The following is a 72,089-nucleotide window of genomic DNA, read 5'->3' on the forward strand; positions in this document are numbered from 1 at the left end:
TATCACTTAATCATATATCCAATCATCATAAACAACATAACATAATCAATAAACACTTATCACGTAATCATGTATTCATTCATTATCAACAAGGCATCTTAATCATGACAATGTGACAATGCTCTTAGACTCCTTATATGCATGTGGTACCAATCGTCATCATAAGTATTAATATACTTTAATCGTGCGGAGGACAAAGCTTCTATAAAACGTGCGGAGGACAAAGCTCCTAATATTCGTGGTGAGGACTAAGCTCAATGAGATGCTATGCATGGACACATATGAACAAAACATCGTAATCAACTTATCAACATGCATCCAATAATTTGGAGCTAACTTCATCATATACTTATGCACTTAGTTAAATAACGAAAGCAGCATAAACAGGTCACATAACAAGATGATATCATTATATCAATAGCACATAAATTGTATCATTATCAAATCTTCTTATTTTGCATGAATATACAATACAATATTTCATATTCAATTAATATTAATATGACTTAAACAACTCTACAGACTGCACTTAACGACATCACTAGGTCTCGTTACCAGGTAGGGGTTCACTCTTGATCAACAAGTGCGACACAGATCGCACAAACTCATAAACAATTCATTCTGGTTGTGCTCGCGAGGCGAGTTGCACCAAACAACTCGCGAGGCGAAGGGAAGGGGCTCGCGTGGCGAGCGATGAAGTTCATCACTCGCGAGGCGAGGATCATCACTCGTCGTGGCGAGCGATGAACAGAAGCACGGGCAGACTAGGGTTTTTCTCAAAAATCCATCACACAACATGGTTCAAAGCCTAATTTTGATTCCATAATCCATCCTAAACATGTTCTAAGGTTAAAGGACGGTTTCTACATCAATCTAAACAAGTTTTACCGTTTGATCATCAATTTTTAGGGTTTTGACCTAATTCCAAAACTTTTCTAAATCAATCCTAACTTTGTCAATTAATCATCAGAATTACAACGATCAATGCTATTGAATCATTAGTCTCACCCTTACCTTGTTTGGAGAAAATCGCAGCACTCTTGGTCTCTTGCTCCTCTTTAAGCTTTTCTCCCTTTTTCCAAAAGTTTTCACGTACAATGTTTTTTTCTAAAACTAGGTCTAACCTTTATATACCTCTTCTTAATTACTTATCTTATCTCACTTTCTCCCCCAAAACTATCTAAAATATCAAAACAACCCTTAACTAATTATTTTATATTATTTTCAAATCTTTATTTTATTTAACAATAAAATAATTCTCATATTCTTATCAAATCTTCCAAAGCTCATAACTTAACACGTCATCAATCAAATCATCATAAATCATCAAGACATACCAAAATCATGCATATATTATATAAATATAATATAATCACCTAAACTCGATTAAATAAACGATTAAACGAAAGTGGGCGTTACAGTTGTCACCTCAGAGTGTACAGTTGGGGATGTTGAAGATCAATAGTGATTTCTCGAATAGTATCATAGAAGCACAACAAGTTGATGTCAAGTTTGTTGATTTAATGGTTGCTAGTAATCAAACTGAAGATAGTGATTTCAAGGTTGATGATCAAGGTGTGTTGAGGTTCAGAGGAAGAATTTGTATTCCTAATAATGATGAGTTGAGAAAGTTGATTTTAGAAGAAAGCCACAGAAGTAGGTTAAGTATTCATCCGGGAGCTACAAAAATGTATCATGATTTGAAGAAATTGTTTTGGTGGTCTGGGTTGAAACGTGATGTTGCTCAGTTTGTTTATGCATGTTTGACTTGTCAGAAGTCTAAGGTTGAGCATCAGAAGCCTGCAGGGTTGTTGACACCGTTAGATGTGCCAGAGTGGAAGTGGGACAACATTTCCATGGATTTTGTGACGAGTTTACCGAATACTCCGAGAGGGCACGATGCCATTTGGGTTGTTGTCGACAGGTTGATGAAGTCGGTACACTTTATTACGATCAATATTAGTTATCCGGTAGCTCAGTTGGCGGAGATTTATATTCATAATATTGTGAAGTTACATGGAGTTCCATCGAGTATTGTGTCGGATAGAGATCCGAGGTTCACTTCTAGATTTTGGAAGAGTTTGCAAGATGCCTTGGGTTCAAAGTTAAGGTTGAGTTCGGCTTATCATCCGCAAACAGATGGTCAGTCGGAGAGAACGATTCAATCATTAGAGTATTTGCTGAGAGTGTGTGTACTTGAGCAAGGTGGAGCTTGGGATAGTCACCTACCGTTGATAGAGTTCACGTACAACAACAGTTACTATTCGAGTATTGGTATGGCACCGTTCGATGCTTTGTATGGTCGGAGGTGCAGGACTCCTTTATGTTGGTTTGAGTCGGGAGAAAGTGTGGTGTTGGGATCAGATTTTTTTCATCAGACTACGGAGAAGGTCAAGATGATAAGAGAAAAAATGAAAGCGTCGTAGAGTCGACAGAAGAGTTACCATGACAAGCGTAGAAAGGCCCTTGAGTTTCAAGAGGGAGATCATCTGTTTTTGAGAGTTACTCCTATGACGGGTGTAGGACGTGCATTGAAGTCTAAGAAGTTAACTCCAAAGTTTATTGGTCTGTATCAGATATCTGAGAGGGTTGGAACAGTGGCATACAGAGTGGGTTTGCCACCATATCTTTCAAATTTTCATGATGTGCTTCATGTGTCGCAACTTCGGAAGTATGTAGCAAATCCTTCGCACGTTATTCCGAGAGATGATGTGCAGGTTAGAGACAACATTACAGTTGAGACCTTACCGTTAAGAATCGAAGACCGTGAGGTGAAGAAGTTGAGAGGCAAGGATATACCTCTAGTGAAGGTTGTTTGGGGTGGAGTAACCGGTGAAAGTTTGACTTGGGAGCTGGAAAGTAAGATGCGGGAGTCTTATCCAGAGTTGTATGCTTGAGGTAATATTTCGAGGACGAAATTCTCTAAGTTGGGGAGAGTTGTAACGCCCTAGTCGTTATTTTATTTATTTATGATTTATTTAGAGTCTTTTATATGATTTTAAATAATTATTGTTGATATGTTGTGTGTTATATTTTATTATATGATTTATTTTAATATTAATTAGAATAAGTGGGAATTATTATTATTTTGGAGGTTGGGGATCTAATTAGAAATTAATAGAATTAAGGGGGAGTTAAATGAAATAAAGGGGAGTTATGTATTGGGAGTTAGGAAAAGAAATAGTCAGAACTGCTTTTACGTGCAAACAGAGTTTTTGGGAGAAAAAGGGAGAAGAGCCAAGTAGAGCCAAGTGAACCAGATTGTTGTAGAATTGTTCATCTGAATTAAGGTAAGGTGAGGTTTACTTCAGTAGTGTAGATTTTTAATTATGATTTTGGTTTAACAAGTTTATGGTAGAAATTGAGGATTTTGGGTTTATGTTGAATTCTTTGCTTTTTGGGTGAATTGAGTGTAGGAATCACTGGTTTGATGTTAGAAATAGGTTCTGATTGCATACAACATTTCATTTCATATCTGTAAACTGATTTGGGGAGTGAAATTGAGGAAATTGAGATTTTTGGGAAAAACCTGCATTCTGGCCGTACTGATGTTCATCGCTCGCCCCGGCGAGTAGCTTGTCTCACCTCGCGAGTGAGCAACTTCATGGCTCGCCTCGCGAGCAGAACCACTCGCCATGGCGAGTTAGTGAGTGAGAGATCATGATTTTCAGATTGTTGTTATAAGGTATAATTTGGTTAGTTTTGAGTGTCTAAATGATTTTAGAGAGGACTGGGACAATTTTTAGATTAAAAAGATGAATAGGGAGCTTAAAAATGAAGATTTAGTGAGAAAAATGTCAAAACTCCCGAGAGCACCCTTTTTCTCGTTCACCTCGTACTCGCCACGGTGAGTAACCTTTTTCCTGAGCTCGCCATAGCGAGCAGATGCACTCGCGAGGCGAGTTGCCTAGTATCTGAGCTATTTATTCTTTAATTGAAATATGATGAATGAACTTGATGTATGAGCATGATTATGATTGATTGTGTATTTTCTGGAATTGCTGGATTAATTATGATGACTTGTTGATGACTGTGATGTATGTTTATATTAATTAAATCATACATGATGTTAATTGTGGGGTTGTAAGTCATATTATATATATATGCCTTGTTAAGTTGTATGTAGATATACACAAGTGGAGTCCCTTGCATAAACATAAAAGCGGTGAGTGTAATGCCCTAACCGTAGTGTTAATTTATTTTTGATTTATGTGGAGTCTAATATATGATTTTTGGTGATTTATGTGGTGTGTTTATTTTATTATATAGTTTATTTTAATAATAATTAGAATAAGTGAGAAATAATAATTATTTTGGAGTTTGGGGAGTTATTTAATATTTAATAGAATTAAAGGGAGTTAAATGAAATAAAGAGAGTTAAGTAAGTGGGAAGTTAGGAAAAATAGAAGTTAGAAAGCATTGTACGTGAAAACCAACTTTTGGGAGAAAAGGGAGAGAAGAGCAAGTTAGAGCCAAGAACCAGTTTTGCCGTGCATTTTCTGCAATTTCTAAGGTAATGGTGAGGTTTGCTTCAGTAGAGTAGATGTTAATTTCTAATTTTGAGTTTAACAGAGTTTTGGTGAAAATTGGGGATTATTGGTTTTGTGAAGAAATGATGAATTTGGAGTAGGAATTGTTGTTTTGATGTTAGAAATAGGTTCTGAGTGTATACAGCAAGTTAACTCATATCTGTAAACTGATTTGGGGAGTGAATGGAAGGAAAATGGGATTTTTGGGAAAAACCTGAATTCTGGCCGTACTGATGTTCATCGCTCGCCTCGCGAGTGTTCATGTCTCGCCTCGCGAGTGAGCAACATCATGTCTCGCCTCGCGAGCAGAACCATTCGCCATGGTGAGTTAGTGAGTGAAAAACTGGATTTTCTAATTGTTGTTATAAGATGTTTTGGGGATAGTTTAATGTACCTAAATGATTTTAATGATGAGTGGAACAAGTTTTAGGATAAAAAGATGAATAGGGAGCTTAGAATTGAAGTTTGAGTGAGAAAAATGTCAAAACTCCCGAGAGCACCTACCTTTCACTCGCCTCGAGTTCGCCTTGAACTGGCCATGGCGAGTAACCTGTTTTGTGAACTCGCCATAGCGTGCAGAAGTGCTCGCGAGGTGAGCTACCCAGTTTTGAGTGCTGAATTTATTTATATGAATGGTAGTGGTTGGTGTTGTTGTTTTGGGGGCATAATTATATTTAATTGTGCATTATTTTGGATTGCTGGATTGCTGGTTGTTGATGTTGTTGATGGTTGAATGTATGTTTTATTTATTGAATCGTACATGTTGTATAAGTTGGTGTAATATGAAGAATGTATGCATGGTTGTTATACCCTGATTTTGGACCTAAAAATACTCATTCAAATTTATTTTCTACTACTGATAATTGTCAATTTACTGTTGTTTTACCCTGAACCTTTACTTTGTTTCATCTATATCTTTTACTGTCTCTGTCTCAAAGTATTTTCAATTGTGGTTTTGCCTGTGTTTTTCTTGCATAAGATCATCCAAAGTGTCTTTCTTACATTATAAGTCATTTGAAAACTCTCTGAATCATTGCATTGCTTTTCTTGCATGTTATTTCAAAAAATCATACAAAAAGGGTATTTTGGTCATTTCCTGCAGTGGAACCCATTTTAGTCCTTGTGATTGTCTCTGAGTCTTTTCAACTTGTTTTATAAGTCATTGTTGAGTCTTTGTTTAAAAAACCATTTCAAAAATTGCATCTGAGTCAGTTTGAGTCAGTTTAGTCCCTAGGGGCATTTTGGTCTTTTCCCATCAAAATTTCGACAGAGAGGTATTTTAAAATACCTCATTTTTGTAATTGGTTCATTTTAGTCCTTTTGTTGGTTTTATTTTAGGTTTCACTTTACTTTTTTTTTTCCTTCCAATTTACCAATTTTAATTCAATTTTATTTTTAATTGCATTATGGTCCCTCAAATAGGTTTCCAGAATTGCACTTTAGTCCAAAACTTTTTAAAATTTGCATTTAGTCCATTATTATTAATTGCAGATTAGTCCTTCAAGTTTCTTATTTTGCAGAAAGGTCCCAAGTCACAAATTGTACAAGGCCGAGCTATTTCAAGTCCAAGTACAGGTGTCACCATTTCACTGGTCCAAAGGCACATTTGGCAGCTTATAAATAGTGCACAGTGTTAGAGAGACCCATACAATTCACGCCACATCACAAACAGAGAGAAATTTCTCTCTCTTTTCAGTTAGGATCAAAATCCAAAATCACCAAGAACGTGAAGAACAAACTCAAACCCTAAATTTCCAGAATCACAAATTCAATACCAAATTCAACGAATTCCTCACAATTCTCAGTGATTCATTGATGAATCTTCATCATCGAATTGGTTTCTCTGCAATTCAAGGTGCGAATTTGTCACTAGAAGTGACAAACTCCAGCATCGATCACAGAGAATCAGTGAGAAGAAGAAGAGAAAGAAGACGAAGAAGATTGAACCGGTGAAGAAGAAGAAGAAATCAAATCAGTGAAGAAACACCGATTTATTTTCGGTTTCAAAGCAAGAAATCAACAAACAGGATCAGACTCAAGTTTTTCCGAAGATTCCAGTTCGAATCTCCGATTAAAACCTCAGGTAACACATAAACTTCATCTTTCTTTCTCAAAAAGCATCAACAAGAACGAATCAATGTAGATCCATGGGAGTTTAAAGTGTTTCTTTCAAAAATTTAAAAACCTAAAAAATATTTTTGAAAACCGTAAATAAATCTTTCGATCTACAAAGATTCAAGCCTTGCATGCAAAATCCAGTGTTAGATTCATGTTTAGAACGTAAAAACGAGTAGGTTGATGTGATTTTGGTGGATTTCTGGTGAGTTTGGATGTCGGAATCTGGAGATCTCGCCGGAGAATATGAAGATTCCGGCGGACCTTTGAAGGTTCCGGCCGATCTTCATCCCCTCCGGCCGTTTCTTTCAGAAACCGGCGAGGGAAGATGAGAGCCTAGTGAGAGAAGGAGAAGTTTTAGAGAGAGAAAGGGAAGTGAAAAATGAAATAAAACCGGCGCGCCTCCTTTTATAGGCCAGTGAACCGGACCGGTCTAAGACCGGTCCAATCCCCTTCATTTCTGGCCGTTGGATCTAGGGTTTGATCTCCTGGATCAATCCTGTGGTTCCTGTGCATCCGGATCTTTTAGGTTTGGGCTTGGGCTTTTTCCTTTTGATTTTGCTGCGTTTTTGCTATTTTTCTTGCTATTCACACCTTGTTTCTTGCTATGTGGACCTCCTGCTTGCTTTATTTTTTTCATAAAATTCCTAAAAAATTTCTATGCGTTTCTTGATACATTTTTGATATTTTTGTGTTGTTTTTACATGTCAAAAATTGATAAAAATATATGTGTATTTTTTTGATTGTTTTTCTTCTTTTTAGTGGAATTTTGTGCAATTTTTGCCACATTTTTGTTCATAATATTTTGATATATGATATGAGAGATTAATATGCAATCTTGTGATGAATATGCCTCTGATCATGTGTTTGTTTTACTGTTTTAGATGTGATTTGTTAATTTCTTGTGTTTCAAGTAATGTGTTTCCTTTTGTATTTTGGTTATTGTCGTCATTTTGCCATTTTATCTCATATTCAATTGCTTACTTTTTTCTTACCATTTTATGCCTTATACTACTAACCATTCCATTTCATGTTTCATCCATTTCATAAGCATCTTATCACTTTATCTTCATTTTTGTAGTTTAGGCATTTTATCTTTCAATTTCTATGTCAAATGGACATGTAATCTTAGGTAGTTTAATTTCCTTTTAATTTCTTGCAAGACCATAGCATGTAAACTAGGGCAAAGTGTAAAGGACAATGGACTCTCTATAATGATGTACACCGACACAAGCACCGACACAAGCACCGACACGCACACACGTTGTATGTTTACCACTTAGATGTATGTTTAGGAAACGCGATACTTAGAAAATGTTCATTTTTCAAAGCAAATTAATTCCATCACTCAAATCTTTCCTAATAAACCTTGGAGTCAAAACTCCATTGTATTTTTTTTTCCTTTATTTTCTTAATCAAATTCAAATGAATCTTAATTTCCACTTAGACATTTTTTCGTTAATAATTGAACCAACAATTCACTATCTTTTTCTCCCATGCCTTTACGGCCTCTTTCTCTTCTTCAAAACCATTTTCAAAAACTAAAATCAATTGAAACACATCAAAATGCTTTTTTGGAAGAGAACTACATGGAATTTTGATCCCTTAAAAGGGTATGTAGGCAAGAGGTCAAAACCTCTCCAAGTCCAATAAAATAAAATCTCAAACATTTTCTCCCTCCATTCTTAACCTAAATAAACTCCCTTTTTTTTTCAATAAATAGGCATAAAAGTAAAGTGTAGACATAAAGCTAGGAAAGCGGTTCCTATAGAATACTATAGTCGTTACGGGTGCCTAACACCTTCCCGTAACGAAAACGACCCCCGAACTTAGAGTTTCTAAGGGTTTTTCTCAATTTTACCCTTCCCAAGAAAAAATAGAGAATATCAAAGATTGAAAGGTTCAAGCCTAATTAATGACTTGATATCCCAAAATCGTGATAACAATGGTCTAGTTGTATGTAGATATACACAAGTGGATCCATTGCATATGCATAAACAGCGGAGAGGACTCATGTCCTGGAACACTAGTTGTTCACAGCGGTGATGACTTCGGTCCTGATGAATGCTTTAACCATTCAAAAGCGGTGAGGGCTTCGGTCCTGTTTGGTACCACATGCATAATTGCATATTTTAGGAGTCTTAGTGGTGTAGTCATGTCATGCATGAGTCTTTGTTGTTGGATGTAGTTGCCATATTGTTGATCATGATGTTGTTGATGAATATATACTTATACATATATTGTGATGAATTGATTTTGAAGATGATGTTGATGTTTTGTGAATTATATATTTATATTTACAAGATGAAGTGTTGATGGTTATAGGGTGTTAGATTCAATTGAAGATTTTAATATCTATATTTTATTGTTGTGAATCTCACCCCTTCTGCTTGAAAATGTTGCCCTTCCTGTGGGTAACTTGCAGGTGATCCTGAGTAGTTGGTGGTGGCTCAAGAGTCGTGTATAATCTCTTTTTCTACTTCTACCAATAAGTGCCCATTTGTATAAAATGATTATTGCGGATTTAATTGGTAAAATTTGTGCTTATGTTTTGATGCGATGTTTGTGTATGTGAATTTGATGTTAATTAAGTTGTTGATGATGAATTTACATGCTCAAGTTATGTATATATGTATACTTTTGTTTTTGCTCAAAATTGGTGAAGTATAATATTGTTGTTGATGAATTCACTTCTGATTGTTGTTGTTTTGTTATGAGATATTGCTTTTGATGATTGAAACCTTGGGTAATCTTAACCATAGAGCTTGAAGTGAACTTTTGTTGTTCTTGAGAACTTTTATGAAAAATGTGATTTTTGTAAAATAATGTTTTGGGTCATGTTTTATATGGTTTTGAGTGCCTTAACATGTATAGTAATGATTAGGCAAGTTTTTGGATCAAATTTGGGCATAGGGAAGTTAAAATTGGGATTTTAGGATGAAAAATGGAGTTTTCCCGAGAGCTATCTGTCATATATCGCCATGGCGAGTGGATTTACTCGCCGGGGCGAGTAGCTCTCTGACAGCACGTCCTGTTTCATGTTCTTTCGTCTTTTTCACACGTTTCTGTTTTGAATTGGCCTTTAGTGTAAACATGAAAGTTGTAGATAATTGTGTTAGATTTCCAGTGGCTTTGGTTTGACTTGAAAAGGAGTTTTGGTTTTTGAGATATGATGAAAATACTCCAAGGAGGTCTTAGTGAAATTTTATGAAAATTCCGCATAACTATTTCTAGGTCAACCCAAAACTTATGAATTGTCTCCAAACTTCAAAGCTTGTGTACTATGAGTTCAATTAAGGTGTTTAAGAGTATTTAACCTATGTTATGATGTTATATGATGCTGCTCATGATTGATGAATATGATACTGTTCATGATTGATGAATTATTATTTGAATGTATATGTTGATGAATATGATGTTACATGATGTTATTCATGATTGATGAATTATTATATGAATGTATATATTGATGAATATGATGTTACATGATATTTTTCAAAATTGATGAATTATGGTATTAAATGTGAAGTCGTTGTTGTTGTCGTTGCCGCTGTCGTCGTCAATGTCGTTAAAGTTGTAAGTTGTTGTTGAAGTCGTATAAGTTGTTGAAGTTGTCTAAGTTGTTGAAGCTGTCTAAGTTGTTAAATTTGTTGGTTGCTGAGTCCATGCATACTCATTAAAGTTGAGGGCTTGATGCTCTGTGAGCCTATTTGCTCTATTAAGTTGAGGCCTTGATGCCCTCTGAGCTTATTTGCTCTATACGTTGAGGGCTTGATGCCCTGTGAGCCTATTTGCTCTATATGTTGGGGGCTTGATGCCTTGTGAGCCTATTTGCTCTATAAGTTGGGGGCTTGATGCCCTGTGAGTATATTTATGCTCTATATGTTGGGGCTTGATGCCCTGGTTGGTACCACATGCATGATTAAGTTGTTGTAGTTGCATTGTCGAGTGGATGTCGTTGTTGTCGCATTGTCGTTGTTAAGTTGTCATTTATCAATGAGTTGTTAATGAAGAACTATGTGAAATATTAATATTATTAATTGTTGTTGTTTATGTTGTTATATGATGTTGTTCATTATTGATGAATTATTGTATGAATGTATATGATGTGATGAATATGATGTTATATGAAGTTGAATTCTTATATGAATGTACCTGTTGATAACTATGATGTGATATGATGTTATTAATGATTAAATGTATTACTATATGAATATATATGTTGATGAAAATGATATTATTATGCAAAGTCGATGTTGTTGTTGTTGTCGGTGTTGTCGTCGTGTTGTCAAGTTGTCGAAATAATTAATGAGTTGTTATTGAGAGATTATGTGCATTGTTGTTAATAATGATTTGAAGTTAATTGATGATGCATAGTTGGAATTATGTGAAATCTCACCCCTTCTGTTTGAATGTTGCCTCTACGTGGGTAACATGCAGAAAACCAGAATTAGCTGTTGATGTGAGTTGACTCTCTAACGCGTCGTCTTAGGGTCGCTCTGATACGTAACGGGATGGAGATCTTGACATTGTTTTCCATTTGTTACGAATATTTATGAATTATGTTGATGAACCACCTAGAATGGAATTTTAATAAGTTGTTTATGTTGAGGCCGTAGTGCCATTTTGATGAATAATGAAATGTTTTTCCGCTGCGATGTAATTTGAATTATTGATGAAAGATGTTTAAATAAATAGTAATTCTATTCTATTTATCTTTTAAAGTAGTGTGACATCCTATTTAAGTTGATTACTCTGATGATTATGTAAAAAATTTCAAGTTGGGAAAACGGGGTGTTACATGAACGGTGAGCGGCAAGGATTTGGTGCGCAACAATATGTATAGAAAATGCTTTAGTCACTTTTTTTGTCGAAATGAGCATAGCTCAGTTGGGAGGGATATGCATTGTTATATGTAGGGGCTGGGGTTCGAACCCTGGACACCCCACTTAATCACCTTGAAAAAAGTGAATTCTAGCCACTAAGCCACTCGACAAAAAAAAAAAAGTACTTTCTCTCACCAAAACCAAGAAGATTGCAACACGTTAATATCTTAATTAGGGGGATGAATGATGAATCAGTAATTCAAGAATCAATGATTCATGTTGTTTCTTTTACAATTTGGTGAAACGGCGCTTCGGCTAAACCCTAGCCGAAACTATTAGATAAAAGTTTGGTGAATAATAGATAAAAGTAGAGAAATTATTATGATAAAATGCATTTAATTTTTTTTTAGATATCATGAACGTACATATGAGGAAATCCTACCTAGGTAGGGATCTTAAGTCTTTACAATTATCTGTAAGACATAAAAGAAACATTTTATTTAAAAAACAAATAAATTGGGGGACTACACCAAAACCAAAGGAAACAAATACTATAGAAAACTGTCTCGTTAAAAACCTTAACAAGAAAATCCAATAGGATAAAACTTGGTGAAGGAAAAAAGAGTGCAGCATATACACATAAAATTAAATTTAACAGCTAGATAAACATAATTTATATTTTTAAATAAAAGTTAAAAGTTGAAATATTGTGATGTTCCCTAGTTTCAATCGTGCAATTCACGAATATGTTCCAAACAAAAACCATTAAGACACTTAAAATACATAGGTTCACCCATCTTTGGACAATCAGTGTCAGTAGCGCAAGGAAGAGTCCAGATTATTTCTACATTGTCAGATAAAGAAAAAAAAAATGTTACTAAAATATGATAAAATAGGTTGTACAAAAAAATTAGAAAAATTAAAAAATGGAGTAAAAAAATGCATACCCCCGGTTTCAGTCCTCTTGAACACCGCTTCTCCAAGAAATGGAGAAAGAAAGATAATCAAAGAATAAATAAACAGAAGAAACTGAGCCATATTTTTCATCCTTTGAATGTAGTAAAGATATTTATTTTGATCCTTTTATAGTTAAAACTTGAATGTTGTTATTGGCACTTAGAAATAGCAAAAAGCAATTTAAAAAAGAGTAATTAATTTAAAATGTGTCCGATCAAATATGTTGCGTGTGACCCTTCAACTCACTCAATATATTATATTTCATGCATTTATGATTAAACTTTTAAATTTATAAATTTATGAAGATGACTATCCGCAATTAGAAAAGGTATAATTATCCACATTAATTTGAAATAATGTTGTTACCAAAAACTAATTCGACTTATGTATAAATAATAAAAAAAACATGATAAATGAAATGTATATAAATTACATATCTTTAAAAAAAAATATGAATATAAACTCATATTAAACATCTACTATAATTAAATATTTTATGTTCTAAAGCGGTTAGAAGACCAACCACATATTGACACGTGGCCTAACTTACACCGCCATAAGATTTCGCGCCTGAAGAAACACCCCAGCTTTAAGTGCACCACACCACACACGAGTACGCCCCCGCGAGAGGATCACTCTACGCGTGTCCTATAACCAATCCTAATCACATGCCGCGAAACCCAGAGGCAGTTATTCTCAACGCGTGCCTATATAAGGGTGACCTTGCTTCTCCCTCAAGGTATGATTCACTTTTCACAACACTTTCTATACTCTTTCTCAGTTCCATTACTAACTTGAGCGTTGGAGTGCTAACGTGTCTGCATTCGTTCCACCACAAAGACTCATCACCCCCATACCAGAAACTGTCATCGTCACACCGGAGCACTTTCCGCCATCATTTCCACTCATCCATCTTCAGTGGACATATCATTTGGCACAAGGAGGAGGTAATCTTTTGCTAACCTCCACGGTCTAACAATCCTCCACCGTAATTGTTTCCTGTTACCCGCTCCTCCGCCATAACCATTATCCGTTACACGTTCCTCCACTACAACGGTTGACAATTACTGCACCATTATCTGAAGTAATGGATGGAACTCGTAGGAGAGCCACCATTAGTAGCTCCTTCACCGAGCAAGAATCACGTCCTGAAGGGTTCCAATTCTCGAACCGGTGAATCCTGAAGGAAGTTGTAACACCCTATTTTCCGTCGATAATTTTAAATAAAAATAATATATAAAATAACAAGGATGTTACACATCTCAACTTTATTCATAATAGATCTTAAACAATGTCATTAAGTAATGTAACATAGAGAAATAAAATATTCAAAGGTCACAATAATTAAACCCATGTTGGTTTTTCAATGTTTCAAAAATAAGTAAACAACAATATTCCCATAATAAAATTCAGAATGAAATAAAGGTTCAATCGTCGTCCCCAACCCTAGTGTTACCGGAGTAATTAAATAAAGGACTACAAATTTATTAATACAATATTCTCGTAGCGACTACATTTTATTCTCAGCTAATAAATAAAGGACTAATGGGACACATCTTCCTTGTCCACCTTCTAAACGTCCCACGGCTACTCCTCGTTAACTTGAGTGTCTGTACTCAAAGTACAACCACCATACATAAAACAATAAAATAAGGGGTGTAAAATACTTCTATAACATAATAATAGGGAAAAGCAGACACATTAAATAATATCGAAGGAATAAAATCACCATCATCACTTCATTCTCAACAATTACTATATATATTCTCTTCAATTCACATATCGCACCATCTTATCATTTTCACACTTAGAACCTCAAGTATAAACATCAGACTCTCCTAAGGACCTACATGATCATGGTACCACTCCTACCGACCATTTTTCCAGAGTTATGTTACTGGACTTTCTTCATCACAGTTTTGCCAGACGTATGTTACTGGACTTCTCCATTAGTCTTAGACTCTAAATGAAAGCATAGAAATAAATTCGACAAGTGACACACTTATACACATATTCAGATAATTCACACGTTAATACAAATCTCCTCCTAATATGCAGGACTCTAATGCAAGCACACAAATCATCTTCACTCACATCATCATTATATTTTATATGTTATCGACTCTCTTTCACATAAAAACATCTAGCATCATTACGCTCCTCATCATCATATTCCGCATCTATACATCTTCGTTATTAACATCTTAGGAGTGTGTCTATATATATATATATATATATATATATATATATCCCATCTTCATCCTCAACATTATTAATAACCATGATTTACACATCTATACCTCCCTAGATTTCTCATCCTACTGTTTAACTACATCACCTTTTAGGCTCATTATTATTTTTGGGAGGATTAATTCTAATCAAGTTTAAACCCATACTCTCATTTAGTTTTATAGTTTAGGAACCTTACCCTTCTCGTTAACAATGTTCTTAAACTCACTATTATTGTCTAGGACTGTTTTAAGGCTCATTGAAAAGATTATGCTGAAGTTCCATGAAAAAGGCAGCATGACTCAGGTACAATAATTTGATCATAAATCAGGTGTAGAAGTCTAAAATGAGCCAAACTAAAACAAAAATAAAGCAAACATGCATATCTACATTTTTCATGAAGAGACATAAATCCAATTCGATACAGATAAGGGTGGAAAGAATTGTTTTCCTGAACCTAGGCAGATTGCATGACGGTGCTGACCCCTGTGTAGTATTTTGATCATAACGTACGTTGTGGATGTATGAAGGAGGTGAGACCAAAGCCAATGGAACGCTAACACGCATACCTACAACTTTCATGTTTACACCGAAACTCAATTCAAAACGGAAAATGGTTAAAAAAAAACAGTTTTTATTTGTTGTTAAGTTGGGCTAACAAAATGGGGGGCCGAATTTCCAAAATGAGTTTTCTTCCAATTAATAATTTTTAACACACTTATCTCAATCCAATTACACTCCAACTGTCCCTAATTTTCACTATAGGTTTGCCCTACGGTTTGGGCATTAATTTCCTCTTAACCTATCCTATTTTACACTCGTTCAGGTTCATGTTCTTAACCCTAACCTCTAAACTAGGTACCCTTAATATTACTCTTTCAACAACAATTTTACACTCATTCATCATAATTTTTAGTGGAACTCTTCCTCATAACAATAATCATAACTTAAGAATTAATTAAACCCACCAACGTCTTCATCACCATCATAACCACACGCATACATTAACCTCCTTTAAAGCCCCACAACAGAATAGTAAACCCAAGAGATGAAGAGATTCTCCCCCTTACCTCGAATTTGTTGGTTGAAACCTTCAGTTTGGCTTTCTTACAACTAGGGTTCCGTTTTCTTCTCTGCTTCTCTCTTTTCTCCTTTCACGTCAGCCAAAAAGAAAACTCACCAATCTATTTCCTAATGTTCTATATATATTCGGGACAACACTCGTCATAAACTCTTCTAGTGTTGATTACTATTCTTCTACTCTTCCCCTCCCCCACTTATTTTAATATTAATTTTTGCACACCTGTCAATCTTTATCTTTTTTTATTTTTTTTTAATTTCTCATCACGACTCACAACATAAATTACACGACAACAACAATAATATCAATCCATTCACTAACTCACTACACTTAACATAATAATATTAAACATAAATTAAAGTGGGGTGTTACATAAGCGACAACAACACAATCCTCGACGCTTCTCCCTCCACATCCTCCGTGCAGGATGGTGTTCCTCTACCTCCACCGCTTCTTCCAGTTCATCCTCCGCAGGAGACGAACAAAATCTTGACGAATCTAGAGAACTTCCCCAACAACAAATAATAGACTCGAAGGCATAGAAAAGAAATAGGAGAAGATTCCAATGAAAATTGATACGAAGAGCGAGAGCGCTACCTGTGTTCCAAAGATTCCCCAAAAAACTTGAATCGAGAAGGCTGCAGATGCTCCCGCAGCTATATTCACCGTGGTGAATTGCTGTGAGGATTTGGTAAGTGTACCAAATTGTTAACCAAGTAATAAAGTGATAAGTAGAGTATGGTATAAAAATTAAGGGTTTAGAAAGCTTGCAATTTTTATCTGTTTGCAACAGAGCAAGTTTACGTATTTTTAGTTGCAGAAAAGTAAGCAGTAGTAAGGATTCTTCGAATCCCCTCTGTTTATATTGTTGGATATTAAGTTGGGGAAAAGTAAACTTAAAAGTAATGTCACGTTTATTTATCTTCAGTAGACTGTACAAGTTATAAGGCCGTTGGGACGTTTCTAACCTAGTCGGTCGTCAAGTTGCACCTTCTGATTGCTTGGTGATCCTAACGTGCGGGGTCTTATTATCCCAGTTGATTATAAGTCTATCCCTTCGATGGGTAATTGGACCCGCTGATCGCACAGTGATTCTTACGTGCGGGGTCTTGTTATTTCAAAGGTAATTGAAACATAAAATTAAATTGGCATTCTTGTTTTTCCGAAGGCAATGAAGGACAAGGTTCCATTATTTCAGCCCATCTATAAATCTTAGGAAACTCATAGCACACCCTCTCTCCCTCTTAGTAGTTCTACAAACGAGAAGCCTTATCTCGTCTACCTTACCAAGGGTTTTATGAGAATGGTTCTATACGACTTATTTCCTTCAAGCAGGTACTTGTTTCCTTAATTATTAACCGGTTACATCCTAGGTTCAGGAGAGTTACTACTTAGTCTTAGTAATGTCAGCTCCTAAGTACTTACCACTAGGGTCAACTCTCTTTCAGCATCTTTCGCTAATTACAAATTAATTACTTCCTAAACAGATAGTAGTTAGTATAAGGATATAAATATCAAGATATCAACATCCAGATAGTAATAACAATATTAGGCTCTGTCACAACCTAAGTATCTAATCTAGGGTTGCACCGATTACAGAAATAAACTAAGGAATAGAGGTTCATCTTAGAACTCTAACCTAAAAAGAATTAGTTACACATGGTAACTAAAAAAAAATTACTAAAGTTAAAAACATACCCTAGAAAATCAAGGAGAAGATAAAACTCTCCTGAAGCTCCAATGTTTTCTTCCTCTTGAACTGCCATGGTTCTGAACGAGAAATTCGGAATGAGGAAGGCTGGTATTTATAGTGGAGATTTCTATCTGGTTTGAGCTTAAAATGCGGGCGAAACACACAAAAATGCATAAAATTACGTCTGTTCCCCTTGCATTTTCAAATGCTCGGGGCGCATAACCTATGCCCAATTGGGGGCATGAGACACAACATTCAAAGCATTTTCATCATTGCCCAACATTAACACCCAACATAAATAAACCACGTCGGAAAAACTATCAGAGTAACTGTTACATTAGTGGGCCAGGTGTATAAAAAGTAACTTTCACATTTTCCACTAACAGAGCTATCAAAGGCAAAGTGTCCAGAATCTGGAGTTCAAACTCTGATGACCTTCAAAGGCTGGATTTCTTCAGAGTCTGAATGAAGAGAATCTGATAGACCTTTGCTTCTGAAATTCTTCAGATTCTGAACTCCTATTTAGAATCAAGCAATAATCAGAGACATGATGCATGTTCAAAGTTTTCCTAATAAAATCAAATCTTTTAATAGTTAAAGGTTTTGTGAATATATCAGCCCATTGATGTTCAATATCAATGAATTGTATATCCAAAGCATCTTTTTCAACATAATCTCTTATAAAATGGAGTTTAATCTCAATATGCTCTGCTATAGAATGTAAAATTAGATTCTTTGACAAACAAATAGCAACAATATGATCATAATAAATGGGACTATTGTTTTGAGTAATATGATAATCTTCTAACTGATGTTTCATCCAGAGTAGTTGTGTACAACAACTTGCAGCTGAGATGTATTATGCTTCTGCTATTGACAATGCAATAGTTGACTGTCTTTTGCTAGCCCAGGATATCAGATTTTCACCAAGAAACTGACAGTTTCCACTGGTTGATTTTCTTCTAATGCTATCACCAGTATAATCATCATCACAGAATCCAACCAACTTATAATCTAAGAATTTGTTATAAAGAAGTCCAAGATTAGTTGTTCCTTCCAAATATCTAAAGATTCTCTTAACAAGTGTTACATTAGATTCTTTAGAATATGATTGAAACGTTGCACACAAGCATACAATAAATAAAATATTAGGTGTAGATGTAGTTAGGAATAACAATGAACCTATTATACCTCTACACAACTTCTGATCTACCTTAGCTCATGTATCTTATTTGCTTAAGGTGCAGGTTGGATGTATTGAAGTGTTCATCTCTTTACAATCATCAAGCTTGAACTTCTTCAGAAGCTCCTTTGTGTATTTAGATTGATGAACATACACTCCATCTTTCGATTGGTTGATTGTATACCAAGAAAGAACTTCAATTCACCAATCATACGAATTTGCAAAGAGATTCATTAGTAGAACCAAATATTATATCATCGACATAAATAGGCAAGATTAAGATATCTTAAAATTCCGGCACGTTACCTTACAGATGTTCTTAAGATGTTCCAACACCATACACAAATTACGAATGTTGAATGTAATGTTTAGAACATCATGCTAACAAATATAAATAAAATGATGCAAGCGTAAAAGATCTAACGCCCTCTTTAATTATTTGAGTATTTTATTGAGTTTAGAGTATATATATGCGATTTACATGATTTATGTGATTTATATGATTTATGTGATGTGTGTTATTTTATTAAGTGTTCTTATTTTATTATTTAATAGAATAAGATTTGAAAATAAAATAAATATTGAGATGATGGGTTGTTTTGAGAATTTAGAGAGTTTTGTGGGAAAAGAGGAAATAAGATAAAATAGACGGGAAGAGATAAATAGTAGAAAACTAGGTTTAGAAATGTTTTCACGTAGAATCAGTTTTTGGAGAAAAGGGAGAACAAGAGAAGAGAAGAACCAAGAGAGGCTGCCCGATCGATTTATTAAGGTAAGGGTGGGACTAACATTCAATCTTCTTAAGCATATTATTCTTATAATTAGATTTAACATGTTGTAGGTTTAGTTTTGAGAATTTGGAATTAGGGTTAAAAGTGGTGAATTGATGATTAGATGATGAAAAACTGTTGAATTGATGTAGAAAAAGTGTACAGACCTTAGATAATCCATAAGGTGATGTTTAGAATCAGTTTTAAGGTTAGAACCATGTGATTAGGTGCATTTTCGTGAAAATCTGCATTCTGCCCGAGCTGACATTCATCGCTCGCCTAGCGAGCGATTCCCCATCGCCTCGCGAGTTACACTTTGTAGCTCGCCATAGCGAGCAGATTACTCGCCATAACGAGTTGACCAGTGAGGAAAACCTGATATTGAGAAATAACTCCTTTAGTTGAGTTTTAGATGGTTTTGGATGTCCTAACATGTATAAGAATGATTAGGCAAGTTTTTAGATTGAAATTGACCAGAGAGAAGATAAAAATGGGATTTTTGGGTGAAAAATGTCAAGTTCCAGAGAGCACCCATTTCCTAGCTCGCCAAGGCGAGCAGCCTTTTTCTGAACTCGCCATAGCGAGTAGAGTGGCTCGCCTCGCGATCTGCATAGGGACAGACTACCTTATTTAGGGTTCTTGCGATTCTTGTCGCACGATATGTTATGAGTTGATCCTTGGGGTAGGAATGAAGGTTGGTTATAATACTGTTGTTATTTAGAGAGTCTAATACAAGATGATTTGATGTTGTTAGTAATGTGATAAAATTGTATTTGCATTATGTGGATTATATATGATGTTTAAGTTGTTGTTGATTATCATTTGATATTGTTATATCTTGAGATGTTTACGTGCTGCCTACGTTGCTGTTAAAATATTAATCAAGCTGCATGTGTTGGTCTAAGATGTAAGATGTTGTTCCAAAATGTTGGAGTCATATAAGATGTCGATGTTGTCTAAGTTATAAGATGTTGAGTCCATGCATACTGATTTAAGTTGAGGGCTTGATGCCCTGTGAGCTTTTGCTCTATACGTTGAGGGCTTAATGCCCTGTGAGCTTTTGCTCTTTATGTTGAGGGCTTGATGCCCTATGAGTGTATTTATGCTCTTATGTTGAGGGCTTGATGCCCTGGTTGGTACCACATGCATGATTAAGAAGATGAAGTTTTATAGTCAAGTCGAAGTTGCATTGTCGAGTCAAGTTGATAAGTTATTATCCATGAGTTGTTAAGTTGATATATTTTTAATGAAGTGCTTGATGAAGAATTATTATTCTCTAGACAACAACACTTATATGGGTGTTCCAACATTCTTTACCATATTGGAAAGCGAAAAATTAAATTCCCATCAGCAAGGGAAAAATAAATTTCCCATACATACATGCAACTGTCATCTAGATGTTTCAATATCCTATACCCCATCCTGTCGAACAACTTAAGCACTTCCAAGCACACTTCATAGTATTACTCCCCCTCAATATAACAACCTAAGAGTGAATACTAACATAGATAAATACTACTCCCCCTTAACACATGCATGCTTACTTAAAAAAGGAAGACTTCAAAAAACATATTATTGGAAAACTTCAAGGGCAGATTAAAAGAAGACAGATGCGATGTTTCAACATCATCAACATAAGTGTTAGCCTGTAAATTTAACAGGCTCATTTAATATGGTCAAAATTTGTATGACCTTTTTTACTTTGCAGGAATCGAAGTGCTTTCTCATTGCAATTGAAGAATCTCGACGAAACATCAAGACAAAGACGCATAGTCAAAGTTTCAACGAAGCAAGGGTGAAAGAGTATTCTCGCGTTGAAGTAAAAAAAAAGGGCAGTAAAGCACGATTTCAAGAAATGAAACGGTTTCCAAGTAATGGAGACGTGCGACAGGAAATTGTCCAATATGGAGAAAGTGATGATCATGGAGTTAGTGGTTCGCCATCTAGGTTTTAGTATAAATAAGAGTTTCCAAGCCTTTTTATTTTAATGCATTGCATTTTACCTTTTTCTTTGAGTTTACGTGCTTAAACTTACTTTTATTTGCTTTGTCTTTAGATTTTAATTGCAACCTCAAACCTGTCGAGAGTTAATGCCTTTTGCTATCAAACTCGTCCTACTCTCTAAGCAATCTGAGTGAATTTCGTGGCCTTTTTTAAAATCTTTTTTCCTATAAAAACCTTTGCACAACGGTCTTGAGATTTCTAGTTCAATCCCGCTTGTAATAATCCAAACTAGCCCCTGTTTGCCAAAATCACAGGTAAACAAATTGGCACGCCCAGTGGGACATAGTTTGTGCAAATGATTTTCAAAAACAAATTTCAAAATCAAAAATCTTTTTCAAAAATTCATATCTTTGAAGAGATCCATTTTTAGAATATTGGTACTATAAAAACCATTTGTTACTAAAAACACCAATATTGTTTGTGTATGCATTTGAGAAGTGGTAAATCTATGGCTTGTGCTAGTTCATCATCTTCACAAGCACAACCTTTACAAGCGACCTCTCCTTTGGGAGATTTAAATGTGTCAACCCACTATGGGGGCAACCATGGCTATGCCAGGCTCGACGGAAATGGGAGTAACCGCTCCTTCAACCGTTTCTACGTTCACTCAAATGACACGACTAGAAATGGGAACCGTTATACCCCCATTCACTACTGGTGTTCCTTCGACTACCATCATGCCAAATTCTAGTGCTCCTTCAAATAGGCCTAGACTAGATGATCGAAATGTAAATATACAAAACATTTCGATGGAACAACTGTATGGTATGCCAACTTCAATGATGGAAAATGTATATAATAGTGCTTCCGTTTTTGCAGACCAAGCAAATCCGTTCACTATGCACAATGTACATAGTCCCTCAAGTTCTAGTATTTTTTGTCGGAATACTCTACCACCATTGACAACAGTAACCATGAAATGGTTAACTTGTTAACACAACAAATTGGTACAGTGTTTAATCCTTTGATAAGGGAGACAAACCGGAGTTACCAAGCCTTAACCACACAAATGGTGAGAATAGCAGATTTCCTTGCAACCCCCCAATCGGTTTACCAACCGGTTACACAAATACAAAATCAACAACCGTTGCGATTACTTGAACCAATGGTTCAGAGGCAACAACATGTGCCTCAGCCCTAACCGGTAGAACCAGTAATACAAGGTCAACCTGAAGTGATCTTGGTAGATAGAAATGATAATGCTGATGAAGTTGTTAGGAATGTCCAACAACAAAACATAGGAGTGCATAACAATATAGGCAATTTGGTCGAAAATATAATGGCTCAAAATGGTTTAAATATTGGCCTGCATAGGCCAAACATTGTTTCTCCGTGTCAGAATTGGTGCTACAATCTGAACTTCCTAGGGGTTATAAAATTCCTAAGTTCACTAAATTTGAAGGGGATACTAGTGAGTCCACTGTCGAACATATCGCAAGATATTTGACGGAGGCAGGAGACCTAGCAAATGATGAGAATTTGAGGTTGAAATTCTACCCCAATTCTCTAACAAAGAATACCTTCACATGGTTTACTACTCTTGCACCGCATTAGATCCAACTTTGGAATGATTTGGAACGGTTGTTTCATGAGCAACTCTACATGGGCCAATCTAAAATAAGTCTAATAGAATTGGCGAGTGTCAAGAGGAATTCCACTGAATCCATTGATGATTATCTCAATAGATTTAGATTGTTAAAGGAAATATGTTTCAGGTAAATGCCTGAACATGAGTTAGTCGAAATGGCCGCCGGTAGCCTAGATTATTCCGTTCGGAAGAGATTAGACACTCAACACTTGAGAGATATGGCCCAATTGGTCGATAGAGTTCGACATGTCGAAAGACTAAAGGCTGAAAATGCCAGAACTCATAAACATTTCAGAGAAATGGTTGCTTATATTGCATCAGACGAAAGCAACCAAGAATTCGACATAGCTTTTGGCGATGTCGAAATAAAGGAGGTTGATATTGATGAGTTAAAACCAGGGCCCTCTTATACGTCTAAATAGTTAAGGCCCTCCGATGGGAATAATCCTATCGAAACAAAGCAATGAAAGATATGTCCCCAAGACATATACATTCGACGTAAGAAAATGGGACAAGATTTATGATCTTTTAGTTGTTGATGGTCAAGTGGTAGCACCTAAGGATGTAAAAATCCCACAACTAGAACAACGCCAGAAAATAAGTTTTTGTAAGTATCATAAATTCTTGGGACATAACACCTCTCGATGTTCCTTTTCCAGGGATTAGCTTCAGAAGGCTCTTAATGAAGGCAGATTGAAGTTTGGAAACAAGCCAAAGCCTCAAATGCAAGTAGACTCTGATTCTCTGAAGGAGGCGAGCATGATGTACACTGACATTGCAGGTAGCAATATGGTTGAAGCAATCATTGATGTTTTTGGAGACTTATCTGTCGAAGCAGAAGTAGAAGCGGAAGCTGATGTTGCATAGTGTCAAATGGTGGACATCACTAAAGATGCAAAACACGTTGAAGAGATTGCTCCAGAACCTTAGTTCGACGAGAAGATAAAAACGACATATCCTACAGCTGAAGAAGAGTTGATTGATTTCCTCAATCGATGCAAGCTAAAGAATTCTGAGGTAATGCTCTGTCCCAGAGGTAGTGCCGTGTTTGACAAAATGACATCGAAAGGCCTCGAAGGTTCTACCCCAAAACCTAAGAAAAGAGGGAAATGGTCTGGTGATCATAGACCTTAGTTTTCCTTTACAAAGAGTTATATTCCTTTCATCAATAACTCTTCGACCACAAATTATGTCAATAAAATTGTTCAAGGAAAAGCTTGTTCCTTATGCACCGAATAAAAAATGGGTTCAATTGACCCAAAATAATGTACAAAATGGGAAGAACAATGTGGTAAAAGGAAACACCAATGTTGTGGATAAAAACAAAAATGTGTACTTCATTTGAGTCAAAGAAGTTTGCTTATAGCAACAATTACAAGGGAAAGAATCACATGACAAGAACTCAATGGAGAAGGTACCGGAGATCTAAGAAAGGCGATCCCATAAACCTTGAAAACCAAACTCTCGACGCAAAGCCTAGTTTGGAAAATGCGGATTCCCTAGCCGTAGGGAATGACGAGGATGGTCATCACATCTAAGCAAGATGCTTAGAACATAATCACGATTGTTTAGCCTGAAATGTGAGATCAAGAAGGCCATAGTAAATGACGTGTATTAGGAGATGGTTAGGGGACCATTAATGAAGGTACTATCGAAACACTTAAGCTTAGGCTTAAGAAAATTTTGGCCAATTGGCCATATATTTGATTGTATCTTTGATAAGGAATTGATGTGATTCCTTAGTTGAAAATCAAATGGTGAAATTTGGCATTAGTTGCCTTAAAGATTCAAAAGTTTAAGGAAGAAAACCATAAGTAGTGGGTAAAAACCAAAATAGATATAATTCTTGTTCACAACCTATATGGCAAATTTGTCGATATCAGAATTTGGGGGCAAGCAATTATGTTTATTAAAGTTTACTTACAACTTTGGTTTGTAAATAATTCCTATCTTAAATAATTGAGGTTCTTTACCAATTTACGAATCGTCAAAGGAAATTGATTTCTTTGATAAGTATGTCGAAATAAAGGCATGTATTAAGGATACAAGCCTAATTGTGTGAAATAAGAGCATGAAACATAAACTTTCGACAAAAAAGGAAAACACTCAGCTTCGAGATTAAATATAAAAAAAATACTAAGGACATTTTTCAAACCATTACAAAGAAATTGGACATTGTTATGTCTCAACACAATGCATAACAACACCAATTGAAATCAAAGGTTGCAAACGGAAACCTAGAAAGGCTAAATGACCTAATTGTCGAAGGTTAGCTTTCAGCTTCTCATAAAGGGATTCGCAAATCTTCGGTTTCAAATCCAGAAACTCTTCTTCCATGACTAAGGATTCTATAAGCTTCCCAAGTGTGACAAGCCTCTCATGGTGTTCAATAGCTTCAGAAGCCTTCGACTGAATCATACCACCTTCTTCATGAGGTGGTAAGTTGAAAGACAGAGCTTCAAGTTTGGTGGTAATGTACGTCAAGGTGATGTTGGCAGAGCTCCCTTCGCTCTTTGAGTTCCTCAACAAGGTGTTGTTTATCAAAGAGTAGTTGAGAAATTTGTTCTAGAAGAGGAGCAAATTCAACTAGAAAATTAAGCAAGAAGTGAAGCATTGGCAGCAGACTCTAGAGAGTTGAGAAGATTTTTGACCAGGATAATTAAAGATGAGGAATGTTGTGTGTCTTCCTACAACACTTGGAATAGATCAACATCCAAAATCTTATCTTTAATTTTTTTGAGGAGATTATCCTGGGCGCTATGAAAATAGTTAGGGTTAAATATCGTTGGGTAGCCCAATGAAGGAAGAGAAGTGAGGGTTTGGCTCATTGTGATAATCTTTAATGCGGTAAGAGGATCCTCAGTTTTTGAAATTCTAGCACACTACTTTTATGTATTCCAATTGTTCCACCATTCGTACCACAGCCAATAGCACCTTCCAAACTAATCTCATGACTCTCTTCTCTTCTTTGTCATCAAAAGACGTCAGCAACACCGAATTCTACAACACCTCAGTCATTAGTATAAACCCTATCTGATTTTGTCTATGGATTGTTCATGTGCAGGGGTGACATTTACTCTCAACTTTGTCATGAATGCATAGTTAATGCAACTCAAAAACTGTCCTCAGACTCAGATTGCTCTTTCTCCAAACGAGCTATCATTTGGTATGAGGAGTGCATGGTTCAATACTCCAACTATTATTTCTTTTCCACTGTTGCAATACGTCCTGGGCTTTACATGTGGAACGCAGGCAACATATCTAACACAAAAAGCTTCATGGCTTTATTATTTTCGACAATGAATATAACTGCAGAGGAAGCAGTAGGTCCACTTACTGCTTGCAACAACAAGAAGTTTTCCACAAGTGATGCATCTGTTTCAAATTTTTAGACGCTTTACTATTTAGCTCAGTGCACGCCAGACTTGTCCCCTAATGATTGCAGAACCTGTCTCAATAGTGCTATTGAATCTCTTCCACTATGTTGTGATGGAAAGCAGGGTGGAGAGTTCCTTTTCCTAGCTGTAACATTAGGTATGAACTATTTCCTTTTTATAAATCTATTATTGCTCCTTCATCAAATGAGCTTGTTCCTCAAACAAATGATTCAAAACAAGATTCTAGATTTTCACAAGATCCAATTTATCTTTCCTATAATTGCTCAAGAAACCACAATATAATCACAAACGATAACTTCAAATTACTTCTCTCTTATCTGTCCTCCAACGCCACAAATGGCAAAAAATTCTATACTGTAAAAGTGGAAGAAATGGTGTACGGCCTCTTCATGTGTCGAGGTGACCTTCCCGTTCGTCTCTGTGGTCAATGTGTAAAAAATGCAACTGACCAAATATACTCAAAGTGTCGTTCATCTCCAAAGGGTATAGTTTGGTACAGCCACTGCTTGCTTCACTATTCTGATCGGAAGTTCTTCTCTAACGTCGAAACAAGTCCTATGTATAGCGATATAAATATCACCAAGATTCCATCACAAACCAAAACTTGTTCACTAATACATTATGGAATCAGTTAAATCAACTTGCCAATGATACAGGAGACAGTACGGTGAAAGATATAAGACTAATTCATTAAAACTAAATGATGTACAAGTACAAACCTTGTATACTCTTGGACAATGTACGCAAGATTTGTCTAGTCAGGATTGCGCTTCTTGTCTAAATGATGTGATCGTTACAGCAATTCCATGGTAAAATTTGGGTAGTGTTGGGGGAAGAATTATATATCCTAGCTGCAATCTGAGGTTTGAATTGTTCCAATTTTACATGGACGGCGACGAAGCTATACCGCCTGGAAGTCCTCCATTATCAACAACTTTTCTACCGACAATTACATTGGCAAAGGCGGGTTTGGAGAGGTTTACAAGGTGAGACCATAAGTGAAGGTTTAGTTATCTTATGCAAAAGTGTACTATCTGAAAATGAATTTCAAAAATAGGAAACATTTTTGAAAAATTTCAATACGTTGTTTTGGTATTTTCGAAAACAGCAAAGATAGGTTGACACTCTTAATGTGTACACCTTTTTATACCACTCTGCCAAATCCAAGTTAACTAAATATATGGTCTATGTGACCACTATTATTCTTGAATTTATTTGGTTAACTAAGTGAAAAAGTAGTGATCACGCAACAAAAAATATGTGGTCACACAGACCATATATTTGGTTAACTTAAATTTTTCAGCGTGGTATAAAGGGATGTACACATTAAGGGTGTCAACCTATCTTTACTCTTTTGAAAATGTGTTTTCTCTAGTTAGCTATCATTTTCACTCTATCTCAATTGAAGAGGAAAATTCATAATCAAATATATTTGACAGAAGACCGTTCCTTATGTTTTTTAGGGTATCCTTATTGATGGACGAGAAGTCGCTATAAAAAGGCTTTCAAAAAGTTCTAATTAATCTAGGTGTAGAAGAGTTCAAGAATGAAGTTTTGTTTGATAGCCAAGCTTCAACATAGAAATCTAGTTGCTTTTATTGGTTTTTGCCTTGAAGAACAAGAGAAAATACTTATTTTATAAATATGTGCCAAACAAAAGTCTTGATTTCTTTCTATTGGGTTAGACACTTTAAACTCTTCCATTTGTCAATATTTAGATTGATGCATTACATATATAACTTTTTTCTATATATGAACTATTTTGTAGATTCTCAACAACAAAAGTTGTTAACTTGGGTTGAACGCTTCAATATCATAGGAGGAATTGCTCGAGGACTTCTTTATTTGCATGAACATTCTCGACTTAAAGTTATACATCGGAATCTCAAACCTAGCAATATTCTATTAGACGAAAATATGATTCCTAAAATTTCAAATTTTGATTTGGCTCGAATTGTTGAAATAAATCAATATGAGGGAAGTACAGATAGAATTGTTGGAACATTGTAAGTTTTGAATGTTGGCCCTCTGTTATCCTTTCCCACTTTTGTTTTTTGGTACAAGTGTTTTCCCTCTTCTTCTTAATTAAATTACATTTAATTTATTTTGTAGTGGTTATATGTCTATGTAATGTTTGGACAATTTTCTGAAAAATCCGACATTTATAGTTTTGGAGTTCTGCTTTTCGAGATTATTGCTGGAAAGAAGAATAAAAGTTCGTTTACTCCACATCATGTTGCTGATGGCCTTTTGAATCATGTGAGTGCAATGATCTAGCAGTAGTGGAATTAAACTGAATCGATGATGCGTTTTGACTGCGTTGGTTTTAACTTTTTTTTTTTTTTTTTTTTTGTAATGCTGGTTTCACCTTATTACTATTCTGTGTTGTGTTTTTAAAGTGGAAAGAATTAGAGAAGGTAGATCTGCGCCCATGATCTGGAAAGTTTAAGATTTTTTTTCTTTTTTAAATATTTTTAAAGAACTTTTTTTTAATTTTTATTTAAAAAAAATCACAAATGCCATGTGTACCTAATAAAAAATAAAAAATAAATTATATAGTCAGCACGCCACGTCATCAGAAAAAGGTGACACAGCATACCACATCAGCAAAAATGCACAGTCAACATGCTTAGGGAGTATTCTAAAACAAAAAAAATCTACAAGGATGAAATGTGACAAAAAAAATTTACAAGAGGAAAATTAAAAATAACCTATATTACAGGGGGTAAAGACCTATTAACCCAAAATTCTACTGTGTAAAATTGATTTCGACAACATATGTTTAATAACATCAAAATGTGAATAAACATAAACAGGCTTTATATATTTCTAAATTTTGGTACATGAAAAATACATAGAAACAAACAAATTTTCAATAGGAGTATATTTAGTTTCAGCATCATTCAAAACTCTATTGAGGTAATGATGACAGGTCATCGTACGTTATTCTTATAATGTTTTTCAGCAAAACAGAGGAGTATTAGATCAATTTCCTATGATTTCGGGACATTTATATGTTTTCTATATTTGACTCTCTAATTCTATTCTTTCGGAAACATATAAATTTTAGAGTCTTCTTGATGCAATTCACAAAGAAATCGTGTAAATCAGAAAAGCAAGACATATCAAGATTTATGTGGCCTCTGAAGAATTTTAGAGGGAGAAATTCTAATCCCAAGTTCCAAGATATCTTACATTGAAGACAACACCTATAAGGTGATCATCCTTGTCTTGAAGTTTTGAGCAATTATTTGCTTTATTCATTCACTTTATTTATTTATATTAAATGTCTTTTTTGCCCTTTTTATTACACACACTAACTTATATTACTTTGACTTTTGAAAACTTTTAAGGTTCAATTTACCACTAAAGTTAAAACGTGCTCCTTAAAATACCTACCTCTACACTTGCTCAAAGACTGCAACTTTGTGCTTTTCTCAAAGAGAATTTTCACAATAAAATATAACTGCAACTTTGTGCTTTTCTCAAAGAGAATTTTCACAATAAATTTTTTCTCAAAAATTTGGTTATAACAGGGTTGTGTTGGCACGGCCGTGCCTAACTCTCTGGAATTTTTGTGTTTGGTAAAGCTATGGGACAGGGACGGCCGTGCCACTGCTTCTGGCCAACAGCTTAAAAAAAATCCACTTTTTTTGCATCATATTTGGACAAATACCTACAAAACAAATTAAAATAACACAAAACAAACAAAATAAAATTAGTAAAACTCATGGGTTGTCTCCCATGAAGTGCTCTTTTATGGCCACTAGCTTGACGGTTAGAAGATTTCTCTACCCTATACCCAACCTTTCACAAAGGACAAAGGCATCAAACTGACACTAGCCCCTAAATCACACATGGCTTCCTCAATGGTTTTACTCTCAATCACACAAGGGATGGAAAAGCTTCAGGGACCTCTGAGGCTAGGCTTAGCAAGCCTTTGTGGGAAAGGAATTTTGGGTTCATGAGGTGGTGAAACAATTGGCTTATCACTCTCTCCTATGGCTTTCTCAATTTGTGGTTTTTCGCTTTCTGTCTCACCCTCAATAGGAGTATATTTAGTTTCAGCATTATTCAAAACTCTACTGAGGTAATGATGACAGGTCATCTTACGTTATTCTTATAATGTTTTTCAGCAAAACAGAGGAGTATTAGATTAATTGCCTATGATTTCGGGACATTTATATTGTTTTCTATATTTGACTCTCTAATTCTATTCTTCTGAAAACATAGAAATTTTAGGGTCTTCTTGATGTAATTCATAAAGAAATCATGTAAATCGAAAAAGCAAGACATATGAAGATTTATGTGGCATCAGGAAGATGAAGAATGGAGATTCAAGAGGCCTCTGGATAATTTTAGAGGGAGAAATTCTAATCCCAAGTTCCAAGATATCTTACATTGAAGTAAACACTAACTTTATATTAGATGTCTTTTTTCCCCTTTTTACTACCCACACTAACTTATATTACTTTGACTTTTGAAAACTTTTAAGGTTCAATTTACCACTAAAGTTAGAACGTGCTCCTTAAAATACCTACCTCCACACTTGCTCAAAGACTACAACTTTGTGCTTTTCTCAAAGAGAATTTTCACAATAAAATATGATGTGGCTATAGCAAGAACACTCAAAACACAAGACATCATTTTCATGTACAAGAAACAACCATTTCGAAAGAGGCTTAACAAAAAAAATTATTTCATAATTCACAATAAAAACAAGCTGATTTACATGACTTTCGCAATAAAACAAAACAAAAAATTAAAATTAAAGGGAGTTTGGAAACACTACGACACTTAACTAAACAAGAGACTTTATTAGCTCCCCCCACACTTCGTTGAATCATTCTCCTCAATGATTTAAAAAGAAAGAAAAATTGCAAGAAATAAAAGGAAAAGGAAAAGGGAAAGCTCACAATTAATTGGGGACCCTGTGGAGGATCCTGGAGGTTGAGGTGCTGCATCATTCTCAAGAGCATGTGGTTATTTTCTTCATGCATATGATTGCCTCTTTGAACATCACCACGTAGCCCTGAAATTTCAGCACCTTGTCTTTGTTTATCAGTTCTCATCCTTTGGATTTCATCTTGCATCCATGTCCACTAGTCATTGTCATTCTCCACCAGCTTCATGGTCATGGTGCACCGAATCATCATGCAAGTTTTCACCTACCTCATCCTCATCACCACTATCATCACCATGATCTTCCTGTACCTGTTTGTTAGTACCAGCATAAAGCAAATTTTCCACCTTTTCTCTTTGAAGACATTGACCTAGTTTGAATTGGGTTGGTTTGGGTGAAGGTTTGGGTTTTAAGTAAGAAATTTGAGTGTTCCGGTGAGGATTGATGAAGAAATTGGGGTTTTTGGGTTAGGGTTAGGGGTACACGAGTTTTGTGATTTGTGGATTTTTAGGTGGATGATTGTTGTTTTTGATGGATCGATTGTGTTTGGAATGAAGTCTAGAGTTGTTTTGGTTTATAAATTTTGCGATTTGGTGAATTTTAGAGAGCGTTATGGAGGTTTGAAGGTTCAGGTTAAGGAGATTTAGAGAGAAGTTGAAGGATGAATGAGGTTGTGTTTTTTGAATGGGGGAAGAAGAAGAAAAAAAAAATTTGTTATAGGGGGGTTGTGTTGGCATGGCCGTGCCTAACTCTCTAGAGTTTTTGTGTTTGGTAAGGCTATGGGACAGGGACGGCCGTGCCACTACTTCAGGCCAACAGCTTAAAAGCAATATTCCACTTTTTTGCATCATATTTGGACAAATACCTACAAAAAAAAATTAAATAACACAAAATAAAACCAGTAAAAATCGTGGGTTGCCTCCCACGAAGCGCTCTTTTATGATCACTAGCTTGACGGTTAGAAGATTTCTCTACCCTATACCAAATCTTTCACAAAGAACAAACGCATCAAACTGACACTAGCCCCTAGATCACACATGGCTTCCTCAATGGTTTCACTCTCAATCACACAAGGGATGGAAAAACTTCCGGGACCTCTTAGGTTAGGCATAGCAATCCTTTGTGTGAAAGGAATTTTGGGTTTATGAGGTGGTGAAACAATTGGCTTATCACTATCTCCTATGGCTTTCTCACTTTGTGGTTTTTCGCTTTTTATCTTACCCTCAATTGTCTTAGTTTTCACAACGGTGTCCTGTAACAGCTTACCATCCCTAAGTGTAATAGCATTTATAAGGCCTTTGGGGTTGGCTTTAGTTTGGCCTGGAAATATTTCTGAGGTTTGAGAGGAGGTAGCCACTTGTTGGGCTATTTGAGAGATTTGAGTCTCTAACATTTTGTTGTGAGTAGAAATGGAGTCCACTTTTGATGTAAGCTTGACAAAAGAGTCATTCTCTTGGAGTTGCTTGGATTGATTTATAACATAATTTTCCATTAAAAGTTCCAAGCTGGATTTTTGAGGGACTCCTTGGTTGTTTGCATAACCTGGTGGTGCTGTTTGTCCAAAGGGATTTTGAGGAGTTTTATAAAAGTTTTGATTTGGCCTCATCCCTTGGTTATATTGAGCATAGTTTAATTGTTCAGTACTTTCAACAACACTACCTAGTTGGCATTCAACGCCAGTATGGCCAAATATACCACATACCTGCCTCGTTTTTAGAGGGTGAAGGAGCAACACCAATGATATGGCTCTCTCACTTGTGCACTGATAGTTGTTTTGGGCCATGTCCTCGATTAAAGCATATGCTGTTGTGTATGTTTTATTCATCAAAGCTCCACTTGCAGATGCATCAACATTCATTTTTGTGTTATACAAAAGACAATTATAAAAGGTGTGGATAATAAGTCAGTTCTCTAAACCATGATGTGGGCAGAGCCTAAGCATTTCCTTCAAATGCTCCCACGCATCGTAAAGAGATTTCCCATCCTTTTGAGTGAATCGTTTGATTTGATCCCTTAATTGAGCAGTTTTAGAAGGGGGAAAGAAACAGGCAAGGAATGGTAGCGCCATTTGGTCCCATGAAGTGATAGAACCAACCTGTAATGAATGAAACCATGCACTAGCTCTATCCCTTAAAGAAAAAAGAAAGAGGTGCAGCCTTATGCACTAGCTCTATCCCTTAAAGAAAAAGGAAAGTGGTGCCAAAAACTTGATGTAGTAAATCCGCAAGTGCACGGTTTACCGATGTAGTAATCAAAAGATATCGTTCCGAAAGGGTGTTATGAATTCAATTAAATTTCAACAATGATTAGAAGAGAGTTCAAGTTGAAAAGTTGGATTTTGTTTAAAAGAAAATAACAATAATAATAAAAGAGCCTTAGGATTACTAGTTCGTCATGGTGACAAATCCTTCACAAACCAAACCCTAAACCTAGAACCTTATGTTGGACCTATTTTCTAAAGACAAGTTTCTCTTTGGCCTATCACATCTCCTTTCGGTCTCAGTGAGTGTATTTCATTAGCAACCACGCCTATTCTCATGGTTGATTGCTATTGAAACCCTTGAAGCACAAAACTTTATTGTCTCAAGGTTTGCTAGATTATTCTCATGTTTCACAATCCTTGTCTAATTTCACTTGTTAAAATATCAAAACTTCATCTTTCGATCTTTTGCTTTATATTTGTGATTGTGAATTAACAACTATTAAACTTCGCCTTTCGGTTTATCGATTAATACTTGTTTTTTCATTATAAAAATGGTGAAATAGATTAGAAAATAGATTTACATAAAAATTAGGGTTCGAGGCTTGGTTTGATAGGGATTAGGTCATTAGACTCATCCAACAATCCTATGAAAAAGAAGTCTACTCACTCATGTTCATTGTAGACATAGAGAAGAAGAACATAAAATAAAATAAAGATGAACTTTTATTCAAAGGAAACAATTATCACTATAAATTTCCAAGAACAAGAGATGATTGAATATTTTTGGTAGCTACTCTATTTATAGTTTACAACTACTAAAGCCCCAAGAAATACATCAATAGAATATTCCACAAGAAACCACATGCTTTAGGTCAGAAGTAAACTAAGTAGGCAGCTTTGTCGAAGAAGCAAAAGCAGTAAAAGGCTGTCTGGAGTGGTGGCACGACCGTGTGGCTGGAGGTACGGGCCGTGCCAAGCTCTCTGGTGGCTTATTGGCTTTGAATTGTTGGAGGCACAGGCTGTGTCTCTATTTTTGCATATAATTTTCATATTTTTTGGCCCAAATCAGCTCCAAATCACATTTCTTTTGCTCCAAGACGCTATCTTTCGAATATTTGTTCCTGAAATTAAATATCTTGCAATTGAAGTAAAATAGTTCAAAAGGAAATAAAATCATATAAAATATAAATAAAAGGGAATTAGATAATATATAAAACACACTAATTTATGACTCATCAATTACCAACAACGACAATCTAATCAAAAGACACCTTTTACATATGAATACTTAGTTATGCGTGGGTGGATGCGGTATGATAGAAGATGCAAAACACTTATTCCTCTCTTGTGCTTTTTTTGGAAAACTTTGGTATGGTATTTCCCACTGGCTTGGTTACAACATAATGTTTCCTGAAAATGTGTCAGACAATTTATATCAATTTGGCAACTATAGCGGTTTTTCTAACAACAAACACTCCGCTCTTAATCTTATTTGGCTATCTTGTGTGTGGGTGATTTGGCATGAAAGGAATGCTGGAATCTTTCACCAAAAAGAAGCTTCGTTTAATCAATTGTTTGATAAAGTTAAGCCTCAATCTTACTGGTGGCTGAAAGTAAATCGTCCTAGTTTTGTTTTCTCCTACCATTCGTGGTGGTTGAATCCTTTACCTTGCTTGGGAATACTTTTGTAACACAGTAGCTTTCTTTTTTTATCCTGTTTTGATTCCCCGTTTTCTTATTTCTTGTAATTGACTCTTTCAGCTAAGGTTTTGGCACTCCTTGTGCTGAAATCTCAAGGCTTTTAGTAATATAATCAATTTTAGCTTCTAAAAATAAAAAAAAACTTATTCCAACATAAGTAACGTTTTAGACCAATTCAAAACCTTTAAAACATAAGGGAGTAACTTAAAACTTTTAAAACATTAGGGCCACTTGAAATTGAAAACCTAAAGTTTTTAGTCAAGATAACAGCTAAATTAAAGGGGAGGAAGTTACCGGTCTTGACACATGAACGAAACTGAATCCACTTTTATAATTTTAGAGATCATTTTTGTTTACGTTTGCACCGACCGAAAGAAAGATAGCCAAAAACAATGACTGGAAAAAGCTTTGTGGTGTGGAAAATAAAGAACTAAAGGCCAAACAAAAAGTCTATTTGATTGGGTCACTTCACATTATTAAAGTTGTAGGAATTCAATCAGAACAAAAAAATTGCAAGGAGATTAAAATCCATATTTAAACAATTCTTCTTATTTATTTATTTATTTATTTTTCAGGAAAAATAATATTCTTCTTGTATATCATTTTTTATTTTATTTTATTAATAGTTAACTTAATATTTTATCGGCTAAATTATACTTGCTTTTCCTTTAAATTAGATTTAGGTTTCAATTCCATCCCTTAAATTTGTTTGCTCTATTTTTTTCTATGTGAAATATCATTTTAAGACACTTTGTTCTCTTAAATTTTTGTTACTTTTTTTATATCTTAAATCACATCTATTATACGTTTTTCCTCTTACTTTAGCAATTTATATAACTAAAGCGTCATAGTTTGTAACTTAAATAGATAAATAATTATTTTGGTCTTTGAATATGTAAGACGCTATCAATATAATCTTTAAATATATCAAAATTGCTTAAATATTGACATATTTCTCTTTTATTAAGCATTTTTATCCTTGATTCAACTTTTAGATAATTTGATTCCACTTTTAGATAACCATTTTACTACTCAAGTACATTTTAGTTGTTTGTAAATTTAGTCCATTAGGTCACCAATAAAAGACACCAAAGATGTGTTCTCAATTTTGATATAGGTTTGATGAAAACATTGGGAAGGTTGTAGGCGACGGGCGGGATACCTTATTCTGGTATGACATTTGGGTAGGGGGCATTCTGTTGCGGTTAAAATTCCCTTCATTGTTTGATTTGGCGGTCGATATGGAGTATAAGGTTGTGGATATGGGGCAGTTGGGGTGGGACAGAGAGGGAAGGACGTGGGTGTGGAGGCGCCGACTGTTTACATGAGAGGAGGAGAGTGTGAGGGACTGCTCTGCCCTTTTATGTAACATTGTTTTGCAGGATAATGTCCATGACTCCTGGAGGTGGATGTTAGAGCCTATTCATGGGTATTCAGTGAAGATAGCCTATCACTATATTACTACCACAGGTGTTATTTATGACATATCTCAGGTTAATGATGTTTGGTTTAAGCATATCCCATCCAAGGTGTCTTTATTGGTGGGGCGTCTCCTTCGCAATTGGCTTCCTACTAAAGACAATATGGTGCAGCGGGGTATTCTTCTTCCAACAGGAGGTGCATGTGCGGCTGGTTGTGATGACATCGAATTAGCTACACACCTTTTTTTTTGCATTGCAATAGTTTTAGTCAATTCTTGTCTAATGTGCGGAACTGGTTAGGCATTTCTTCAGTGCCATCTGGTGAGCTTCAACATCATTTTAATCAGTTCACTAAGATGGCAGGCATGCCATGAACTTCCCATTTATTCTTAACTATAATTTGGTTTGCAACTGTTTGGGTGATTTGGAAGGAAAGGAATGATCATGTTTTCCAAAACACGGTATCCAACCCTTCGATGCTCGTTGAGAAGTCAATTGTTTTTGGGTGGTGCTCTTAAGGGTAACTTGGCACTGTAATTATTTAAACTTTCTGCTGGTTTTTTTTTGTGCATCTTGTGCAACGGGAAATATCTTTGAGTAATATATATATTTTCATTTTGATGTGTTCAAATTTTATTTTATTTTTTTTATATATTTAAGGATTATAACGATATCATCTTACACGGTCAGAGCTAAAAATGGTTATCTGCTCATTTATTAATTGAATAAGAGGCCATAATTAAACTAAAAACTTTAAGGAGCTAAAATCTTCAACATTTATAACTTTAAAGACTAAAATAAAAAGCAAAACTTAAAGAATCAAATCAATCATTCGACAGGATCCCAAAGAGAATAACCAAACAATTGAGTTCAAGCGGCAATCAAGTCCCACCAACAGACGAATGATACAAAAGAATCTAAGTTCTATTCCTGTGTGGAATAACTTTTTTTTTTAGATTTTATTTACATTCCAACCAAATTTTGGATTACCAAAACCTATTTTCTTGAGAATCAGAGAGTTAACACCAAATAGTCTCAAAGTTGTAGTTAACCTTGTTACTAACTTATTTATTTTATTTTACCACAATTTTAATTTAAAAAAATAAAATAATGAATAGCCTGAAAAATGGAAACCCACAAACAAGTCAGAACTAAAAAAATTCTTAAAAGAAAAGTAGGGCTATTTCGTGGAAACCGCATGTAGTTCATATAACATTGCTAATTTGCTATTGATTGATCCATCTAAATTATGTAAAGTAGTACAATAATACAATGTAGCATTTAATTTTCAAACCATTGACATGGTGATTAGGGGTGATAACATGTCGGGTCATAGGAAAGCGTCTACGGCCTCGTCTATTCAAAACATAGTTGGGTCTGGCTTGTTTAACAAGAATGTAAGGTTCAAGTTTTTTATAAAGGGTATTTAATTATTGGTGTTGTTAACAAATGTCTTGAAGGCACTTGTTAAGAATATCAAAATAGAAACAATTGATAACTTTCATATAAATAAAGTTGTTTTTTAATGTTTCAATGTTTTGAATACACGAATTCTAAGATAAAATTTCTATTTTCAACTTTTTATCAAGTGCCCTAAGGGCACTTGTTAACATTTCCTTTTAATTATATAGGTTAGATTAAAACTTTGAAAAGAGTATATTAGGCTCATTAAACCAACCTGTTTATAGTATATAACTAGTATGGACATCTGTGTCAAGCACGGATTAGAATATCGTTATATTTGAGAAAAATAATATTATAATGTATCATTTGTTATTTAAAGACAAACATTGAAAAAATATAGTTGAGGTTGAACAACAAATAAGTGGAAAATAAATTATGATACAACCCATTATATTTTAAGTGGAAATCAATTTCACTTATATGATTGGTATCAGCCTAATGTCATGATACATTCCATTGTAGGCTTCCACAAAAAGACTTAATATTATGATAATTTGTTTTGTTAGTTTTTGGGTGTAATTTGCTGAATTTTTTACCTTAAATTTTAGCTTTTCGAAGTTATTCGTTTTCATGCAAGTTTTTTTATTCAACCTTTTTACTATAATTTCCTTCAATTTTCATCTTTGATGCGATCGCAATGGAAATATGTAGATGTGTTATACTGATTTGAATAAATACATGTTTATTACACAGTTTAAATTGATGTGGTATTTTGTAATTAGTCTAATATTTTAGTAGAATACTTTTCCATCAACCTTTGATGCCTTCAACAAATCCATAAATTACCAACAACTCATTATATTCTCTATCCTCGTGATCTTAACTTAGTTGGTAGGGACAATCCACTAAATTTGCAAGGTCCGGGATTCCAACCCCGACCACCACAAAAAAAAAAGTCATTATATTTTCAATACTCTCACGGATAAAACATACACTTCTTAGTTTTTTCCCTCATCGTATCTCCTATATATTCAAATTATTTTTTCTTTTTTTTTCTTTCTAATTTACTTTCTCTCTTTGTATGAAAGAAACAAACAAAAACACCCCTATATGAAACCTCCACCAAACCACATTTTTACGATGTTGTGCCGTTGACCTTATTTCACTATCTCACCAAATCACATACACAAAGTGTCCCATATTTAAGAGAGAGATATTAATGTGTCATGTGTGAGTTAACTTCTACATTAGACGAATTAGTATATATTGAGCAACATATAAATGAGATGACTAATATATCTAATGTCGTAAGATTTTGGGTGAAGAGGTGATGTCAATCTTGAAGGTGAGTAAAACACAATAAGGGGAGTTGAATTGTGTTAGATTTTTCTTCTTTTTAAACTAAGTCGAATGTTTAGAGTTTGATAGAGTTTAGATTCAAGAACAATGTTTAGAGTCTAATGCTGCGGATAAAGTGAAGATAGAAAGAGAGAAGAGAAAGACACAAAGCAATTATACAGGTTCCTTCCATAATCTGGAAGTAGTCTTGTCCCCCTTTCACTTTCAAGTAGAGTCACTAAAATCAATATATGATTACAAATGCTCAAGCACACAGCAAGAGAGTTCGAATACTCAAGCACACTTGCAAGAGATTTCCTATACTCAAGCACAAAAGGAAGACTCTAGAACACTTGATATACAATCAATGATGTTCACAATACAAATCAGATACAAACTCTTAAGACTCTAGAATTTCTATGATATAAAAGTTTTTTAATAAATTCTAAGCAAACTTAGATATGCAACAATTTCAACAAAGTTTTGACACTTGTAAAATGTTGTTTAGTCTCATTCAATCTTCAAGTATTCACTCCTTTATATAGTGGTGTGAGAGATACGTTGATGATTGCTAGCACATCAATAAGAGTCGTTGTCGAAGCTTAGCTTGTGCTATTGCAGACATGAGAGTGGAGTAGTGGTTGTACAACTGTACTATATCCTTTTCATGCGCTCATCAGTGGATAAGCATCCAATGCCTTCTAATTCCTTTAAAATAGTCGTTGCTCCAGGCTTCTATACCTTCTGCAATGATGTGTCTTGAGAATAACAAACTTTAACTAACTGCAGCTTCTTAACTACAGACTCTAATGAACTTCAGACTCTGATGGTCTTCAGACGCTTGATGACCTCAGACTCTAGCAGTGGGCTTCTGATGGTCTTCAGACTCTAGTAGTCTTCATACTTTGTCTTGCAACATAAGCTTCATTTTCTAATTTCATTGCTCTCTTTTGTTCTTCTAAAACCATTACTTGAATTTAAGATTTATAAATTTTTGTCTATGGTCCTGCACACTTGAACAAATATTAGCATATCCAATTCACTTTTTAATACCTTGTTATCATCAAAACTTAAGGTGATAATGTTAAACACATTTTGTTCCAACAAATCTCACTTGTGGAGTTCTACCAGTCAAATATAATGATTCAACTCAATTTACACTTCCTTATAAATCATAACATTATGATGAATTAATTTTTTCCTAATGTCATTTCTTATATATTAAATATAAATTTTTGAAAGTCGTTCGCTTTCAATCAATTTTTTAATCCAACCTCTATATTTTAAACATTTTCACATTTGTTTTTTGATTGGATTAAACAACGGTTAAGTAGATTTGTTATGTTGGGTGATGACATCTCGTCATTACGTAATTTTTATGTACTTTTTATCACATTTTGCAGTTCACAAAGCAACTTGTGCAGCGAGAAAAGCAGAAATTCTGTAGAAAATACAAAGAAGCAAATCGTGTCACGATTGGCAGAAAACATGCCACGATTTGAGAAGACCAAATCCAGTTTCGACATTGAAGAAATCGTGTCACGATGGCCAAATCGTGACACGATTGGAGGAAACCCTAATTCAGTAATTTACGATTCAAAGAGAATCGTGCCACGATTTACTTAAATCGTGACACGATTTTAGGCGAAATTCTGTGCCTATTTAAACTGAAGACTATTCTGAAAACAAGGGTTACGATTTGGAGAGAGCAAAGTGCGATTTTGACACTACAAGATGGCTAGAAGGGCGATTTCTTCAACCTTTTACCAGTTAATGTATGTATTGATTCCTCTAATGATTATGTTATTTGTAAACATCATTATGAGTAGCTAAATCCATTAGAGGTTAGGTCTTAGATGATTCTTTGTAACCCTAATTGACTCATGTTGCTGTGAAACTCTATTTATTGTGAATGACAATCTAGTTTTTATTCAATTCAATTGTTCTTAATGCTTTTTATATCCTGATCAAATATAAACATGATTTAGTGAGAACGAATGACTACTAACCATAGCTTTCGACTTAGACCTAATTGAATTGTTCTAATAAACATGGTTAGTCTAGGAATGGATAATCCTTTATTAGTGATATTAGGTTAACGTGCTTAAACCTTCGACGGTTATTAGACCACCTGAGGAATTAGGGGTTGTAACCTTAGGAGAGGGTCCTCACTTAAGGGATTGATTAGGACTAATTTGTTAACTATCGTAGAACTAGTGAATCGTTCACAAGAATAGGTGCAGTATACCAATTAGGGAAACATAGATGATTCGAAAGACCTAAACTCATCTCTCTCTTATTCTTAAAAACAATCTTTATTTTCTGTTATTGCTTATGCAAACAAACCAATCAACTGCCTAGCGGCAAATTAAAAGAACCTTTATACATCCTAAGTTACAACGTAATTGAATTATTGAGATTAAAACCAGTCCTTGTGGGAACGATATTTTTACTACTTCGATAGTATTTGGTACTTGCCAAAATTCTATCAAGTTTTTGGCGCCGCTGCCGGGGACTGTCGATTTATTTCAACAAGGCAATTGCGTTCTAATTTAGGATTTCTGCAATTTATTTTCTGTTTTAAAATTTTGTTGTTTTAGTATTTATTAATATTTTGTGTTGTGCAGTGCTACTAAGGTATTTTGCTGTTTATGCGAGGTAGACGGAGTTCAGACGACCTCGAGTACGATCCAGAAATATAAAGGACTGCCAGGGCCAATCGGAAAGTTGTCCGGTTGTCAAGGTTGTCCCAGTTAGTACCACCGAGTGCACGTGCACAGATACCAGTTCCGACACTTTTTGAAGCTAACACAACCATATCTCCTAAATCAATCACAATGGGAGATGTTGATCCACCACGAGCAAGGCCTAAGTTGGGAGATTACGGGCTAGCTAATCACCGTGGTCGCCTAACTCATGTGTTCTGACCTGCTAACCCTGTTGCTTTCGACATCAAGGCATCAGTTCAGAATGGATTGAAGAAAAGACAATTTGATGGGACAGAGACCATTAGTCCTCATGAACATTTAAGCCACTTCGCTGAAACTTGTGAGTTTTGTGTGCCTCCAACAAATGTTACTGAAGACCAAAAGAAACTGAGGCTATTCCCCTTCACGTTAACCGGAAAGGGTAAAGACTGGTTGTTGAATTTGCCTAATGGGACTATTCAAACATGGGAGGAGTTAGAGCTTAATTTTCTAGAAAAGTATTTCCCTATGTCCAAATACTTGGATAAGAAGCAAGAAATAGCAAGCTTTCGGCAAGGGGAAGGTGAATCACTCTATGATGCCTGGGAAAGATTCAATTTGCTCCTGAGGAGATGTCCAGGCCATGAGTTCTCTAAGAAACAATATCTCCAATTTTGTCACTGAAGGGTTAACTCATAATAACCGGATGTTTCTAGACACTTGAGCTGGGGGTAGTCTAAAGGTTAAAACTGATCATGAAGTTCAGACCCTGATAGAAAACATGGCCAACAAGGAGTACCGTACTGAAGCGAAAAAGAAAGAAAGAGGTGTTTTTGGGGTAAGTGACACTACTTCCATACTAGCTAACCAAGCAGCCATGAATAAGCAAATTGAAACTCTAACCAAGGAGTTACATGCTTACCAATTGTCCAACAAACAACAACAAGCAGCTGCAATACGGTGTGATTTGTGTGGTGAAGGCCATCCTAATGGTGAGTGTGTACCTGAGGGAGCTAGTGAAGAAGCCAACTATGTGAACTATCAAAGGCAAAACCCTTACTCCATGAAGAAACACCCTAACTTGAGTTACTCTAACAACAACACCTTGAATCCGTTGATGCCTAATCCTCAACAACAACAACAACCATGGAAACCTTCAGCTCTGGAAGAAACAATGATGAATTTCATGACGATGACTCAAAGTAACTTTGAGGATATGAAGAAAAATCAAGACATTGAAAGGAAGAATAATGAAGCCTCAAGGAAATTTCTTGAAACTCAACTTGGGCAATTAGCTAATCAGTTTGCTGAACAGAACAAAGGGGGATTCTCCAGTAATACTAAGGAGAACCCTAAAAACGAGACTTGCAATGCTATTGAGTTGAGGAGAAAAAAGGTTTTGACACCTTTAGTTCCAAAAGTTCCAAAGAAGGTTGATGATGAAGTTGTAGAGATAGAAACAGATGGCGAAGTTGAAAAAGAAACTGAACATGGTGTAGTTGAAAATGAGAGTGATCAAGGTGTAGTTGAAAATGAAAGGAAGAAAAAAACAGAGGGAGAAAAAAGTGAGAAGTTAATAGATGAAGACTCGATCTTCAGGAAGTCTAAGAGCCAAATATTGAAGGATGGTGATAAACCTCAAGTTATTCCATCTTATGTGAAGCTTCCATATCCTCATCTAGAAAATAAGAAGAAGAAGAACGAGGAAGGCCAATTCAAGAAATTCATGCAACTCTTCTCACAACTTTAGGTGAATATTCCTTTTGGTGAAGCTCTTGATCAAATGCCGGTTTATGCTAAATTCATGAAAGAAATGTTAACTGGAAGAAGGAAACCAAAAGATGATGAGAACATCTCTCTTTCTGAGAATTGTAGTGCTATTCTCCAAAGGAAACTTCCACCTAAGCTTAAAGATTCTGGTGCTTTTACTATCCCTTGCTCCATTGGGCCGGTAGACATTGGAAGAGCTTTATGTGATTTAGGGGCCAACATCAATTTGATGCCCCTTTCGATGATGAAGAAGCTTGGAGGTGGAGAGCCAAAACCTACAAGAATGACCCTCACTCTAGCTGATCGGTCAATCTCATATCTTTTTGGTGTGCTTGAAGATGTCTTAGTGAAGGTTAATGATCTAGTATTTCCAGCTGATTTTGTGATCTTGGATATGGATGAAGATGAAGATATGCCACTCATTCTAGGAAGACCTTTCCTTGCAACAGGCCGTGCTTTAATTGATGTTGAAATGGGACAGCTAATGTTGAGGTTCCATAACGAGCAAGTGGTGTTCAATATCTTTGAAGCTATGAAGCACCGGGCTGAAAATCCTAAGTGTTACCAGATTGATGTTGTTGATGAAATAGTAGAAGATGATTCTCGTACACCTCAACTAACACAACCTATGGAGAAAACAATAGTTAACTCTATAGAAAGTTGTGACCTTGATGAAGATCTTGAGGTGAAGGAATGTATCAAACAACTAGAGTCAAGCAAACAAGAGGTAGAACCGGTAAAAATTGAAGAGATACTTGGTGAAACTTCTAAAGGGGAGCAACCTCCAATCAAGGAGGAAGAGAAAAATCCAGAATTAAAAGAACTTCCTTCCCACTTGAAGTATGTTTTCCTTAGCAAAAATGCCTCGAAACCAGCAATCATCAGCAGTACCTTGACACTTTTAGAAGAAGAGAAATTGACGAGAGTGTTAAGGGACAACCAAGGAGCTTTGGGATGGAATATTTCTAATTTGAAGGGTATTAGTCCGGCCTATTTCATGCATAGAATTCACATGGAGGCTGAGTACAAACCTGTGGTTCAACCTCAACGAAGACTAAACCCTACAATGAAAGAAGTGGTTTAGAAAGAAGTTTTCAAGTTGCTGGAAGCAGGTATGATTTACCCTATCTCCGATAGTGCTTGGGTGAGTCATGTTCATGTGGTGCCTAAGAAGGGTGGAATGAAGGTGGTAGCTAACGACAAAAATGAGTTAATACCTACCCGTACCGTCACTGGTTGGAGAATGTGTATAGATTACCGGAGGTTGAATACCGCAACAAGGAAGGATCACTTTCCGTTACCATTCATGGATCAAATGATTGAGAGTTTGGCTGGTCAAGCTTTTTACTGTTTCTTGGATGGGTATTCGGGGTATAATCCGATAGCGGTGGCCCCGGAAGATCAAGAGAAAACCGCGTTACTTGTCCATTCGGTGTGTTTGCTAGGAGAATGCCTTTTGGGTTATGTGGTGCACCGGCAACATTTCAACGGTGTATGCTTTCCATCTTCTCTGACATGATAGAGAAGAACATCGAGGTATTTATGGACGATTTCTCTGTGTTCGGTAAGTCTTTTGATCAATGCTTGTTTCATCTCGATGCTGTCCTTAAAAGATGCACCGAAACTAACCTTGTTTTAAACTGGAAAAAATGTCATTTTATGGTGACAGAAGGTATAGTTTTGGGACATAAAATAAGTGCTAAAGGCATAGAGGTGGACTAAGCGAAGATAGAGGTTATAGAAAAACTTCCCCCACCTGTTAATGTTAAAGGGGTGAGGAGTTTCTTGGGGCATGCCGGTTTTTATCGGCGTTTCATAAAAGATTTTTCAAAAATTTCAAAGCCCCTTTGTAACCTCTTGATCAAAGAAAATGATTTTAATTTTGATTCTGATTGTGTAAATGCTTTTTCTTTGATTAAAATTTAGTTGGTGGCTGCACCAATAATCATTGCTCCCAATTGGGATTTACCCTTTGAACTTATGTGTCATGCAAGTGATTATGCTGTTGGTGCAGTTCTCGGCCAACGAAAAAACAAATTTTTCCATGCAAGCAAAGTTTTAAATGAAAATCAAGTTAACTATGCGACAACTGAAAAAGAGTTGCTTGCGGTAATCTTTGCATTGGAAAAAGTTCGTTCTTATCTAATAGGCTCCAAAGTCATTGTGTTTACAGATCATGCAGCTTTGAAGTATCTATTGACAAAAGGGGATTCCAAACCTCGGCTGTTGAGGTGGATCCTCTTGTTGCAAGAATTTGATCTCGAGATCCGTGATAAGAAGGGAGTAGAGAATGTAGTGGCTGATCACCTCTCCAGGTTGGACAACAAGGAGGTGACTAAGAAAGAAGGAGCCATCATGGCTGAGTTTCCCGATGAAAAACTGTTTGCCATTGGAGCAAGGCCTTGGTTTGCTGACATGGTGAACTTTAAGGCCGGTAACATAGTGCCTGATGACTTGGAGTATCATCAGAGGAAAAAGTTCTTCAAGGATGCAAACCACTATGTGTGGGATGATCCTTATCTGTTTAAGGTAGGCACTGACGGTTTGATGAGACGTTGTGTTGCAGGTGAGGAAGCTCATAGTATCCTGTGGCACTGCCATAGCTCAGCTTATGGGGGCCACCACAGTGGAGAAAGAACAGCCGTTAAGGTGTTGCAAAGTGGATTCATGTGGCCCACCCTTTTCAAAGATTGCCACGACTTTGTTGCACGATGTGACAAATGCCAGAGGAAAGGTAGTATTTCTAAGAGGAATGAGATGCGCCTAACAGGAATCATTGAAGTTGAACCATTTGATTGTTGGGGCATTGACTTTATGGGACCATTCCCTTCCTCTTACTCTTTTCTCCATATACTTGTTTGTGTGGACTATGTCACTAAATGGGTTGAAGCGATACCTTGTGTCGCTAATGATGCCAAAACTGTTGTTAACTTCTTACAGAAGAACATTTTCACTAGGTTTGGAACACCTAGAGTCTTGATCAGTGATGGGGGGAAACACTTTTGCAATAATCTGCTTGAAAATGTGCTAAAAAAATATAACATCCGGCACAAAGTTGCAACTCCCTATCACCGACAAACAAGTGGTCAAGTAGAGGTTTCAAACCGACAACTGAAACAGATTCTAGAGAAGACAGTTGCATCAAATAGGAAGGATTGGTCTAAGAAATTAGATGACGCACTGTGGGCATATAGGACAGCTTTTAAGACTCATCTAGGGTTCTCACCCTATCAGTTGGTCTATGGGAAGGCATGTCATCTTCCAGTTGAGCTAGAACATAAAGCATATTGGGCCAATAATCCTTAAATTTTCATCAAATAGCCGCTGGTAAGAAAAGACTCTTGAAACTTAATGAACTTGAGGAGATGAGGCTTAGAGCGTATGAAAATGCGCTCATCTACAAAGCCAGAACGAAAAGGTATCATGACAAAAACTTAGTTTCTAGGGATATTAACTCTGGGCAATTAGTTTTGTTGTATAATTCCAGGTTGAAGCTGTTTCCTGGAAAGCTCAAGTCAAAGTGGTCTGGGCCATTCCTGGTCAAAAGTGTGTCACCTCATGGAGCTGTTGAATTGTCGAGACCTGAAGGTGATCGATGTTTCAAAGTTAATGGGCGGAGAGTTAAGCCATATCTAGGTGGCGACCTACCAAAGAAGAGGGTAGGTCTTATTCTAAAGGACCTATAAGGTTCTTGGCAGTCAAGCTAGTGACGGTAAAGAAGCGCTGTGTGGCAGGCAACCCACCATTTTTATTGCAGGTAGTATTTTTTTAAATTTTATTGCTTTCAAAAATTTCAAAAACCCAAAAACATTTTAGCTGAAACAAAACAGAGGAAAATAAAATTTCAAGTCCAAACTCTAGGCAAAATCGTGACACGATTTTACCACCCTCTGAAGCTCTTAAAATTTTTTCTAAGTTAAAATTGGATGTCATTCGACATTAGCCAAATCGTGACACGATTTTTGGACTCCAAATTTTTCTAAAGTTTAAATTTTTGTGTCTCACGACATTGGAAATCGTGGCATGATGGCCAAATCGTGACACGATTTCTGGCCAAATAATTTTTCCAAAAGGATGGATCGTGACACGATTTAGCCCAATCGTGATACGATTTTGGTGGTTTCAAAAATTTCCGACCGTTACAAACCCAAATCGTGGCACGATTTTGGCCAATCGTGACACGATTCTCCTAGCCTATATATACACTCAACACGATTTTCATTCCATTCACTTCCAAAAGTAGCCAAACTCTGCCAAAATTTTCCCAGAACTCTAATCTACGAAGAACCAACCCTTTTTCATCAAAATTCTTCATCTTTTCATCTTCTAATCACCAAACCATCACCATAAACCTTCATCATCACCCATATTCATCAGATTCATCATCCCAACCAAACCCTAAACCATGGTGGAAACAAGAAACAAAGGCAAGAGCCAAATCCCTACCCAACCATCCAAGAAGGCCAAGACCGTTCCCAAGCGCAAACAACCAGTTAAACCTAGCCCTAACACCGAACCACCACCATCTGTTCACCTAAGGTTCTACAACAATGCTGCGAGAGACCGCTTCAAGGACATCCGTGGCTATAGGGTGACTCCCGAGAGAGGTTTCGACTTCCCTAAACTCATATCCAACCCTGAGTTCTTACAAGTCTTTACCACGAGAGGGTGGGAGTCTTTGAATACCATGATCTTCGAGCAAGCCAACAAGACGTTGGGGATTGAGTTCTATGCTAATGCTCGGTTTATGGGAAGGAGGTGTGTCCTTTGTGAGAGGGAAGGAGATCGACTATAGCCCAGAGAGGATTAATTCCTTGCTAGAGATTGTGCCACCGGAAGAGTGTGAGGTTAAGAGAAGGATGGAGGAGTGCAAGGACTGGAGTGATGAGAGGTGGGAAGAGTTGTTGCTGCAGATTTGTGTAGAGGGAGCTAAGTGGCAGGGAGGATCCCACATGCTATTGAGGGCTGATTTTAAGCCACATGCAAAGGCTTGGGCATCTTTTGTGGTGCAGACTTTGGAAGGCACTTCTTGCACTTCTGAGATTCCACTAGCTCGCTTGCTTACTGTATTTGCTATTCTTGATGGTGCACCCATCAATGTTGGTGAGTTAATTGCCAACAATATTTACATGTTTGCTTCAGGTACAAAGAGAGCTATTCCTCACCTGAGCTTGATCAATTGGCTTTGTGAGGAGCAAGAGTTTGATCTGTTCGCAAATGATATTAGTGCACCTATGATGAAGCCGCTAAATGATACCTACATGGATAGCTTCGTCAAAGACTACCATGACCGACTGCATGCTATTTAGGTTGCCGAGGCAGCTGCAGCAGGGCAGCCAGAGCCACAGCCACGGCAAAGGCGTCAACCACAGCCACGACCACCTCAGTCTGTTCATGGAGAGGGAAGCAGCCAACAGGTTGCTCCTGCACCTCTTCATCCTATGATGCTGGATTACATGTTCGGCCATGCTAATTGGATGAATGAGGTGTCTGATTAGGAGTATTGGAACCATCCTCGATCCGGGAAGGAGTTCACTGAGGCGGTCTGCCTGAACAGGAGACCTATGACTGGTTCTTTTGAGAGATTTGATGGGTCCGAGGAGGCGATGGATCACTACTTTGATGTCACCAGAATTCGAGCTCAGGATATCAGACTCGACTTTGCTGCTGGTTCTCGTCAGTCTAGGCATCATTTTGGGGAGGACTCCTTTCCAGAAGAGAACCCAGCCACATGGATTCCGGAGGATCAGATGCAGGATTGAGTGGACTACTGATGGTCCACCTCATTTTGATTTTTCTGTCTTTGTTTCAGTGCTTTTGTTTTCTTTTCTATTCGAACAATTTGTCTTTAATTTTCGTTTATTTAGTTGTATCCCCGTGATGTAATTGTTCCTGAACTTGTTTATTATTAATGAATTTTCTTGTTTACTTGACTTTTTCCAGTTTAGTCACAAATATTTGTTCAAGTGGTTTTCCAAAAGTTCAAAAGGAGGAGTGACTTGTGATTTCAAAGGCGAAGTGTACTACAGTTAAAGATAGGTAGTCATAACTCCCAGATATCATAACTATAAGGTTCATGGCCAAATTTTATTTTTCCAATTTACTTATATAGATTGTTCCATGCATTTACATTTCTAGAACTTGCAATTTTTCTCTACTGTCAATTGATCTTTGTCATTAGCACACTGAGGCAAAAGTGCTTGGTCATGTGAGCCTTTTTGAAGCCTACCCTGATTATATGGAATTTTATCCTTTCTTTAGCCAATTTGAGCCGGTAGGTTTAGATCTTTTTCTTCGGTGACAAACTGCATTACAAGCTTAGAGACTTTTAGGATTTTTCCCTTATTGTTTTCTGAGTTAGGCATTGTAGAATTTTGCTAAATATTAAGTTTGGGGTTGCTCTTGGAATTTGCAACCAATTAAGTTTGGGGTGGGGGATACTAGAGAACAAGAAAAAAAATAGAACGTTCTCATGAAAATAATATGTCAATGGTGTATTAAAAAAAAAGAAAATAGAATGAAAAAGGGACAAGACATTGAAAAACCGAGTAACTTCAAACTCAATTGTCCCAATTGTTTTAAATAATCTCTAGTACCCTTGCAAGAATTGTTGTTCCAAAAGGTGAATGATGGATTGAATTTGTGCTTTAACTTCCGTAGGAGTGCCTAACTCAAATTTTGTGTAGCCTACTTATCCAAATAATATCCCACCTTCACCTAAGCCCCATTATAACCCTTAAAGACCTCAAAGTGTGCATTGACATGGATTTTGATTGACGTTTAGAAACTTTTCAAGCATATGGTAATATGTAAATTTCATGTCGACTGTGTGTGAACCCTTTCATTTGTTGCATGGAGTTGTGAATTAGTGGTTGCTAATAAGTCAAACTAGCTCATCTTTAGCTAGTAAGGTGTTGAACTTTTAGGTACTATCACTTGATCAGGTAATTGTTATTTTACTGTCATTTGTCAAATTTACAAGTAAATTCCTTGAGGACAAGGAATGATTCAAGTTTGGGATTGTGATGACATCTCGTCATTACGTAATTTTTATCACATTTTGGAGTTCACAAAGCAACTTATGCAGCGAGAAAAGCAGAAATTCTGTAGAAAATACAAAGAAGCAAATCTTGTCATGATTGGCAGAAAACGTGCCACGATTTGAGAAGACCAAATCCAGCTTCGACATTGAAGAAATCGTGTCACGATGGCCAAATCGTGACACGATTGGAGGAAACCCTAATTCAGTAATTTACGATTCAAAGAGAATCGTGCCACGATTTACTTAAATCGTGACACGATTTTAGGCGAAATTCTGTGCCTATTTAAACTGAAGACTATTCTGAAAACAAGGGTTACGATTTGGAGAGAGCAAAGTGCGATTTTGACACTACAAGATGGCTAGAAGGGCGATTTCTTCAACCTTTTACCAGTTAATGTATGTATTGATTCCTCTAATGATTATGTTATTTCTAAACACCATTATGAGTAGCTAAATGCATTAGAGGTTAGGTCTGAGATGATTCTTTGTAACCTTACTTGACTCATGTTGCTGTGAAACTCTATTTATGGTGAATGACAATCTAGTTTTTATTCAATTCAATTGTTCTTAATGCTTTTTATATCTGATCAAATATAAACATGATTTAGTGAGAACGAATGACTACTGACCATAGCTTTCGACTTAGACCTAATTGAATTGTTCTAATAAACATGGTTAGTCTAGGAATGGATAATCCTTTATTAGTGATATTAGGTTAACGTGCTTAAACCTCCGACGGTTATTAGACCACCTAAGGAATTAGGGGCTGTAACCTTAGGAGAGGGTCCTGACTCAAGGGATTGATTAGGACTTATTTGTTAACTATCGTAGAACTAGTGAATCGTTCACAAGAATAGGTGCAGTATACCAATTAGGGAAACATAGATGATTCGAAAGACCTAAACTCATCTCTCTCTTATTCTTAAAACCAATCTTTATTTTCTGTTATTGCTTATGCAAACAAACCAATCAACTGCCTAGCGGCAAATTAAAAGAACCTTTATATATCCTAAGTTACAACGTAATTGAATTGTTGAGATTAAAACCAGTCCTTGTGGGAACGATATTTTTACTACTTCGATAGTATTTGGTACACTTGTCAAAATTCTATCATTCGGTTGACAAAATACATTTTAAATTGATGTGTAGTTTTTTTTTTATCAAGTCTATTTGTGGGTGATATAAATACTCATAAATCTCGAACTTATTCAACTAACCCATAAAATTATCAATAACTTTTTCTAATTTTCTTTCTCTCATTTTAGAAAATATGGGAATACAAATCTCCTTCCATTAACCACCATCAACCCATCCTTTTTAGAACGTTGTGGCTTCGTTTGACCTTATTTGGCTATGTCACCATATCTCAAAGAAGAGAGTCTCACACATAAGTGAGATATGTTAATGTGTCAATTATGGCTTGAAGTTCTACATTAGATGCAAGAGCATATATTAAGAAACATATAAGTGATATGACTGATATACCTGATGCGTTAAAATTTTGATGATGATGTGGTGTCAATATCACTTGTATAGTCGTTTTAAGCTTAATGTGTGGTTCCAACTCATTTTAGTCTTCATCCAAAATCTAAACAATAATATTAATTATTTTGTTGGTTTTTGGATGTCATTTATTTCATTTTTATATTAAACTATTTGAAAGTTTTTTGATTTCATGCACTATTTTTTAATTAATCTCTATTATTTCAAATTCCTTCACCTTGATCTTCGGTTGAATGGTTATCTTTTGGAGAAAAATGTTAGAGAGAGAGAGAGAGAGACAGTCTGGAGAAAAATACTACGTACTTGTTCATCATCAACCTTCAACTAACCTAGCCAATCCGTCTTCACTTTTTTGCTTTGATCAACATGGAACCATTTAACATTCCTTGCAAATGTCTAGATCTTGATCCTAAACCAACGAAACCACCCATCCAACAACCTAAACCTAAAAAAACCTTCGCACAAGCAGTTTCGAATATTTGTGAAATACCGATCTCTCAGCTTCCTCAAGGAGTAATCAAAGGTGATTGTCTTGCGATTCAGACTCCAGATGAGGATTATACAACAGGAATGGAAGCATGCGAATACAATCTTCATGGAAGGGTTATCTGGCAAAAGGGTTCCTCACCTTTTACAATGGTTGCCTTGAAAGCTAAGCTATCGGAATTCTAGAAGGATCTATCAATTTGGGGAGTGATGTCTCTAGGTAAAGGCTATTATGAATTTACTTTTTCAACCCTGGAGAATGTTAGGAGGGTTAGATCCATTGCTTCATGGAATCTAAACCCCGGTTTTCTTAAAGTGTTTCCTTCGACAAAGGATTTTAACCCTAAAATACAAAACAATTCTTCAGCTCAAATATGGGTTACGATATTTGGCTTGTCTCAGGAATATTAATGGAGAAAGAAAATTATTTTTTTCAATTCTAGGGCTCTGATACGTGGGATGAGAATTATTATTATTATTATTGTTGTTTTTCCTTCCTATGTATCAATTTTTGGAACTTGATGATGTGGCCCTTTGTTGGTTGATTTATTGTTGTTTAGGCTTAATGCCAAGATATTATTGAAGGTTTAAATAATTGTTGATGTTGAAACAAATATTCCGTTGCAAGTTATTTGATGTTTGACAGTTGTTTATTTAAATAGTTATATATGCTATTTAAGGAATTTTGAAATGTAGTGTAGCATGTCCGTTTGGTGCTTAACTCTCATGTTTATGTTATATTTAATTACTTTTGGGTAACGGGGTGTTACAGTGAGGGCTCATGCCCTGGAACGCCTCGTCGTTCAAAGCGGGAGGGCTCATGCCCTGGAACACCTTGTTGTTCAAATTGGTGAGGGCTTATGCTCTGAAGAATGCTTTAACCATTCAAAATTCGGTGAGGGCTTCTGCCCTGTAAATTGGTACCACATGCATGTGCATAGTCGCATTGTTGAGGAGTCTTAGCGGTGTTGTCTAGTAGTTGCATGAGTCGTTGTTGTTGGTTGTAATTACCATTATTGTTGATGTTGTTAATTATGAAATATATATGTATATTGAATAATTATTTTTATGTTAGGGTGTTAGATTCAATTGATGAATTTTATATCTATTATTATTGTTGTGAATCTCACCCCTTCTGCTTGGAAATGTTGCCCTTCCTATTGGTAACTTGCAGGTGATCCTAAGTAGTAGGTGGTGGCTCAAGTGTCTAGTGCTCTGATACGTAACGGGATGGGACTTAGTTGTTATAATTTTCATTCCTTATGTATCAAATTTTGGAACGTACTGTTGTAGCCCTTTTATTAGTTTTTGAATTATTTTGATGAGACTTTTATGCCAGGATTGTTTAGTGGAGAATTAAACATTTGATGTTGTTGTTATTTAATGAAAAAATATCCGCTGCAATTTATTGATCTTTCATAAAGGATGATTATTATTAAATAGTTTTATATTCTATTTAAGAAATTTTGAAAAGTAGTGTGACATGCCCGTTGTTTGATGAACTCTGATTATTTTATTTATTATTAATTGTTTTGGGTTAACGGGGTGTTACATTTATGAGGATCAAAACGGATTGAAGACCCATATAGGTTGACGAGCATCAGACCAAGATGAGTCTACTCTTCTCAATACAGCGAATGAGTTGACCGCCAACACGATCAAATTCACGTTCCAACAACCCCCTGTAAGCGACAATCACAGCAGGCATCAATGCTTTTTCAAGCCTAACAATTACGAACAATAACAAAGATCATTCATTTGTAACAACACCGGTAAATGAAATTGTCCGCCAACACGGAAACAATCCAATTTCATATACACACCACTTAATGCGACGAAAACCGCAACAAGTTTACAGCTACGAATCAACCTAAAGTAGGCCACGATCACAAAGCCATCGCCCTTTCGAGCACCACAATCCGAATCACAACCCATAAATTAATTTTGATTCACAAAGATTTGTACATAAAGTTTATTTTGAGAAATAGGCAAATAAAGAGTTTAAAATATTTGTGATATATATGTTGCCTTTTAATAATGAATCTCAAAATATTATGAATAAATATTTAGTACAGAAAGTAAGAATTTGATTCTTTAAAGTTTTGGAAATAATAATTCTAGTTTTGTTTGTTTGTTTATAAACATGTAAAGTTTGTTTCCTTATTTAGGAAATAATTGAGTCTAGAGTTATTCATTATTTTATTTAAAGAATCATATATGTGAATCAATTGTGGTATGAATATTTTTGGTGTTTATAAGATTCAATTTTCTTTTGATTTTAAATTGAATATTTAGTTTATAGCACGATTGTGATGACTGAGTTTATTGTTATTAAGTTTCTACAATAATATTATTTTTCTTTTCTTACAATCATGCATTTTGAACATATTTCATGCTATGTTTGTTGTCGCTTTTATGTGATATTTGTAAATGCATCGTCATACACATGTTGGTGTTGTTTTTGGGACTTGCATCTTCTTTTCAATTATTGTGAATTTGTCTCCCACCACCGTGAGTCAGTCGCCAACGTTCCAAAGCCCTTTACCTCAACCGTTGCTTCAACTTCAATATTAGACGTGCTTTAATTGCTGTTGTAGAATCAACTCCCTTGCAACTAATAATTAAAAAAATAAGGAATGCGAATGAAGAGAAACAATCAAATAAGAAAATGAAGACATATAGGTCTGGAAATTGGTTCTTGCCTATTCACCAATAACTTCAATAGGATTTAAGAAATATGTTCCTTCACAATAGGATAAAAGACGGGACTGATTTATCTCAAATCAACTAATAATTTATCTTCAAACCGATACAATTAATAGATGGAAGGAAGAAATCTTCAATTCTGCACTAACAATATCAGGGCCATGTTAATTATTAGTCATCAAAACCACTTAACAGATCACAAAGGGGAAAGTATCAGAAATATGATGCAGAAATCTAAAGTTTAAATTACTCGCACCTCAAATCTTTTCAAGCAGAAAAATACGTCAAAAAAATGCAAGTGTTTGAATTCTATTTTCATTCAGAAAAATATATTCCACAACAAAAATAGTTATAGCTCACATCGGTCAGTTTAACAAATATTCTGTTAACAAAAACTAAAATTATGTAAACTATGCTAAGAATTCTAGTTTGTAGATGTTTTGAGTTCTTCTCACTTTCTGTTCTACATACACTTGTAATGTATGATATTTGTTAAACGGATACAATTTCAAAATGATGAGTGCATACACATTATAGCAGCCCTAATATTGATATATTCATTCTTATGATTGCACTGCACTTTAACATTAGATTTATTAACAGTCCATGGCACAAAAGGTTTAACAAATATCATTAACAAAGTCAAAGTATCAAAACTATAGTAACAACTTAAAAACTAAACTAAATCAAAAGAACTTAGTACCAGAACTAAATCCACCAAAAAATCATTAACAAAGTCAAAGTACCAACATTGAAGGCCAATTGAAGGTAGTTAATGAATGAACCATTAAACTAATTAGCGTTACAACATTATAAACAACATCTAGGAAAATAACCTCTGTATCGGCGTATCAGCTTGACGACACCCATACCATTTTCAAATTTTTTAGGTTCGTCGCTGATACCATTATAGCACGTTAAACCTCCTTAAATCTGGACTGCAACTAAACTACAACAAAACTAAAATGGTGCTAATAACTCCATCTACAATGCTTCCAGAACAAATCATAGGCTAGTACCAAAATGATAACGGGAAATGCATCAAAAATAAATAAGTATAATAATACTACCTTGGAAGATGAAAAAAGGGTCATAATAAGAAAGTGACAGTTTTAGTTTTGGTTTGTTTCCAATTTACTATTTTGCTTTTACATATCATGGTTTACCAATCTATTATCGATTCTCACCTCTATTGTTCTTCTTATGAAGAATATAATCTAATCCTCATAGACAAATTTGGTACTAGCGCGCGATTTCTACCAGTTTTCTACATGGAGACATTATATATAATTGATACTCAACTGTTCTTTAACCATTGTACGTAGTTTGGTCTTCTTACTTGTACCTAACTTACATGTTCAAGGGTCTGAGAGTGAATAGAACTTTTTTTATATGATGTTGCATATTATTTGTTGTACACAAATTTTTCTCATTAGTTCTCTAACATCTACCTGTATCTTTTTTGTACTAATATTCTTTTGCAAGAACAGTTGCTTGCTGAAGAAGTTATCCCTCATTTGATCACTAGTGATACTAATGCTCTGATGACCATGCTTCCTTCCCATCAAGAGATCAAAGCTGCAGTTTTTCCCCTCAACAAAGAAAGTGCTCCTGGTCCCGATGGATTTGGAGCTTTCTTTTATCAAACTTTCTGCGATATTGTCAAAGATTACGTGATTAATTAGATTTTTTCACAACTGGATGGATTTTACAATTATTATAGTTTTAACGCTAATATAATCGGTTTTCTCACATAAATTTCAAAAGCTATCTCCATTGATCAATATTCTAGGATTGTGGCAACATATTGGTTTTACGTTTTTCTTGATTAAAAAATGTTTCCATTTGTTTTTGGCTTCAAATTTATGAGTCTATATTGGACTTCCGAGAAGTTTAAACTACCATTTTCCCTTAGGTTTCGACAATGTCATTTCGAAAGTAGCTTAATTCAGAGCATTTGGTTTTTTTAATTCTATTATAAATCTTATCATGAACTTTATAACTTCTTCATTGATGAATATAGGCTAATTTCCATGCCAAATTTTAAGTTGAAAATTATCTCAAAAATCACAGCAGACAAACTTGCTTCATAACAAAGCATATGGAGGCAATTTAGATCTCAAGATTGATATAACAAAAGCTTTTCACATCTTGGAAAGGTCTTTTCTGTTGAAAGTTCTTATAAGCTTTGGTTACAATGAAGCTTTCCGTAACTGGATTTATGTGATTCTGTTGATTAGAATCATATGAAGTTCAACCAAATACCAATTTATAAAAGTCTGTCATGCAGCACCCTAATCATTAAGAACCATAACAGCAACCCTTGTCTCTACCACAAACACAATCAGCACAATTATTTTATTATTTCATTTACATTCACTCCCTTACATTTTCCATGCCCCTAACAATGATTTTTATCATTAAGATAACATTTTAAGAAATCAAGTAGTAAACATAATAGCATAAGATTGAAAGAAGAAACAAATAGAACCTAAAATTGTAAAATAAGATGAAGAAACATACAATAAAAAATAACAATCTGAACTTCTGAATCAAAACACACCATAATAAAATTTCAGAAGGTCATAAACAAAACTAAACCGCCAAATATATACTAATAATTGCACAAATACCTACTAATGTTATCCAACATTCCAAAAATCTATTTCGACTTCGACTAAACAGAACGAAAAACATAAACTAGTTGGAAGGTATAGTCATGTGTTTGTTTGAAAAGAAGAGAATATGGAACAACATTATTAAGTAATGACGAAGCTACACTAAAAAGCTGGTGAAGTAGGATCATTCAAGCTAAATTAATGGCCAGTCCAAGACCTCGTAATAACCATGATTTTTCACAACAAATATCAGAACTGAACTCAAAATAATCTAGTGGTCTTTGGCTAATTTACTGAAACTGATAAGATTCTTAATAAAATAAATGGCGTAAACAAATTAACGATATATATGTTGCAGTTGAATCTCATGTTCAAGTTGCATATCATAGCGTCCTAACATTAAGAACAAGGTGATATCAGACTTTCAATGTAGACTTCTGGGTCCAGCTGCAAGCAACGCCGGATGTTTCCAATCTCAGGAATCTTCAAGATACCATTTTTGGAATTGTAAACAACCAACTTCAATTTGTAACTTTCCAACTCATAAAAGCCAATCAGCAGTTGTTCATCCTCAAAAATATATAAAGCCTTTGTATAAAGACGTATTACCCGGTCTTGCATGTGTAGAATACTGTACAATTTAGTCCAAGATTCTTTATTTCCATATTCTTTCATAATCCAAACATTTAAAAACACGTCACCGGTTGTAATGATGCACAAACAATCCCTCAAAACCCCCAAACTTGTGAAACAATCATCCTCCAAATTAGGCAGCGCAAGCCGTTTATATGACTCATTTTCCAAATCAAGAGAAACAATGAAAAACGAAGAACCATCGTCTACCACCAACCAATTAATAGTGCCACTCACAAATATTCCCAACCGATGTAACTGGCGAGAATATGGGAAGTCTTGTATCGTTCTCCAAGAATCTGTACCCAGGGTATGAACACTAATTTTAGTTTTGCCAAATCGACCAGAAATAGCAACAATCTTGTAATTATTAACGGAAGGATTATACCCAAAGCTATATAAGGAGAGAAAAAGTTGTTTATCCATACCCAAAGGAGGCAAGATCTTGAATGTTCTAATCGAAGGGTTCCACAAAATAGCAGAACCGTCAGCCATGGTGAAACAAAGGATGCCGTTGCAAGAGCACACGCGATAAGGCCCACTTTTTCCAATTTTGAGGCAGTCAGGGTAACTGACAGTAGAGGTTGAAAAATCAGAGGGTATTAGGGAATTAAAGAGAACTAAGTGACCTAAGTCGTTGGTAGACATTAACATGAGGCGATGGCGCCTGGTTGACAAGCGAAGGTGCTTGTTTGCGAATTTGGGATCAGAGATTAATGAATTGAAGGACTTGCAGAGACAGCGAAGTTGAAGGAGTAACTTCACGGGAAGCCTACACAGAATCTCAGCTACAAGATCGAAGGGAAGAGTTGGTGATGGCGATATTAGGGTTTCCTCCATGCCTGGCGCCATTAGCAACGGTATTGATATGACAACAGGAAAAAATAAAGATCAAAAGAAAAAACCTAACCTAATGTTTGTTAAGATGGGAGTGAAAGAAATAAGGTAATGTGTAGAGAGAATGAAACTAACAAGCACTAAGCCCGTGCTTCGATTAAACTTGGCTTAATTGCACTTTTGGCCTCCTATCTTTTCAAAAGTTGCGATTTTGATCCAATAACTAATTTAAATACAAAACAGTCTCCTATGTATTGGATCTTTGACAGTTTTGGTCTCAAGGCCAATTTTGACTTGGTCAACGGACACGTGGACGCCATGTGTATTTTTTTTGTTATACAAAACAATGAATTTTTCTAGTCGCACCCTATATATTTCTAGTTACACCCCAATTTATTTAAAATTTTAGAATATACCAAAATTATCCTTTCATTTGAATTTTCTTACAATTGTGATTTCATTAACTTTCACTATCTTTCACCCAAAAACAATCATGGATGTTCAGTCAATCTCAATAAAAGATTAAAGAGTTAATAAAAACGTCTTTCATCCATACTATATTGCATATAGGTAATTGAATTTTTTTATTTATTTTTCAATGATGTTGAGTTTCTATTTTTTTTTCTTGTTGTTCAACGTGCTGATATGTTATGCGCTCTACAAGCGATGGTTATTTGATGGTGCAACACGTGTTAAAGGTTAATCAATTTTAAGTAATCATTCATTTAAAGGTTGAGTTTAACTTAAATTCAATTTAAGTAGGTACATGTAAACTTAACTTACTTAAATTGAGTTTACATGTACCTACGTAAAGTAATATTACATAGAATCATCAAACAAGTTTGTGGAGGTTAACACGAATTTCAGTAAGTATGTACACTAAAACTCACTTTACATGATCTACTTAAACTAAATTTACATGACCTACTTAAACTGGGTTTAAGCATGTACACTTAAACTCAATTTATATGACCTGCTTGAACTCAATTTATGATGCAAAGGGTTTTGTATCTTTAGGGGTGTAACATGATTAAATAGGGTGCAACTAGAAAAATTCTTAAACAATAAAGGCAAATAAATTAATTTTTATGTGTTATTCATAAGTTTGTCAAAAAATAATGTATTATTCAAAAATTTGTCAATGTAGTTTATAAAGATATATACAATTTTCGTTGGTAGAAACTTATAAATTAACATAATAACTTATTTATTTGCATAAGTTTAAAAATAAGCTAATCCAAACTGACCTCAAGGGCATGTTTGACTGAGTTTTGTATTTTAGTTTTTTAAAACTATTTCATAGAATTCTTTTAAAAAACTGTTTATCATTTGGAGGAGGAAAAAAATATGTTTTATAAATTTGGTTAAAAAATGTTTCTTATGGAGTTTTTTTTTTACTAAACTATTTATCTTTTGGTCAAACTCTCATTCTTTAGAAACTAGATAGTTTTTTTTTTTTTTTTTTTTTTTTTTTTTTTTTTTACAAAGGAAACCGAAGAATTAATACAAAAAAATTAAAGTTTTGTCAATAAATGTTTATTCCATTGATAAAGAGTTAGCTCATACATGTTGTTCGCATGGATACATCTTTATTTGATGATTTTATGCTTCAAAGTTTTATATGTTGGATCTTGGTTTTTATCTCGTACCAGAGTAACATATATTACGAGGATGAACAAGTTTTTTTAAAATGAAAAACCGGGTATGGAAATTTTTTAATTTAAATGTCATTAACGACAATTTTACAATTGTCTTTAGGTGGATTTGGACTCGATACCTTAAGATTAGTTATAAGTTTATACTATAATCGCTAAGATAGCATCACAAGTGTTAAGAGGAGGATCGCATGTTGTTGGTGTTTAGAGATATATATTGAAACCGAAGATTATTGTTCACGATAACGTTACATATTTAGCAAATGACCATATAGTTATTTGTAAATGGTCATAACCAAATCCATGAATATACAAAGCAACACTACAAGTGAACTTGTTAGCATCTGGGTTATAAGACTCAAACGATATAGGAGGAATGAGCTTGGTTGTGAAATCTTCATCTAGCTCCAATGCACAAGCTTTTGACATGACAGAAATCGCTCCTTTAGCAGCTTCACAGGTTTGAGATTAACTATTTCTGCTACACCATTGAAGTGATTGAAACTCATGGCACAGAGTCTGTTTATGTTTTTCTGAAAGAAATAAGAAACTCTTCGGATGTACAATCTGGAAAAAATGTGAGTTTCATAGTGTCCGGAACGGGAAGTACACTGTTAACATGGGCCGCCCTAAGAGAACTACACAACAGCCCATATGGATGAGTGACTACAAGCCCAAGTAATAGGACCCATCAGCATCAGTAAAGGACGCTGTCCTTAGGACTTAGTGGAATTACTCTGCAGTAATAATGCACTGGCAGTACCTCTACCAGCTAGCAGATAAATCCAAATATTGTTATTGCTGTCTTTTTTGTATCCTTGAAATCAGGAGTGCCGTTGATGGCCTATATGAGCTCCTTGTATTCCCCTATAAAAGGGTCTTGAATCATCAATAAACAACAAGAAAATTTCCAGTATTTGTTTTTCTTTTCTTAGATAGTTTAGTGATAGTAGTAGTAACCTAACAACTTGGTGCTTTCATTTCCTTCCTCCCCACAAATGTCCACCGACCCTTCTGTCACTGAAGCAATTTCTGCTCTCAGTGCTAAACTCGATTCACTCGCAACAGATGTTGCCAGTATGAGATCCAACAACACACCACCTCCACCACCACAACCTCCATATCCACCAAACTCGAAACCACACATGAAATTGGAGGTTCCACGCTTCGCCGGCGAAGACGCCCTTGGCTGGATCTTCAAGATCACACAGTTTTTTGACTTTCACAACACCCCCGACCATGAACGCCTTACCATAGCTTCTTTTTACATGGATGGACCGGCGCTCAGCTGGTTCCAATGGATGTCAAGAAATGGCCTTATCAACTCTTGGCAAGATCTGCTTCTAACACTTGAAACACGTTTTGCTCCTTCCTTCTACGACGACCCACGCGGCGCGCTGTTCAAACTCACTCAGTGCGGCACCGTCAACCAATACCTCACAGAATTTGAAAGGATTGCAAACCGTGTTGTTGGTTTACCCCACCCATTTTTGCTCAGCTGCTTCGTATCCGGGTTGTCACCAGAAATCCGTAGAGAAGTCCAAGCCTTCCAACCAATGTCCTTACCACACGCTACTGCTCTCGCAAAAATCCAAGAAGATAAGATTGAAGACCGTCGCCGGACCTTCAAACCTCGATCTAACCCCACTGCAAATTCCCCAAAGACCCAACTGTAACACCCCGTTTTCCCAACATAAAAATTTCGCATAAATAATCAGAGTTTTTCAACATAAACGGAATGTCACATTCTTTTCTTAAAATCATAAACTGAATAAATAACTATTTATCCTTTAAAATTCAAATACAAGATCTTTAATACTTCGCAGCGGAATTTATTTCAATAACTAAAACAGTCTTTGGCACGAAGGTCTCTTCATAAATGTCTCATAAAAATCCAATCTAAAAACATAGTCATAAATCTTCAAAAACAATACGTAAGGAATAGAAAAGCAATAACAAAGTTCTCATCCCGTTACGTATCAGAGCACCTAAGACACACGAGAAGGAAAGCTCACACGACATCAACTATTCTTGGTTACCTGTTAGTTACCCATGGTGGGCAAACAGAAGGGGTGAGATTTCACAAATAATAATATTAAGCATATAATTCATCAATTACATTTAACAACATAAGCATCATCAATCATATTTAACAACTCATAGACAACATCATGTAATCATCATAATATTCATCATAGATAATAATATATCATAATTCACTTCTTTAATAGTTCATATAAAGAATCATAGCTTTAAACAATTTCATGATTTAACAACTTAACAACTCGACAACTTGATAACTTGACAACTTGACAACTTAACCTCTTGACTATGCAACTTAATCTTCTAATCATGCATGTGGTACCAATCTTTGAGCGTAAATAGGCTCCTAGGGCATCAAGCCCTCAACTTTATTTCTCTTTCTCCCCCAAAACTCTCTAAAATCTCATAACAAACTCTCAACTCAATCTTATTTCTATTTTCAAATCTTAATCTATTAAATAACAACATAAGCCACTTAATAAATCACATAATCAAATAAATATATTTTAAACACTTCTTAATAAATTTTAGACTCAATTAAATAATTAAATAAATCTAATAATTCAAAGAGGGCGTTACAACTCCACCCCCTTAAAAGAATTTCGTCCTCGAAATTCAAAGCACACAAGAAAGGAATTCAATTATTGCCTAAACATCTTAAACCAAACATAGCCAAATAGAAACTTCAAACAAAACATGTAAGCCACATCAAAGTTAGTCAATCAAACATGATCACATAATAAACATAACAATTAGTCAGAAAACACAACAACAATCAAGACAACATAAGACAGTATTTCAACTGTCACACGACTTGACACGACTCAACTACTTGGCCGGACGGACCGACCTGCTCTGATACCAATTGTAACACCCCATTTTTCCAACTTTAACTTCCCTATGCCCAAATTTGATGTCAAAGTTTGTCTAAACATTTATATACATCAAAAGAGACTCAAAACCACATAAAACTTGACCCAAAACATTATTTTAGAAAATCATCAAATAATCACTTTTAACCCTAATTCCCAAATTCTCAAAAACTATACCTACAACTGTTAAATACAATTTTCAGAATCATAGACTCAAGATTATTGAATGTTAGTCCCACCCTTACCTTATAGATGAAAATCGCAGCACTCCTAGGTCTTCCCCCTCCTCTCGGCTTTTTCTCCCTTTTCTCCAAAATTGATCGTACGTTATGTTTTTTCTAAACTAGGTTTCTCCTATTTATAACCTTTTTTCTATTTTATCTCATTTCTATTTTCAAATCTTAATCTATTAAATAACAACATAAGCCACTTAATAAATCACATAATCAAATAAATATATTTTAAACACTTCTTAATAAATTTTAGACTCAATTAAATAATTAAATAAATCTAATAATTCAAAGAGGGCGTTACACCAACTACCTTCCACATCAACCACCATTCCACCCACATCCTCACCAATAATATCCCCCATAAACACACCCACCACTACAAACAACCCCAACATCAGATTCAAAAAGCTTTCTCCAGAAGAAATGGCCTCCCGGCGCGAGCGCAATTTGTGTTACAACTGCGACGAGCGTTTTGGCCCCAACCACAAGTGCAAGGGTCGTTTCTACCTCCTCATTTCTGAAGAAGACCCAGATCCCGACGATACTCCCGATCCAGTCCAACCCCAAACTCCTGAGACACTACCCACTAACCCCAACGACGACGCCGCACAAATTAGTCTACACGCCATGTCCGACTACTCTTCTCATGACACTTTTCGTATCACCGGAACTATTAACCACACACCAGTCACCATTCTTGTCGACAGTGGCAGTACCCATAACTTCATACAAACCAGAATCGCCAAACACCTAAACTTACCCTTCACCGTCGCCCCCTAAACACTCAATGTCATGATAGGAAGTGGTGACACTATGGCTTGTCAACACCTATGTACCAACACTCCAGTCCACATTCAGGGTCAGAATTTCTCCTTGGATCTCCACATCCTTCCTCTTGGCGGAACGGAAGTAGTATTAGGAATCCCATGGTTACAAAGTCTTGGCCCAATACTCACAGATTACACAACCTTGACCATGTCTTTTACCCTCATGGGCCGGCCCATTACTCTAAGAGCAGATGCTGCCTTCAAACCAAATGACATCTCTGCCCCCCAACTCAAACGTTCTCTACAAACTAATGCCGTTTCATCTTTTTTTCACCTAGCCATAACATCAGTCGAACAAAACCCTTCCCCTCCAATAACACCACACATAAACCCAGAAATTTCCCCCCTACTCAACAAATACGAGTCACTATTTCACCTTCCATCTTCATTACCGCCCTCCCGACCATCTGATCACCATATCCATCTACTTCCCAATGCTCACCCTGTCAACGTCCGGCCTTATCGTTACCCCTACTTTCAGAAATGCGAAATAGAAAAACAAATTTCCTCCCTTCTCGATTCAGGCCTAATACAACCCCTTTTCCTCTCCGGTTCTATTGGTGAAGAAAAAGGACGGAACTTGGCGCTTTTGCGTCGATTACCGTGCCCTTAATGCGGTAACAGTTAAGGATCGATTTCCCATGCCTACCATCGACGAACTACTTGATGATTTGGGCCCCGCTTCTTGGTTTACAAAGCTTGACCTTCAACAAGGTTTCCATCAGATCCGTATGAACCCCATGGATACTCACAAAACAGCCTTCCGCACCCACCAGGGTCACTATGAGTACCGCGTTATGCCTTTTGGCCTTTGCAATGCCCCATCCACCTTCCAAGCCACTATGAACAAACTGCTACAACCCTTCCTCCGTAAGTTCGCAGCTGTGTTTTTTGATGATATCCTTGTTTACAGCAAGTCCCTTGCCGAACACATCCAACACCTTGAACAAATATTCCACACCCTTCTCCAACACCAATTCTACCTCAAACGCCCAAAATGCTTGTTCGCCCAACAACAACTTGAATATCTAGGCCACATCATCTCCCCCCATGGTATCCAAGTCGACCCTGCCAAAATTCAAGCAATGGTTGATTGGCCTACTCCAACCTCTATTACGGCTCTTCGAGGATTTCTCGGTCTTACCGGTTTTTACCGGAAATTTATCCGCAATTACGCCTCCATACCCTCACCTCTAACCAACTTACTCAAAAAAGATTCATTTCAGTGGAACACAGAAGCACAACAAGCCTTCTCTTCACTCAAATCAGCCATGACCTCTGCTCCCATCTTATCCTCCCCCAATTTTTCCATTCCTTTCGACCTCGACACAGATGCCTCTGGAACCGCCATGGGTGCCGTCCTAATGCAACACAACCACCCCATCGCCTTCTTTAGCCAAAAGTTCTGCCCAAGGTTACTTCGATCATCCACCTATGTTAGGGAGCTACATGCTATCACTACCGCTGTCAAGAAATGGAGACAGTACTTGTTGGGACACTCATTCACAATACATACTGATCACAAGAGTCTCAAAGAATTAATCTCCCAAGTCATTCAAACACCAGAACAACAGGTATACCTTTCTAAATTGCTTGGTTATGATTTTTCCATAAAGTATAAAACAGGCAAGAAGAATGTTGTCGCGGACGCACTCTCACGTATTGAGCAAGCTGCTGCGTGCCACACCCTATCCATGCCTCACTTCATTTTCCTGGACGATCTTCGTGAAAGCCTACGCTCCTCTTCAGCATTCACCACACTGGCTCACAACATCCAGACATAGCCTTCATCGCATCAGGAGTACAAAGTCTCTCAGGGCCTGATATTCTTCAAAGATAAAATCTGGATCGACCCCACCAGCGATTTCAAGACCCGCCTGCTGCAGGAGTTTCATAACTCTCCACTTGCTGGTCATATGGGAGCTTTGAAGACATTCCACCGTCTTCACGACAACTTCTACTGGCCAGGAATGCGCAAGGATGTCCAAGAATTTGTCACTCAATGTCCAGTATGCCAAATCATCAAATATGAGACCAAACGACCTTCTGGGTTGCTTCAACCGCTACCGGTACCTTCTGCAATTTGGGAAGATCTTTCCCTTGACTTTATCACTGGACTACCACCATCAAACGGCCAAACTGTTGTTCTTGTAGTCGTTGATCGCTTCTCCAAAGGAGCACATTTCGGTGCACTACCAACCAACTTCACTGCATATAAAGTAGCGACGTTATTCCTTGATCTAATCTGCAAACACCATGGTATGCCTCGAAGCCTTGTGTCGGATCGCGACCCCATATTTATCAGTCGCTTTTGGCAGGACCTTTTCAAACTATGTGGCACCAAACTTCGTATGAGCACAGCCTACCACCCCGAGACGGATGGGCAAACAGAGGTTTTGAACCATGTTTTAGAACATTATCTCCGTTCTTTTACCCACTCCAAACCTGCTCAATGGAGCTCTTTCCTCTCATTAGCCGAATGGTCATACAACACTTTTGTTCATTCTTCAACAGGACTCTCCCCTTACCAGCTAACTTATGGAAAACCCCCTCCATCCATCCCAGCTTACCTAGCCAACGACTCCAACATTGAAGCAGTAGACACACTGCTCTTATCCCGCCAGGCTATGCTCACCAAAGTTCGCAATAAACTACTCAAGGCCCAGTCCCAAATGAAACACTACGCTGACCTAAAGCGTCGCCCATGCACCTTCAAAGTGGGTGATCCTGTCTATGTTAAACTCCGCCCATATCGACAACTATCATTGACCGGTCACTCTCACCACAAACTCTCCCCTCGCTTCTATGGCCCCTTTACCATCATTGATCAATGTGGTCCTGTCGCCTTCAAGCTGAACCTTCCGGACTCCTCCAAAATTCACCCCGTTTTCCACTCATCTCTCCTTAAGCTTCACCATGGTCCCTTTACCTCCATCACAGCACCTCTACCTAACATCGCCTTCAATAACCACCCTCTCATTTCTCCCCTCGCAGTCCTCGACTCAAAAACAGACATTTCATCTAACCTGCCGCGCCGTCAAGTTTTGGTCCAATGGCTAGGACTTGCCCCAGAAGACACAAGCTGGGAAGATTAGGACTCACTAAATTCTCAGTTTCACCTTGAGGACAAGGTGGTTCTCCCACCGGATGGTAATGTTAACATGGGCCGCCCTAAGAGAACTACGCAGCAGCCCATATGGATGAGTGACTACAAGCCCAAGTAATAGGACCCATCAGCATCATTAAAGGACACTGTCCTTAGGACTTAGTGGAATTACTCTGCAGTAATAATGCACTGGCAGTACCTCTACCAGCTAGCAGATAAATCCAAATATTGTTATTGCTGTCTTTTTTGTATCCTTGAAATCAGGAGTGCCGTTGATGGCCCATATGAGCTCCTTGTATTCCCCTATAAAAGGGTCTTGAATCATCAATAAACAACAAGAAAATTTCCAGTATTTGTTTTTCTTTTCTTAGATAGTTTAGTGATAGTAGTAGTAACCTAACATACACTTCTGGACAAAATTTCATCCAGAAGTACACGTCCAAAAATATTTGTGGTGGAGAAAGTTTCCCGCACTCTCTAGTCTCTAAATGTCCACAGAATAAGTCAAATTGACTATACTCTCTTGTGTTTCCCTAATTTTCTTTTCTTTCCTTTTATCTTTTATGTTGTTTCCAAGAAGCACAACTTCTGAGCAATTTTATTGAGGCATACACATAAAGGATAAAGATGAATCATTTCCATTGACATAACCTGTTTTCATTTATGCATAACCAAATTGTGCAGTGTGAAATGGCAACACAAACATACAAATTACAATGTTTTCATACTTCACATCATAAAGCTTCTTTTGTAATGAAAATAAAAATAAATTTAAATTTGCAGCATTAGATTTATTGGACGATATACAAGGCTCCAAAGGCATAGTGCAGTTGCCACAAAAACGTTAGAGGATCCGGAACCCTGCTATTGGTTAAAAACAAGCTTTCAAACATAGGTATTGCTAAGGTTCATACGGTCATAATCAACATAACTGAACAAAATTTCATCCAATTTGGATTGTTAATCAACCTGCAAAAAAACCACAATGACATTAATAACTCGATGTAAAACCTTCCAAAACTCATCATAGGATAATTCACAAATAATAGTTTTCTCCCCTTATAAATCTTTTTCCCTAATCTTTAAGTTACAAAAAGACTACTACTAATTTACTTAATGCGCTGAACAATTGTTTTTATCTACGGAATATTATATCTTGATCATTAGATTAATGTGACCGGGGCGCAGCCTCTCATTGACAAGGGGTATAAATTTATATCCGGTTACCCTAAATAATAAACATTGAATTACCCTAAACAAATTCAGTTGCCGAAAATTAGTATAAATTAGAAAGTAAAATTATTACTACATGATTGATAAATTTATTTATATTGGTTTGATCCTTCGGATCTTAATCACATTGTAGAGAAAACTTTTTGTACAGTAAAAATTATTAAGACAATAGTCATAAACAACAAATTAAATGGACATTGAGTTTCTTGAAAATAACCTATTTGTTAACATTGAAAAAGACATTATTAATCTATTTAGTAACGGTCAGTTATGCACTTTTTTTGTTTTATAAAATTGTTTTTAAAAAAATTAGGGGTGCAAATACCAAATGTGTTGGTATGTCTAACAATTCTCATAGTTTGAAGAACTGTAAACAGAAACAGACTAAGTTATCGGCCCAAGCCTTCTAGGGTTTCACTCCCTCCTCCTATGTATACAGAAGAATGAAACCGTGTGGGACAAGTAAACGATTCACCCAATCGATCCAAGTGCACTGTGCACCACCCACCGTCCACCATCATCCCTGTCCTCATCTTGTTCATGCTCATCGCTTCTCACGCTCGAAAACAATGTCATCATCATCAACGAACACGATGAACGTGTTACCAGAAGATATACAGAATCGCATACTCTCTCTACTCTCAACCAGAGATGCTTTCAGAACAAAGTTTGTTTCCAAGTCGTGGGCCTCAGTACCGGAATTGCTCAATGTCCTCCACATCGACAGTATGTACAGCTTTCGAACATGGATTCGCTTCTTTCAATTCATGAACGCAGTTTTGCTTTCTCCGCGCATCCAACACATTCCCCTCAAAACCTTATATCTTTTTTGTCAATTTAAAGTCCGAAGGCCTTGCTTCCGTTTAAACCAATGTGTAGAAGCAGCAAAACGGCGTGGTATCGAGGATTTGAGTATAATCTGACCTCGTGGCGTTTCCTCCCCAAGTATTTTCTACTGCAAAACACTTGTGGTCCTTAGATTGCAGAGTATTTGTATACTCGGTATGGTTGGTTTTTCTACTGATCTTCCTTTGCTCAAAACCCTCGTTCTCTGTAACATTACTTTCTATACTTTGGATGATTTAATGAAACTTGTTTATGGGTGTCCCAAATTGGAGGATTTGAGTACTATAAATGTTATGGGAAAGTCGGGGGGTATTGAGTCTACAAGATACTGTGAACCCTTATCCAACCTGATCAAAGCCACTACCTCTCTTGTTGTGTTTCCACAGGATTATTGGTTCTTTCCAACTCTATCTGAGGTATGTATCCACTTTTATACTATTATTATTATTATAAATATTATTACTGGTGGAGATTTTTATTTGAATTATAGTGGTGTGGCGGCGGAAGCTATCAAAATAACAAAATAATACATATATATATATATATATATATATATATATATATATATATATATATATATATATTTATTTATTTATTTATTTTTTTCTTTTTTTCTTTCCGGCTGTAGTCGGTAGTGGGTGGGTGATTTAATTGGAAAGTACATACTCCCTTCGTCCCAAATTATATGTCGTTTTAGGGAAAAAAATTTGTCCCAAATTATATGTCGCTTTACAATACCAATGCAACATTAATGTTACATTTCCTATTATAACCTTAACTATTTATTACTATCTCTTCTTTCAATTCTTTCATTTATCTTTCCCATGTTATTTATTAAGGACAATTTTGTAAAACAACTCATAATATCTTTTTTCCACACAATATTAATTGCATTTCTTAATATGTGTAAAATGCTCAAAACGTCATACAATTTGGGACGGATGAAGTAGAAACCAAAAGTTATGTATGCTTACTTGAGGAGATGATAACAGTTAATGCTTACCTGCTGTTCCCTATGTCTCATGAAAAATAGTGATTATCTACTTGAAAAGATGATTACACCCAAGATGAAAGAACCTTTTATATGTCTCTTGTGTGCTCAGTTGCTATCCCTATCTCCATGTCACTAAACATTAGATCTCCCACCCGTCTATAATGTGTAATAAAAGAAAGCAGAATATAACATATAATATATGTAGATGTCGGAGAAAGTCAAGTATCTCAAAGGCTCTCATATTGTTTTTAGATGTCCATACATTTCAAAATACTTTGTATACAATATTGGTTGTATTATCAATGCAATCACCATTTTCATCAATCATGAGTATTTTCAAACCATTCCTTGATGATACCCTCGAAATTGCGACATATAATTGGCCGTGAGAGGTACTTCACGATAGTAGAAAAAAATGCATGTCAAATCAGAGACATTTACATTTACATTTACTTTTGTGTGTGAAACAACAAAAGAAGCAGATGATCGATCACATACATAATAACTACATCAGATTCAACATTATAACATGGAATTATGAAACAATCAGACTAAATGATGAAAATAAATATATCAAAACAAGAAATCAACAATAATACAATTAGTATAACCAAAAAGAAGAAAAGAAGAACAATCTGAAAAAAAAAAAAAAAAA

General features: G+C 35.9%; 2 protein-coding genes, 1 long non-coding RNA gene, 1 other non-coding gene and 1 pseudogene across 4 annotated transcripts; 3 read left to right on the plus strand and 2 right to left on the minus strand.

The window, feature by feature from the left end:
• Window positions 1-11,849: 11,849 nt before the first annotated feature.
• Window positions 11,850-12,578, minus strand: LOC25480034 (uncharacterized). Its single transcript, XR_003008556.2, has 2 exons — window positions 12,418-12,578; window positions 11,850-12,314 (listed from the first exon to the last, which is right to left on the minus strand). It is a non-coding gene; the product is annotated as an uncharacterized lncRNA (long non-coding RNA).
• Window positions 12,579-12,823: 245 nt separating this feature from the next.
• On the plus strand, window positions 12,824-28,703 carry LOC25496598 (putative cysteine-rich receptor-like protein kinase 23; annotated as a pseudogene).
• Window positions 28,704-33,189: 4,486 nt separating this feature from the next.
• LOC112416117 (small nucleolar RNA R71) lies at window positions 33,190-33,296 on the plus strand. The gene has a single exon (XR_003006432.1). It is a non-coding gene; the product is annotated as a small nucleolar RNA R71 (small nucleolar RNA).
• Window positions 33,297-43,813: 10,517 nt separating this feature from the next.
• LOC120576093 (uncharacterized) lies at window positions 43,814-44,884 on the plus strand. Its single transcript, XM_039827077.1, has one exon. It carries the CDS (start codon window positions 43,814-43,816, stop codon window positions 44,882-44,884), a length of 1,071 nt encoding a protein of 356 aa, XP_039683011.1.
• A 13,670-nt stretch (window positions 44,885-58,554) lies between these two features.
• LOC25496601 (F-box/kelch-repeat protein At3g23880) lies at window positions 58,555-59,640 on the minus strand. Its single transcript, XM_013597165.1, has one exon. It carries the CDS (start codon window positions 59,638-59,640, stop codon window positions 58,555-58,557), a length of 1,086 nt encoding a protein of 361 aa, XP_013452619.1.
• Between the last annotated feature and the right edge of the window lie 12,449 nt (window positions 59,641-72,089).

This window comes from Medicago truncatula, chromosome 6, assembly GCF_003473485.1.
Source record: "Medicago truncatula cultivar Jemalong A17 chromosome 6, MtrunA17r5.0-ANR, whole genome shotgun sequence".
NCBI classification, from domain to species: Eukaryota; Viridiplantae; Streptophyta; class Magnoliopsida; order Fabales; family Fabaceae; genus Medicago; species Medicago truncatula.

What these genes read in the sequence shown, in the direction of transcription:
- LOC120576093 (XM_039827077.1), top strand. Translation starts at nt 43,814, where the DNA reads ATGCCGGTTTATGCTAAATTCATGAAAGAAATGTTAACTGGAAGAAGG.
- LOC25496601 (XM_013597165.1), bottom strand. Translation starts at nt 59,640, where the DNA reads ATGGCGCCAGGCATGGAGGAAACCCTAATATCGCCATCACCAACTCTT.